The sequence below is a fragment of the Eulemur rufifrons genome, chromosome 3 (genome assembly GCF_041146395.1).
Source record: "Eulemur rufifrons isolate Redbay chromosome 3, OSU_ERuf_1, whole genome shotgun sequence".
NCBI classification, from domain to species: Eukaryota; Metazoa; Chordata; class Mammalia; order Primates; family Lemuridae; genus Eulemur; species Eulemur rufifrons.
Window position 1 is genome coordinate 78718315 of NC_090985.1, and position 72089 is coordinate 78790403.

At 36.7% G+C, this 72089-nt stretch overlaps 1 protein-coding gene across 1 annotated transcript; it reads left to right on the forward strand.

Annotated features, from left to right (window-relative positions):
- Nucleotides 1–27939: 27939 nt before the first annotated feature.
- PEX2 (peroxisomal biogenesis factor 2) lies at nucleotides 27940–47547 on the forward strand. Its single transcript, XM_069466336.1, has 3 exons — nucleotides 27940–28052; nucleotides 43602–43708; nucleotides 45704–47547. Exon 3 carries the CDS (start codon nucleotides 45721–45723, stop codon nucleotides 46636–46638), a length of 918 nt encoding a protein of 305 aa, XP_069322437.1. The 5' UTR covers nucleotides 27940–28052; nucleotides 43602–43708; nucleotides 45704–45720; the 3' UTR covers nucleotides 46639–47547.
- Nucleotides 47548–72089: the final 24542 nt, after the last annotated feature.

A 72089-nucleotide genomic window follows, 5' to 3' on the forward strand; every position in this document is an offset into this window, starting at 1 on the left:
TAAAAATATTTTTAGCCTTTTTTCTAATAAGGTGGGCTATAGAGTCATGTTTTTATTATTTTGGATGAAACCTATCCCCACTAGGAGGAATTGAGGCCACCTGAGAGAGAAGCCATTCTGGGGATGGAGAAATAGAGAGAGAGAGAGAACTGAATGAAATTAAAACCACTGGTACCCCTAGATCAAAGCATGACTGGAATCTACTGACTTCTCAATGCCATAACTCACATTTTCCAAAAATTAGCTTGAATTGTTTTCTGTTTCTTACCATCCAAAGAGTCATGACTAACACTTCAGACTTAAATCACAAACTGGTTTCTAAGTCCAACTGATTGTGCAACCTCAGCCAAATCACATCTTTTCCCTGGATCTGAGCCTCTTTACCTGTAAAAATGATTGTAATTGGATTGATCCTCAGGTCATCGTCTTTCCTAATGTTCCATGATTCTATGACCTAACATTTAATTAATTTAATTAAAATAAATAGTTCATATTATATTCAACTTCTGCCCAAATATCATTCCTTAATTATTTCCCTGATTATAACTCTGTATTATTTCTACATAATAGCAGCAAAAAAGTAAGGGGAAAAAGCACAAAAGGAAGGCACAAGCAGTGGTACTTTGCAGGTTTTAATTCTTGACTGGGCACTGTTTTCAGGAGAATATGAACTATAGATAAGTTATCCTCCCCCCAAAAAAAGTTATTCATTCTCTATGGTAACCATCCAAGTATGTTTCTTTATGTCTATTACAAAACTGTTTATGTTAGAACTTATTATCTGAACTGGAAACCCTAATAAAGTCTGTCCCAATTAGATTTGATTCAGAAAAGTTTATTAAACACTTATCCTGATGAAAAAATAATTTACATATCACCCAAACTGGGTCTCTTTGGGTCTCATGCTTAGCGCTTTGCTCTGCACATTAAACACTCAATAAATGTTTGTTAAATTAAATTAAATTAAAGGAGTTGCTTTTACTGCAGTTCACATGCCCTTCCATGATTAATGAATCATCACTAAGTGAGAAATTAATGAGTGTGCTTTGCGTATCAGGGAAAAAAATGTGTTCAGTTTTGGAGAGGGACAAAATTTCACAGCAGGGGAAGAAGAGAGGCAACTCCAGGAATTAACAAGAAAGAAGCTTGCAATTACAGCTACTGACATGTGGATAAACTCAAAATAGCTGCTGAAATCACTACCTGTGAGCTGACATACACATTAGCTTCAAATTAATCAAGGCTTCACAAATCCTTTCTTCATACAATTAGAAAAGAATACAGAAATAGAAAAATCTATCCAGGATAGTTCCAAAGTAGAGGAAACTCCAAAGTTCAGATTTCTAATCACTGCCATATTTTCAGCCCCTCTGCCCACAATTTTTCTTCCTCTTTTCCCATAATCAAAGACCCAGAGCCACACAGAAAACGTCAGACAGCAAAATTAGGCTAATCTGAATGAAAAAAAGAGGCCACTAGGTATGGCAAATAGGCAAAGAAGTAATTCTGAATCCACATTTGGCACATTAGAGAATTACAGCAAATAGGGAAATCTAAGCAGTCAGGCAAGGAGGAGGATCCCAGCATGGAGCAGCTGCTCCTGAACATGGAACATAATTATCACTGGAAAGCAGTTGCAGGCAGTAAGAAGTCTAGATAGGCAGGCAAATAGGAAAGGATACAAAAGCATCCATGAGTCTGGTATTAGGTAAAGCTGGATAAGATTCAAGGACAAGAACAAGTTATGGAGAAATTAAATAGGACACAGGGAAAGGTCATATGTTTGGTCAAAGGCTTGACAACATCAGTTATTATAACTGGAGCACAAGCAATGGGCAAGGCCATCCATGTGGATTGCCTGATGTTGAGTTGGCAAGTTATTATCCCAAGGCTCTTTAATATTTCTCAACTATGAACAGAACTGGTCTTGGTCCTGGACCACTGAAGAAATGATTGAGTTCATGTGTGCCAAATATCTATAACAGAGGAAACAATTCACTAGTGCAATTTTTTTTCTTCTTTTCAATTATATTATATTTTTTTTTCTTCTTTTCAATTATTTATTCAATTCTTTTCTTCTTTTCAATTTTTTCTTCTATTCAATTTGGGTGCCAAAAGGGAGGAAAAATCCCAAAAGTGGTCTGCAACATATAATCAGTCCCACTAAGATCTGAAAATTTGCATTTTTAGTAAAATATTTCCATGAGCTATTTTGCTGTTACTGATAATACCATGCTCTAATAAAAATATATGCACTGAATAGACAACAAGTACAGAATTAGTAGTCTTAGGAAATAATGAATAGAGTTAATGAGAAGAAGAAATAAGCAGGAAAACCTGGCTTTCAGAATCCTGGCAAAGTAGCTCTAGGTCCTTCTCAGAACACTACAGATAAAGAGTCCACTCTTCACATATATTCCATGGACATTGCTGAGTGTGGTCACTGGAGATGAAGGTCTTCGGTTTTCATTAATAGTAACTTACTGATTTACACACATAAAGAGCTGTTTATAAAATTATACCAATGTCTCCACTATTACTTTTCTATTCCAAAATTACCCTTTCACTAATATCCTCCAACCATCCTTCTGGATTGGGTCTGATGAAATACAGAACTCAACAATTTCCTGTAAAAGAATGTTCTTACTTGATATCAGTGACCAAAAAAAAAACATGAGTGTTACACATTTTTGGTCAAAGTGTGTATGGAGGTGGAATATAGTTTTCAGATTTGATATTGACTAACATTAACATAATAATATAATGGAAGTTAAATATAATCCTGAAAAATAAAGAGAATAATGATCTACTGAGACAAATTTCTCCCACTTTTGTCAATTAATTATAGTTTAACAAGCTTCTCTGTTGCTTACAAAGTTATATCCACCCACAACCTTCACATAGTCACAAATGTTTTAATATGTCAAAGTTTAAAAATCCATGTGAACTGGTTTTCTTCAATTATGCTAGGATTTATTTATCCTTTATAGCAAAATATTACCATCATAATATTTTTAGGGGTTATAATCTTCATTCTTTCCTTATTAAGACATAGAGATTAAGGCATGATATAGTCAAGAGGATTTGATTTTGTTAAAATTATCATGAAAAATGTTAATTTTATGACTCAACTCCACAAATGATGCAGAAATTTAAATCCACATTCAAAAAAAAGACAGGCTTGACATGGGATAAAAGAAAACTTGTTAAATTTTACATCAAAATAGCTACTAAAAAGAAACTATGAACAGGTTTAATATAGGACATTGTAACAATTAGTGTTCACTCCTGCCAACAGGTTATTTTCTTCATTTATGATTTTAGGTTTTACAATGTAATCATCAGGCCAGCAATAGCTAATCATGGCATAAAATAAAGTTAAAATGTTTTACCAGCCTTATAAACATTTGTGCTGCTATATTTTTCACTAGTTGAAAGCAACAAGACAGGCTGTTAGGTAGCTGAATATAGAGTATATTGGAATTGCACCATATGCTGTTTCAAAGAAACATCTGACTTAGCTAAGAACATGCTTTTGATTTATTAGTTGACTTCTGTACAGACATATGTGATTTCTTGATTCTTTTATTCGTGTCACACTTTTGATGCAATCAACCCTCATGTTCTCTTCTCCTTTTCTTCAATTCCTGGGAGAAAATACAATCAATCACTGAGGAAATGTCATAGGGTAACAGCCCTTTTTCTAACACAATTTTACTTTTTTATCCTGCTGTTTTAAAAAATATATTTTTGAAAGAGAAAAACAAATGAAGTGATTTAGTGGTGATCTTCCTCTCTACACATTTTCAAATTTGGGCTGCCTTGATTTGTCAATTTTTATATTAGAAATTGATAGAAAATGATAAAATTCCTCTTATTGTTATACTAATATGTTCCTTAAAGAAACAGTTATAGCTTTTCATATCATCCAGTAGCTAGAATTCCAAAATAAAAATGGAGTTTCAAAGACCAGACAGGCAATTGGTATATACTTCAGATGCAAATAGGAACCCCAACACTAAAAGGAAAAGAAATGCATTTTATTATGAGTTAATACTTACTGAATACATACTATGTGCTGAGGAATATTAAAGCATTTTACCTGGATTATCACAGTTAATGCTTCCAACAATCCATAAGGAAAATGCTGGTCCTAACCTTATTTTCAGTTAAAGTAATTGAGTTTCAGGACTTAAATCACTGTGTAGGGTCACAGAGCTAGTTAAGTTACAAAGCCATGATTCAAACTAGACCATTTGGCTTCATGGCTTGCAACTGTAAATTGTTCTCCCTCTTATCAACTTTAAAACATGGTGAATCACCTGCACTCTCTTAGCTTCTACTTTCAAATCTCTAAAACATGAATAATATTATCCAACTCCTCAGACATTTGGAAAGAATAAGTTGATTTAAAAAAAAAAATGTTTGAAGAGCTGAGGGCAGTAAGGCATAGACTTTTACGGATATGGAAAACCACAAAGACTCTCTTATTCCAGAGATTATATTTTCTTAGTGATTTGCCCAGATATTCTTTCAACTAAGAACCTTGACTAAATCACACAATTATTTTAGAATCAGTGCTAGAACCCAAGATCCCTGCCAACTACATTCTTTTTCAAACTGCCTTGAAATGGAACCTGCTAATGTCAGCCCCTTAAATCCTAGTCTGAGCTGGCACATGATTTGATAGAAAGAAAAACCACCCTGAATTAGAAGGGTAAGGCAAAGTTCTACCATCATTAAAACTAGTTAGCACTAACCTTGATGCTAAGTGATGAGGTAAAATACAATCCTGATTTCAGGGGTTCTACAAGCAGACTAGATGGATGGATGAGCTAAGGACAAAGTATTAACATAGGTATAATTATTTCATCTCTCTCACTTTCTACAGAGGAAAGATACTCTTTGCAGCTTTGGCTACAGGGATGTTTTAGCACTGATTGAGGTCGTTGGCAGATATGCAAAACTAAAGAAACAGAGAGAAGAGGGAGGTTTCTTTACATAATGAAGAAAAAAACAAATTCAATTTCCTCCTGAACCCATTGCAATTAGGATACAACATTATCATTCCACCAAAACTGCTCTACTCCAAGTCACCAATGACCCAAGTGGCTAAAGCAAATGGTCAATTTTCAGGCTTCATGTGACTTATCAAAAGCAGTGAGCACAACTGCTGTTTTCTCTACTTGGCATCTAAGACATCCCCTTTCTTGGTTTTTCTCCTCCTTCATTGGTTACTCCGTCTCAGTCTCATCTGTTCCCGCTTCTTTTCCCTGATACTTACATGTTGGAGTGTCCCCAGCTATAGTTCTTCTTCCTCTTTTCTTATGTGTTGTAGCATAAGTGGAACAAAAAATGAGTGAGTTTATTACAGAGTAAACTAGAGCAAATACGCAAAAGTATGGAGCGGACCTAGAGCTCCAGCTTGTTTGTGGAGATTTTGAAAATGGATGAGAGAAAAAAATAAAGACTTTGAACCCAGCAAGTGCGTGAATGTTCAGTTAACATGATTGTCTGCAATATGGTATTTCCAACATGAACAAAATGGTCTAGTAATGATACTTCTAGAGGAGAGGTAAAAGGTAAAATGAACCTGAGGTCTCTAGAAAGCAAAACACTGGGCAAATAGGCAAACTGGCTGAGGCTTTTTGCATGGTATTATGTGAGCAAATGCTCTATAGTAGAATGAAGTAAAATCTTCCCATTGGTCAAAACGGCTCAGTGAAAGAAGCAGCTCTTCCACAGAAGATTGTACTTTTAAGTTACCAACTATTAAGTCTAGAGAGAGACATATGTCTCAAAAAGAATTATAGATGTGGCTATTGGCAAATTGAGCTAACCAGAATTAGATACAAAGCTATGTTGTTAAGAGAGTTGTACTGTCACCAGCCTGAAGTAAAAGAGATTGCAGACATTTGTTACTTACTATGTCATTTGGGCTCCTATTATTTAGAAGCAGGGGCTGAGAAAGTTAGTCCTCATAAAAGGTAGGGTTTCCAATACCCTCTTCACCTGTGGTCAAGAAGCATGATGTAGAAAACCAGAACTAAGGATCATGGAAAACAGAAGAGAATGGAGCTACTTCCAGGGAATAGAACTAGAGTCTAACTAAAGGACCATTTCTGCATTCCTAGGGGAGAAAGCTATGTAAGTCCATGTCCTCCAAGAAGCAGATTCTAAGACAGAAATAAATATAAAATGATTTTATTAGGGAAAATTCCTATGTAGAAGGAAACAGATAAGGCTAGGAGAGCCTGTCAGACAATGATCTAAGTCTGTCCCTGAGCAAAGAAAAGGAGAAGGATCATTCTAGACTGCTATACACTTTAAGGAAAGTTTAGCAAAGTCATTGGCGAGTCTGTGCTGTTGGTCCCATAAATAGCCTCTGTCTCTACCACTGTGTCCACTTCATTCATGTACCCATTAAGTCAGTTTTAGGGTGGTCAACATTGGCTAATATCGACTGGTCAAGTTATTTTATGGACTTTGTTACCTAGTGTCTCTTCCATGTTGTATGCTTTCTGGTGGTCATGGAGGGTGAAAACAGTTCACATTTTGTACATACTCCCACACAGTGATCCACATGCCTCTACTCCAGAACTCCTTAACACCATTGTTTCAGTCTTTTTCCTGCCAGACTCCTGAAGATCACTAGGCCATTGGCTGCTGGCCAGGAATCTATGAATATTCTCACTTCAGGCTATCTCTCCTTCCACACAAACTGGATGACCAGGTGCACTGCTTACAGTTTTTTCCATTGGGAAGATCTGCCCTCTCTACTTTGTTATGTGCCTAGAATTTTGCTGTATTCTATTTTAGGTTTTTACTCATTACGTAGTCAATCCACCCATAATTCAAACTTGGGCTTTTTCTTCCTCCTTCTATATATGAATATTGTCATCTGACCCAGATAAATGTGAACTGTTTCTGATTCCTACTTATCATTGAAATAAAACATAACACATTTGACAAATAATTGGCCAGATTCATGTATAATACCTGAGGCCTCATTGATCTGTTTTGGCAGTAATACCATATCTGGCACAGCTACTGTAATGAAGGCTACCACTTGGTTAGACATGCATTAGTCTACAGCCATTTTCTTGGGTCAATCTAGTAGCTGCAGGGATCAGATTGGCAATTAAGTTGACATATGATAGAAGCCATTACTCCTGCATCATCCAGCTCTCTAATAGGGTCACTAATCTCCACAATCTCCACTGGGATAAAATATTGTTTTGACATACTATTTTGGCTGGGGATTTGGGAGGATGCATTTCAGAAGTTTCCTTTTGGTCTTCCTCTTTATAATAGCTCCTTCTCTAGGAACCCAACGTGGGGGTTAATCCAATTGCCTAATACACCAATTCTATCTATACACTCAGGGACTGGGAAAACGGCCACTGGGTGAGTCCTTGAAACAAGTGGATTCACTGTGAGCTGGATTTTAGTCAGGACTTCTGGGCCCCATAGTGTTACTTCAACAGGGGGTCATAATGACACTTTGGGTCTGTGACTATCAATGTAAAACCAGACCCTGAGTTCAGTAGTCCTCAAATGTGTTGCTATTCCCCTTTACCCCATGTACTATTACCCAAGTAATGAATGTAATTTCTTTTGGGGAAAGATTGGAGGATTGTAATGGTATATTCCATGGGGTTGAAGAGTCCTTCCTCTTAGAAGCCCAGGTACTTCTTAGTCAGTGGGTTCCAGACTTGAAAATTGACTTATGTGTGGGGACTTAGCAAGGGAGAAGCTCATTCTCTTCTATATTTTTCTCTCCCTCCCTCTCTCTTTCTCTCCCCACCCCCCATCCTCTCTTATTTGCCCCTGTGGATACCACATATTATTCACCATCTCCACAATTCCCTTCAACCTTGCCAGTTACTACTGCAATTGTTGACTCCTGGCTTCTGATGGTAATTCAGCCCCACCAACCTCTACTATTGATGGGCCCTATAAGTCATCGATTAATGGGATGAACCCAGATCTGTGATCTTCTCTCCTACCATCATCCCTGCATTTCTCCCACCAGTGCATTACTGATGGATTTAGTGAATGTTTGTATCTTCTCGGCTTCTCATGGGATATAATCCTCTGGTGGGCTTTCTGGCCTTACATATTATATCCAATACAACATGCCTACTTTCCTCAAGCTTTTTTTCCTCCTTCCTTTACCATCTTCCAAGTTAATCAGGCATTTCTAATTTACTAACACTTGACCATTGTTTTGTTCAGGTTCCAAAGAATCACTCCAATAGTACATGTGCCCCATTCCTTGGGTCTTTGCTAGGATATTAAAACCATTTTCCAAGGAAGTGACCTGAAGTCAATAAATTCTTGCTTATTCAGACTTGCATTCTGGCTCCATGACCAAGAATTTTTAAAATCCAGTCCCTAGTTATTGGTCCAGCAGCCAGGAGAGGTGGTGAGGACTGCTTCCGAACAGCGCTATCAGTTGCCTGTGGGTAGAGGTTCTGCAGCATCTTCCATCACAGCATAAATGGTAACTCTTTTTACAGAGGGGAAATGTGGCCACCTCTGCACATCTAGAAGATTCAGAGGGGGTTGTGGAGTCACCATACTCAGGGACATCCAGATAGCACCATCATAGTTCTAGGATCCCTAGTTTTCCCTACTAGGGTTCAGAACTTCATGAAAAAACCCTGTTTTGGCTGAGTGTTCAAGTGTCTGTGGAACTATGAAATTCTCACAGTTAGTTGTTCTTTCTGCCATTTGATTGTACCTCCTTTTTAAATATGCTACTACCACCCAAGCTTTCTGGTTTTCACATTTAGCCATTAATCAATTCTTTATGTGAGGCAATCTTTCATTATCCTTCTACAGGGCCTCATAACAACAGAACAGTAACCAGCCAGCTTCACTGTCTTGGTAGGCATGGTTCACCTTACATATCTCAAATGCCAGCATCATGGCACCTGGTCCAGCATTCCCCCCCACCAGGACATTTTTCCAGATCATTACTAGTGAAGTTATTAGCAATTGAACTGCTACCTTGTGCTGGGGCTATCCAACCCCCATCTGCCTATCAGGACAGTGTCCAATTTTCATACTGAGTGGTGGGGTGAGCCAGTCCAAAATCTCCATCTCACTCCAATTTTCCTAAACTGAACTCACTACCACTTGTTTTCATCTAGATCCACCAAAAAGCAGATGTCAAGGCAGTATTAAGCATGTAAGGACCTTAGTGGAGCAAGAACCTATGTTCAAAGAAATAGAGAGGTAGTCAAGAAAGGATGGGAAAGCCATCAGACTATGAGTGAAGGGGAGAGAGAGAGAATGTTGGGGAAAGGTGTCTAGACTGCTGTGAAAAGAAAGGTAGGCTCAGCAAAACTGCTAACACTGGCCTACAAAGGAGTTCTGGGTCTCTCGGGAAGGATTCTGTCTTAGCATTCCAACTTTCTCATGCTCCGTCATTGGCAAAGAACAAACCACAGCAGGCAAGGCAATGAGAGATGCTTCAGCTGGAGCCCTCCTAGGTCAAGTGTGTTCCCTGTATTAGGAGGTCTGCAAGGCACATTCGCATGACCTCCACAGACCCTCACATTGTCTATCTAGCAGGACTTCCGAATTGCCAGTAATCATTGACTGCTGTGGGTCTATCAAACGGGAATTTTATTGTGACAATCTCACTTCTGTTCTACCATCGTAAACGTACTTCATTAGATGTGTCCAAGATGGATAACTAATTTTTTGTTCATAAGCCTCCTGTGAAAAAGGAGCCACATTCAGACCTGGGCAGAAATTTTTTCCAAGCTTTAAGGTCTGTCAGTCAGCATCTACTGCATCACAAACCATCACAAAATCGTACTGGTGTACAACAGATGTTTATTTAGTTCAAATGTTTGCAGGACAATGAAGGCTGATTTGGATTGGGCTCATCTGCACAGCTCTGTTCAAGCCATAGTCCAGTTGTACATGGTTCCTCATTGAGGTTTGTGCTCAGGTCTGTCCATATGTGCTCATTTTGGGGCCAGGCTAAGGGCAACTCTTCTCATGGTAAAGGTAGTAGATATAAGAGGACATGACCAGCCACCAAGCACATGTCAATTCCCTGCTTGTAGTAGATCTTCTAACAGTCAATTGGCCAAGGGAAGTAATAAAGCTAAAGCCAAAGTCAAGGAGAGAGGCATGGCAGCAGGGGTGAGGGAGGGAACCTTTTGAACAGCAATTTATCACTGTTTCCAGCAAAGGCAGATAATATATATAAATTGGCAGGAAAGCCAACCTGTATACCTCCCCTCCCACAAAGTGTCTGATGGCATAGGCCTTATAAAATTCTATGGCATACTGGAGAAGATGACACTCAAAAGTGTGAAGGGCATATCAGAACCATCCTGGAGGTTTTTCTTATCTTCTGCTATGTAATGCTGTGTAGTGAGCTACTATTATAATATTATCACTCCATTCACCAGATATATATTGAGCAACTACAGGTGACAGACTCAAGACGGCACCCTGAGGATATGGGGCAGACATTGCCCCTGCCTTTACATGGTATAGTAGGGGAGAAAGACATCATAAAATAATAATAACTAAGCAAATATTTAATTATAATTGTGGTAAGTGCAATTAAAAAAAAGCAACAGGGAAACCTGAGTTAGCCTGGGAACTGGGGAAGGATTACTTAAGGAAGAAACACCTGAACTCTAAAGAATGAGCAGGAGATTCCCCAGTGGAATGGGGTGGAAATCAAGGTGGGAGATGGGAGAAAGGGGTTGAAAGTACAAGGAATGGCAAAACTGATGGTCCTGAGGCAGAAAGGAGTGGAGTACAGAAGAGAAGTCTTTTTAGTACCTTCTCTATAGCAGGGCTTTTCCCAAGTCACTTTCAATCACATCACTGTATTTTCTTCAATAACCGAAAATTATCTTGTTTATTTTTTTACTTGTGTATCTATTCTCTACAATCAAAATAAAACTTCCACGAGAGTGAAGACCCTCTCTGTCTTATTCACTCCAGGTTCTGAATAAATGTCTGTTGAATTAATTTGATGAAGGAACATAAAAAGGCCTTGTGCCTGAAGCAAAAAGAGCTAAGATAAAAAATAACAAATGGGAAGAGACAGAGGCATTGAGCAGATCTTTCAGTACCTGCAGGCCATATTCAGGATTTTGGTGTTTAACCTAAGAGCAAAGAAAAGCCATTGAAGAGATTAGAGCAGAGAAATAGCATGGTTATTATTATCTTTCTAAAATGTCATCCTGGCTGCATTGTGTGAAATGGATTGGAGGGAGTAGAAATTAACATGGAAAGATCAATTAGGAGGTCATTGTGGTACTTCAGGGAAAGAAGATTGGCTTGGAATAGGAGGAAGTGTAGGAGATCGGGAAAATTCATGTGCTATAGTCCTCAGGCATCTTGGGAAAAAAACAAGCTTGAGAGCCATGCTCTTGAGTGGCTCATAAATCTCATAATGGTAGCTGACTGTTGGGGAATCAACAGTGGAAGGAGGTTTGGGTAGTCAGTGGCTGATCTAACTTACAGTTGTAAAATAGAATGTTTTGGATGGAAAACACAGTGAAATCATGAGTAAATTTCCCAGTGATTATACGGATCACTTGCTTTGAATCCAGCTTTCCTAAATTTGGCTGGAGACTGGGAAGTTTGTAGATGGAGACTAGGGACTATATCAGTTTTGTTTTGTTTTGTTTTCCGTCTCTCCAGCACCTAGCAGTATTTGAATAAATGGCCAACAATAACTAAACCAATAACTAAAAGGTATTGGGAGTTACTGGTAGTGTAGGGGAGGGGAGGAGTGTCACAGGTGACGACGCTGCCCATCTGAGAAAGTGTACTAACACTAAAATGAGTTGTATCAGGATTGGGAGAAAGGGTGATAATGGAGTTAGGCCTCAAATGAAATTCATCCTGATGGTGTGGGGATGAAGTGGTCAGTAATGTTGGATAAGATTCCAAGAGTTGGCATAGAGGCTGCTGTAAACAACATTTGTGCTCTTTAAACACAAATGAAAGCTGAAAGAATGCAGGAAGATGCTTTCAGCAGTTGAAGAGATAATGAAACTAGCGCTCTACGGGTGGCTGATGCCCTGGCCTTGTTAACCCTCTTAGAGACAGACAGGCATACCTAGATCCAAAATACCTCTGGTTGTCTTTCTGAAACAAGAGTATTAACTTAGTACCACCTGGAGATGTGATGTGTAAAATTTTCCCCCTCGGGCTCTTGACTGAAACAAGGGATAAAAAAGAGGTCTAAGGGACACAAGTTAGCTGATCTAGAGTGACATGCCCCAGATATCAAAAGTGCCTGGTTAAGAGCTTGCTCTTGAGAAGTTCTGAGAATCTCAGGCTCTGATCCTGGTATGCTAGTGGCTTAAAGTGTGGAGGGAGTTTATCACATGTATGCTCTTCATTTGCACTGTCCAGTATAGTAGCCACTAGCTACATGTGGCTACTCGAATTTAACTAAAATCAAATCCATGAAAAATTCAGCTTTATAGTCACACTAGGTAGCTAGTGAGGATCTTATTAGACAGAAAAGATATGGGACATTTTCATCATTGCACAAAGTTCTGCTGGACAGCCCTACTTTAGATGCCCCATGCTTTCTCATCTGTAGTACAGGAATGTAATTCCAGACTGTCTTACAGAAATGTGGGCTTTAATAAGCTAATATGGGTGCAAATGCCTTGAAAAAATGTTGCATATATTAAGGGGCAGGGTTGTAGTATGATTATTACTTGTTTTATGCCCACTGGATTTATCATCTACTGCCAAACCAGCACAGCAATCTCCATGTACCCATCTCTTTCCCACAGAAATGAACGATCCAGGCTTTTCCAAGGAAGTCCATCAGGCTGTGGAAGGTGTTTACTGAGCATGGCTTCAAGCACCCAGCTGGGTTCTTTAGGCTCTTATCAAAGCTACGGGCCCAGAATCCTCTGGAAGTCAATACTGCCTTGTCTTGATCACCTATGACCACTACCCTCCCAGGCCAATTGCTTGTATCTTTAGCAAAATGTTTGGCATTGACTGGAAAAAATGGTTTCAGTCTAACCAAGCTTCTAACTTGTCTAACGGCTACAAGCAGGGCCTGTATGACCATGTAGTCATACAGGACCTTGTACTCAAAAGGGCTCTGCTAGTGCCATCTTGAGATTCTCAATAATTTCATATTTGAACATATTGGTAAGTGAAATCCAGTCTATACATGAGCAGATGTTCATGTCGTCCTCTTCTGTTCCTTAGCTCCCAGTTCACACGTAATGTTCATGGTGTCTATGAGCACAGGATTCCAGTGCAACCTCACAGAGATGCAAATCAAGTCTACAAGGTAAGCATATTACTGAGTAAGCAAGGGCACTACTAGCCATGCTTTCTCTTTGAACCTGAATTTATTTCAAACACAGAAAGAAGATAATGGTGTTCTATGAAACATGAGCAACCAAGCAAATTCATCATATCCCTTCTTACTCATATTAGTTCCCTGTACTAGTGAACTACTTATACTGAAAATGATGACATAGAAGGAAAAGAAAAATCAAGACAACCCATATTTCCTCTTTCTTTCAGTCCTCCCTTAATCATCAGTAAACTGAAGGTAGAATGTTGGTAGAATGTGTAAAATAAAGAAGTAGTAAAATAAAAACAGTTTAGTTAGTTTTATGCAGTTTCCAATGTTCTGGTTAAAAAAAAATTATTGTGTAAGCTACAAAAAATGCTTTGTGCAATTTTGTAATTCTACATACTGAAATGCTTTAAATACTTATATTTGCATTTAAAATAGGTATTGTGGGCCAGGAGCCCAGTGGCTCATGCCTGTAATCCTAGCACTCTGGGAGTCCAAGGGGAGAGGATCACTTGAAGTCAGGAGTTCAAGACCAGCCTGAGCAAAAGAGAGACTCCATCTCTACTAAAAATAGAAAAAAAATTAGCCAGGAAACTAAAAATAGAAAAAAATTATCTGGGCTTGGTGGCATGCACCTGTAGTCTCAGCTACTCAGGAGGTTGAGGCAGGAGGATGGCTGGAACCCAGGAGTTTGAGGTTGCTGTGAGCTGGGCTGACGTCACGTCATTCTAGTCTGGTCAACAGAGCAAGACATTGTCTCAAAAAAAAAAAAAAAAAATAGATATTGTGCACTCCTTTGTGCTGTATAGGTCAAAGATGAATGGAAAAACTCATGCTAATAATTTAAAATTTCAACTTTTCTTTACTTATAATGACATTAAATGGCAAACAAAAAAAAAAATCATGACAAGAGAAAGACTGTAAAAGAAAGGAAAAAGCTTCACATTTAGTACCTTTCATTACACTTTTTTCCCCTGTTTCTTGAGCAAGCATTTTCATTTTAGACTGAGCCCTGCAAATAATGTAGCTGGCCCTTGCCACAAGGTAGTTATTTGACTTCTTCCCATCTCATTCGTTTAATATTGAGTGATTAAGTGACAAACAGATTTGGGCTCTAGGTGCTCAAGTTTAGAATGTGGCTCCAGGACTCCAAAATGAGGGAAGCTGAAATGCAGGTTGTTTTGTTGAGAGGAAGTGAGGAAGCATAGCAAGAGCACTGACGCCAGGGTCAGGGTGCCTCAAACCAAATTCTGACCCTGTCAAATTTAAGATCTGGGGTAATTTACTTAATCTTTCTGTGACTCACTTTTGTCACCTCTAAAATGGAATTGTGATAATAACAATGCCTACTACATGAGGTTGTTGTGAATACTGCGAACATTAATATATGTAAAATACTTAGAACAGTGTGTGGCATATATTTGGTACTATGTATTATTAACTATTGCTATTATTTTACAAAATAGAGGGAAATAGCCTAACTTTAACCTAAAATTTGAGTCTATGGCACTTTATTAAAATTAGCATTATTTTAAAAAACTATATTCATCACAGAATTATTTACCTTCACTAAACACTACTTAAGCACAGACAGACATGGTTTAAGGTTTTGATAGGTTACTATGAATCCATCATAATTTCCCTCAAAATGAGCATTTCCTGGTTGTCTTAAGCTTATGACTCAATATGCTCAGATACTGCTTCAGGTAATCTGCTCATAGACAGCCAGAGTACATTATTACTGCTTTGCATTTTAGTTACAATTATTTGGAAATGAAAAGAAATTTATCAAGTTTTATTTTCTAAATCATATATTTAATTGGTAATTCACTAACCACATAGAAAAAAGTAACTGGTAACAAAGGTAACTGAAACAAACTTGCCTTTATGTATCCTAGAGACTTACACGTGTTTGGCTTTTCAGGCACAGATCATACTTTATATTGATGTATCACAACTTGGAAGGTTCAATACCACAGAGAATAATAGAGCCTGAACTTAGCACCGAGAAATAATGTTTGTAATTATAAAGACCTATATTCTCATTTCTCTAAACAGCTATGAAACTCTTCCATGTTCCAAATCCTCTTGGAAGTGTGTGAGTGTAAGAAGGAAATAAGTGCCCAGCCTTAATAATTAAAAATACCACTTCAATGTTCATCTTTAAAGAGAGCTCTGCAGGCTGGGAAAAGAAAGATTTTAATCTGCTTCTATGTAAAATAATGTTTACTTTAACAAAGTACTCCCAAATTATTTTATTAAAAAAAACCCAAAGGATATATTCTCCCTTTTAGAATAATTCCATTCACCTACAAAATATCCTGGTCATTTTGATTCTTTCATTCCTGTTTGTATTTTTATTTGTCACTTTTCTCCTAGCATACAGGCTACCTAAGGGAAAGCACGTTCTCATAAGTGTTTACATCTTTCCAAAGTGACTAATATAGCGTCACATAGGCAGTAAAATATTATTTCATTGATTGTTATTTGATTAATAAACCTTAACAGGATTTTCTAATAAGGACAATTTTTTTTTTTTTTTTTTTAAGACAGAGTCTCACTCTGTTGCCTGGGCTAGAGTGCCGTGGCATCATCATAGCTCACAGCAACCTCAAACTCCTGGCTCAAGCAATCCTTCTGTCTCAGCCTCCCGAGTAGCTGGGACTACAGGCATGCACCGCCATGCCCGGCTAATTTTTTCTATATATTATTTTCTGTTGTCCAGCTAATTTCTTTCTATTTTTAGTAGAGACGGGGTCTCGCTCTTGCTCAGGCTGGTCCTGAACTCCTGACCTTGAGCGATCCTCCCGCCTCGGCCTCCCAGAGTGCTAGGATTACAGGCATGAGCCACCGCGCTCAGTGGACAATTTTTAAATGATAGGAGTTAAAAGGAATAAATACAAAAATCAAAGATTTATACTGTCTTTCTATAATAATAGCTAACTAATAGTTTGAATTTATTAAATCTCTATTAACTGAATATTATAAAAAAAATTTAGATATGGTATAGCAATGGCAAACCTAGTCTTATATCCTCAGGGCTACCTGTCTTCCCAAAAATTTTTGGAATCCAAGTGAATTAAAGCTACACCTCTACTGTTCTGGATATTGTCAAAGCAGCACTATCCTTTGGCACTCACCTTGGTGCCTGGTTCTAATCCAAAGTATCTAAAGACTTTGGCAACTTACTCTTAGAATCATATAAATTTAAAACTGGCAAAGTTCTCAAAATTCATCTAGCCCATATTCTTCATTTTCACATGCAGTACTAAAGCCTCAGAAGTTCTATCATTTGCCCAAGGTCATTAAGTAGGGCGAACATAAAATGATTAAGTCTCCATAACTTCAAACCTAGTTCTTGTAACTCTACAAAATCACCTTTGTTCAACTTTCAGGGAATTTCTGCAACTCGGAGATACACAAGAACAATGTTTAGTCATGAGACCCTTCCAAAATGAGGAGAAAAATAGATTAATTCAGACACTCGAGTTCTTATGGTTTCAGAGACTTCTTTTTGAAGAAGTTTCCTACTTCTAAGAGTCACTGCTATCTTCCAGGAGAAGGGGGTTAGGAGGATTGGGATGAAGCCAGCCATTGGATGCTGAGGCTGCTTAAGGTTAATGGTATCAGGTTAAATAATTGCCATATATTTTTTTCTCTTTAACTCACTGATTTCCTCTGTTATGGCAGTAAGATATACAGTACAAATACTTAAATACATGCAGAAAAGGGAGATATTTTACAGTGAAATAACTTCAAGTTTATTCCTCCAGGGCTAGTACATAATCTGCCTGAGAGGTGGAGGGAGTATCCTCTCCTAAATTATAAGATCAAAACCAGCAAGAAGAGGAGCCACACTGGGGCTAGGCTAAGAATCTAGGACTTAGCCTCTCTTATGGATGTAATTATGTTATTGCAGAAAACCGGCAGACATAGAAAAGATGACTTCAAATAATACATGCAGACAGAGGCCCACATGTTTAAGTGCAGAATTGGGTTGAAACTGCAGCCATAAAAAATTGGCCGGTAGAATCCCAATCCATTAAAACAAAAAGAAATCTTAGAGGACAGGTCAAACAGATGAGAGATTAAGAAACTGAGGCCCATGACAGTTAAGAGACCTTCCAAAGGTCACACCACTGTCAGAGACAAATCAAAGTCAGGCCTCTGCATATATTTTATATTTGCAATCTCCTGCTTTGCACTGTTGTAAAACAGAAGCTCAACACCTAAATTTAAGAATTGAAATGTAAACTGATTTAATATATGTATAGGAGAATTTTAATATATGTCAAAGACAACGAGAGACTAAGGGAAAAGGGATTACACATTTTCCTTTTGTCATTATTCAATGAGCTATCTGTTCCTTCATGGCCACTGCTTTTGGCTAGGTATGAGCTGTGGAAACATTTCTCCTGGATGCATTTATTCCCTAGAAAGAAAACTCAATCTGGCTTAAGAGGAAAAATTCCTCTCCAAATAATGATAAATTGTCTAAATTGAAAGCTCACACTATAAACAAATTTGAACAGTACATCTTACAAAATTAAATTTCCATTTAGTAAATTTGAATGATGTTTTGAGAAAAAAATAGTTCTGTTTTTAAAGCCCACTCCCAGGGAACTAAAAACACAATTATAACAATTTTTTTCTTTATTTCTATATGTTATGTTTTTAGTAAAATACTTAATGTGCTTTAAGTGTAACCACCAATAATATTGTTTTTAGAAGACAAAAAAGGCCTGAAAAATTTTGATATGGAACAATACATGCACTTTACTGAAACTAATATAAACTGAACATATCTTTGAATGTGCTGAGAAGTTAAACAACACAAAATATTTAGTGTACATTCATAATTTTCTTCTGCACTGCACTGAAATTAAACTTCATATTTTCATACAATCTATACAACTGATGCTCTGTTTCAAATGTAGAAGAATATTATCTCTATAATAACTAAGATATAGTTGATTTAAATGACTAGTCAAAAAACTAGAGAATCAATTTTTTTATAAAAAATATATTCATATTTTTTACATAACTATAACCAGGCCCCAAACTACCTTTCTAAACTGATCCCCCACTTTTCCTCAGCCTGCCCCAGCTCTAGACACTGTGAGCTGGTGTTTTCCCATCTGTGTCTCATGCTTCTCCACCTGTTGTTGCCCAGCTGACATGCTCTTTCCTCTATCAGCCACAAGCCTAAATTCTACCCAACCTTGAAAAGCCTGGTCAGATGGCTTCCTAGCACCCAAGCATTTCCTAATAAACCTGGCCAGGAATAACCTCATCTGCCTCACAACAGTTACAGGCCTTCCATTTCCTCCTGCTACACCACCAGTTTTTGCCTCATAGTGTGGATCTTTAGGGAGCAATTCATAATAGTGGTTAAGACGGAGAACTCAAAAGTTATACAACCTGTGTTCAAATCCTGCCAATATATTGACTAACTATGGATTTGGGCATGTCCTTTAACCTTTCTTAGTTCCAATTTCATCATTTATCAAATGAGATCCTTATAGTACCCACCTTATAAAGCTTTCGTAATAATCTAAGATGATATATATAAAATGCTTGGAAGGTGCCTAATACCAAGGAAGGGCTCAGTAAACATAAACTACTACCAATACACTAATTTTATTATTATTATTATTATCATTATTTGTAGTGGAAAGGGCTTCCACTAGTAACTGTGTGCCTAACCTTTTCAAGTTTTTGTTTTCTTATCTGTACTAAAATAAAGCTTCTGCACAGCAAAGGAAACAGTCAACAAAGTGAAGAGACAACCTACAGAATGGGAGAAAATATTTGCAAACTATCCAACAAGGGATTAATAATCAGAATATATAAGAAATTCAAACAAGTCAATAGCAAAATACCAACTAATCTGATTAAAAATGGGCAAATGATCTGAATAGACATTCCACAAAAGACAAACAAATGGCCAACAGGTATATGAAAAAATACTCAACATCACTAATCATCAGGGAAATGCAAATCAAAACCACAATGAGATATCATCTCATCCTGGTTAGAATGCCTAACATCAAAAAAACAAAAAATAACAGATGCTAGTGAGGATGTGGAAAAAGGGAAATGCTAGTATACTGTTGGTGAGAATGTAAATTAGTATAGCCACTGTGGAAATAATATGGAATTTCTTCAAAACATTAAAAATACATATGATCCAGCATTACCACTGAATCCAAAAGAAAGAGAATCAGTATATCAAAGAGATATCTGCACTCTCATGTTTATTGCGATACTATTCAAAATAGCCAAGATATGGAATCAACCTAAGTATCCATCCATGAATGAATGGACAAATAAAATGTGAGATATATATATAAAAAAGAATGAAACACTTTCATTTACAGTAACATGGGTGGAACTGGAGGACATTATGTTAACTGAAATAAGCCAGACATAGAACAAATATCACATGTTCTCACTCACAGGTACAGTTAGAGGGAATAAGTTCTAGTGTTTGATAGCATACTAGGGTGCCAATAGCTAACAATAATTTATTGTATATTTCAAAATAGCTAGAAGAAAAGATTAGGAATGTTTCCAAAACAAAGAAATGATAAATGTTTAAGATAATGGATATCCTAATTACCCTGATTTGATTGTTACACATCACATGCATGTATCAAATTATCACACATACTCCATAAATATGTACAGTATGTATCAATAAAAAAATTAAAAAACAAGTCATGTCCATAATAAATAGTATTTACCTTAGTATTAGCTATCTATCTCTACATAACAAATTATCCCAAACTTAGTGACTTTGAAAAACATTTATCATCTCTTAAGTACTATGGTCAGAAATTCGAGTATCACTTACAGGGTCCTCTGGCTCAGGATCTCTCAAGAGGCTGCAATCAAGGTGTCCACAGAGCTTCAGGCATTTCAAGGCTAAACTTGGGAAGGATTTGCTTCAGAATTCACGCTCTGGTTGTGGCAGGATTCAGTTCCTCACAAGCTGTTAGCTTTTGGCTTAGGGGCCTCTGTTCCTTTCTGGATGTTAGCCAGACTCCATCCTCAGTTTCTTGACATATACCTCTCACTATGGCAATTTACCACACTGCAGCTTGCTTCACCAAAGTAAGCAAGTAATAAGGCAAGAAAGAGAGTATAAGCAAGAGAAAGGTCAGAGTTTTTTGGAACCTAACTCAGAAATGGTCTCCTATCACTACTATCAGACTCTTTTCATTGGAAGAGTCACTAGGTCAAGTCCACATTCAAAGGAGGAGATTATGCAAGGATGTGAATACTACGTGGTAGGGATCATTGAGGGTCATCTTAAAAGGCTGCCCACCACACTTCTTAAAGCTATTGTGGAAACTAAAGGAGATTACTATATCTGAAGTTCATTGTAGAGTACCTTGCCCATAGCAGACATTGAACAAATAGGAGTTTATTCTCTCCTCCTTCCTAGAATGAAAGTCTTTGGAGATAAAGACATTCATCACTGAGTCTTGCAGTACTTTAGCACTCTGCTAAGTAGACTTGGCTCTCATTAACCACTGGAGGAATAAATGATACTGACAATATTGTTAACAATTTAGCTAATATTACCTTCATTTTCAGAAGGTATAACCTATGTACCTTTCAGTAATGACTTATTTACATTGCAGGAGTGGAGCAGGCAGAATAATGGTCCCCCAAAGACATCCATACACCATCCCCCAGAACTTATGAATAATTACTTTACATGGCAAAAGGGACTTTCCAGATGTAATTAAGGACCTTGTAATGGGGAGATTGACATGAACTATCCATTGGGCCTGATCTTATCACAAGAATCTTTAAAAGCAGAGAACAAGTCTTGGCTGTAGTCAGAGAAAGACGTGTAACCATAGCAGAATGATTAGAGAAATGCAACATTGCTGGCTTTGAAGATGGAGAAGGGGGCCATGAGCAAATGACTGCAGACAGCCTCTAGAAGATGGAAAAGGCAAGAAAACAGACTCTAGCCTGGAGTCTCCAGAAAAGAACACAGTCCTGCTGATAACTTGATCTTAGGTTGTTGAGATCAGTGTTGGACTTCTGACCTATGGAACAATAAGAAAATAAATTAATGTTGTTTTAAGCAATTAAGTTTATGGTAATTTGTTACAATAACAATAGAAAAATAATACACAGATAAAATATGTAAGTTTCTCATGAGAGGGATCACACACAAGCACTCTCTAAATATTTAAGGAATACATATGATCATTGTATAATGTAAGATATTAAAAATCATGTAGAGTAAAAAACCTATAGTTCAAAAACACAATTACAAAACCAAGGGCTATTTTTTTTAATCATTGTATTACAAGACCATTATCTATCATCAAAAGCAATGAGGATATAAACTAATGTTTTTATTTAACAAACGCTTGCAGAACACTTACTATGTGGTAAACCCTGTTATACTGTCTAAAGCTATAGACATTTTATAAATATTACTCATTTAGTTCGGTTACCTTACTATTATCATCCTTCTTCTATGGAAAAAGAACAGACACAGGGTTAATGAGCTTTCCCAAGAATGCATAGCTTGTGAGCGGTAGAGCCAGAATTCAAACTCAGGCACTCTGGCTCCAGAGTCCATGCTTTTAACCACCAGTTATGCTCCTTCTAAAATCATAACTGAATTATATATAATAATCATATATATTCACAATAAATTGCTTACCATTTTTTAGACTTAAGGGGACTAGAAAAATTCTATATATTCTGGATTATTTTTCCCAATTCATTCCTTCAACAATTATTTACCAAGCACCTCCTATGCCGTAGGCACAGAGGAAAGGAGAAATGAATAGAACAATGAGCCTCCCCTTAAAGAGTTCACAGATTAGTGACAAAAGACAGATATTGACAAAATAATGTAATGATTTTTATTATGACAAAATAATATAATATAAATTCATTCAAACAAAACTATCTCTTATGACCCTATTTTCAATGACCTCATGATTTAGAAGGGAAGACAAGCATTTAAATAAAAAATTGTGGGATACCTTAAATGCTACAGTAGAAGCATGTAACTGGTGCCAAGAAGCACAGAAAAGCAAAAATATTATTACTCAGGAACTGGCAGAGGTTGCATTGAAAGGTTTGAAGGAGAGTGACATGTGGAGTTTTGTGTCTTAGAAAGATCATTCTAGGCTGGGTGCAGTGGCTCACACCTGCAATCCTAACACTCTGGGAGGCCAAGCTGGGAGAATTCCTTGAGCTCAGGCGTCCAAGACCAGCCTGAACAAGAGTGAGACCCCATCTCTACTCAAAACAGAAAAATTAGCTGGGGGTGTCGCATGTGCATCTGCAGTCCCAGCTACTGAGGAGGCTGAGGCAAGCGGATCGCTTGAGTCCGGGAGTTTGAGGTTGTTGTGAGCTACAATGACATCATTGCACTCTACCCAGGGTGACAGAGTGAGACTCTGTCTCAAAAAAAAGAAAGAAAGAAAGATCATTCTAGCAAGCAGGGAAGAGAATAAGCCTGAAGGGCAGTTAGGCTGGAGGCCAACAATTTGTTACGAGATGACTCAAAGTGCAGGGATAACAAGGGATTGAATTAAGGGAATGGCAGCAAAGATTATTATTAATAGAATAGAGGGGGAGTTTTGGAGTGGTAATTGAAGACGTGATAGCCAGGGACCCAGGACATGCCACTGCCCCTCACAAATATACATGGGCCTCCCTCAAGGAATAATAACAGAAAATGAGAACAATGAGATTTTTGAATTGATGGCTATGTAAATACTAGGCAGAGGGATGGCAGGAGAGAATAATTGGAGTGTGTCAAAAAGTCCTGATGCCTTTCTAGAAAATTTGGACATTAAGTTGGGACTAGAGTCTTGACAAAGTGTTTAAAGTACATGATCAAATGACACTGAAGGTTAACACTGCTGGAAAGATAGAGGCAAGACTGGAGGAGGAGAAATCAGAGGCTGAGAAAGGAGATAGCATTTGGTGATGTATTAAAAGGAAAGTCTAAATTTAAACTTTAGTTTTTATTTCACAAACAGAATGTGAATATACCCAAAGAAAACATTTCCTTTTATAATAAATACTGGTTTTAAAAGTTGAATTGTCACCAATAATTATACCTAGCAATAGCTTACTACAGTTCTGTACCACATACCAACACAATGATGAACCGTGTATTCAATGGTAGTCCCATAAGATTAAAACACTTCACATTTTCTGTGTTTACACTTTTAGATACACAAATACCATTGTGTTACAATTGCCTATGCTATTCAGTACAGTAACATGCTGTACAGGTTTGTAGCCTAGGAGCAATAGGCTGTACTACATAGCCAAGGCAGATGTGTAGTACAGCCTACACAAAAGTTAAGTTTGTGTAAGTACACTCTGTAATGTTCACACAATAATGAAATCATCCAATGCATTTCTCAGAATCCATCTCCATTGTTAAGTGATGCATGACTGTTTGGAAGCACTATTCTAAGAACCTTACATATAGTATGCATTTAATCCTCAAGTGTTAATATTAGTTCGGTTTATTATTGATCAAGTAAAGTAACTTCTCCAGGGTCATCCAGTAACTGTTATGCAGAATTTGAATCCAGACAATGTGATGTGATGCCAGATCCTAAATTCATAGCCATTACATCACTAACACATGTTTAGTAAATTCATATATTCAGAAGTTATCTTTATTATGTTGAGGTTCAGAGCATGCACAGACTCTGGAACCAGACAGTCTAGGTTCCAAACCTCATTGCACCATGTAATGGCTCTAAGTTACTCTGCTTTCGGTATCCTATCTGTAAGTGGGAGTAATAGTACTTGCTCTAGGGGTAGTTCTGAAGTTTAATGAGTGCATGCAGTAAAAGGGCTCAGAATAGTGCCTGGAACATTCAATAAAATGTATCTGTCATTACCAACATTCATATTATTCAAACATATACTGAGAATACTGGTAAGAAATACTGGATATACTGCATGGCCCCAACTGAGACCTGTGGTAGGCAGAATAGGGGCCCCTAAAGATGTCCATGCCCTAATCCTTGGAACTTTGCAGATGTAATTAAAATGTGGACCTCGAGATAGAGTGATTCAACCTAATCAAATAAGTTCTTAAAAGGCTATAATTGGAGACAGAACAACGGAAGAAGAGGAAGGAGAGATTAGAAGGATGAGAGGGTCTCGATCCACCATTGCTGGTTTTGAAGGTGGAGGAAGAGGGCCAAAACCAAGGAACATGGGTGGCCTCTACAAGCTGGGAACATCCCTCAACTAACAGCCAGCAAGAAAACAGAGACGTCAATTCTGTAACAGCATTGTATAATTTGGCCAAAAACCTGAATGGACAAAAAACTAGATTCTTCCCTTAAGCTTCCGGAAAGGAACACAGGCCTGTGGACACCTTGATTTTAGACTGTTGAGACCCATGTTGGACTTATGACCTACAGACTGTAAGATAATAAATTGGTGTTTTGAGCCGCTACTTTGGTGATAATTTGTTACAGCAGCAGTAGTAAAATAACATAAGACCTATGTTTAACTTCTTCCTAAAAGACTCAAATATATTGATTTAAGTACTATGTAATATGCTCAAATAAATTTAACTTCGTAAAGTCAGCAATTTTAAACTATATTAGGGGCATAAATCAATGTCTTCTTTACATTTCTATTATTAAATTCTTAGAAACTAAAAATTGCTAAAAGGCTAAAAGAGGATATAAAATGCTACTATAAATTTTTTTCATCTTTTCTTTATGTTTAAAGGTAAAGAAATATTTAATTTTAATTTTTCTCCTTTAGGTTCTCATAGTTATGAATGAATTAACTGATTTTTTTGTTAATATTTCTTAAGTCCACAGCTAAGTCCTAACAAAGACTCTTAACATGTCAGCAGGAATACATAAATTCTAGATTTAAAACACCCAGTGTGTTGAATTTACAGAGGTAAGCATTTACTGAAAGGCAAAATACACTTGCCTTGGTTATTATTAATATCTACTTATTCACTGTCTCTGAATTCATATGCATTAGCTCCCAGAAAGCAAGGGCCATGCCTGTCTTCTGTCTTCACATTTTATCAACACTGCCTAGCAATACTCCTGACCCCCAGCAAACTTTTGTTAAATAAATGAATGAAAAATAAATATATTTTAAAGCAAGTATTTAAAAAACCTGGAAATAAAGCTTCTGTGAAACCTCAACTCACTAGATCACTCGAAAACTAAAGTATACGGTATCTAGAAATTTATCATTAAAATGCAGAACTTATTTTAAACATATTTAGTAGAATCTTAAATGTTACAACTGTTTCCCTGTATTCTTAATCAGGTTTGTCAAACATAATTCAAATTTCTTGATAACTTGGTATCTTTATTATTTTCAGTACTGTGATGTTCATGTGACAGACATAAGGCTCCACAAGTTAGAACTTGCTTTCTGAAAATGTCCTCTAGACTGGTCTTTTTTTTGGGGGGGGGGGTCCTTTTTCCTCCTCCCATAAAAATTAAGTGAAGCACAGTACGTCTGTAGGTTACCTGAGAAATGCAACATGGCTGCCTTCTTTCACAATTGCTAAATGAAAGTTTTGCTCTTGTTCAGAGATTTTTCTGACTCTCTAGAACAGCAGTATCCAATAGAAATATAATGGGAATGACATGTAATTCTAAATTTTCCAAAACATTCTCATTTAAACATGTAATCAATATAAAATTAATGAAATATTTTATTCTTTTTTTTTCATACCATGCCTTAGAAATCTGGTACATGTTTTACATTTAGAGCAGACCTCAATTCAAGACTAAACACATTTCAAATGGCCAGTGGCTACTTCATTTGACAGATGCAGCTCTAGAAAAAATCTCCTGTTCCTAGGAGAACTACATGCCCTAGCAATTTGTAGCTCCTACTCTTATCTCCTTTGTGCTGTTGCTTCCCATGGTGGGAAGGATTCTTTTTCACTAAGCAAGATAACATCCTTGGCTGGGCGCAGTGACTCATGCCTGTAATCCTAGCAAACTGGGAGGCCGAGGCAGGAGGATTGCTCGAGGTCAGGAGTTCGAGACCAGCCTGAGCAAGAGCAAGACCCCCATCTCTACTAAAAAAAAAGAAAGAAATTAGCTGGACAACTAAAAATATATAGAAAAAATTAGCGGGGCATGGTGGTGCATGCCTGTAGTCCCAGCTACTCGGGAGGCTGAGGCAGTAGGATTGCCTGAGCCCAGGAGTTTGAGGTAGCTGTGAGCTAGGATGATGCCACCACACTCTAGCCCAGGCAACAGAGTGAGACTCTGTCTCAAAAAAAAAAAAAAAGATAACATCCTTCTGCTCCTCCTTAGGCCCATTTCTTTCCAAGATCTCTTTAACGTACAGAAGGAAACATTCCAGGTATATGTTAAATTGTACATCTTTAATGTAAAAACGAATTTGGATAGTATTAGAATTCATCAATAAATTTTCTTTTATATTAACCATAATGTTTCATATTTTGAGCTTAACAACTCTGTTCCACAAGGCAATTTCTGTAATAAAAATACAAGGGAAAAAAATTCTCTCATACTTCTACAGGATAAGCTCTCCAAAATCTAATAGAGCTACTGTAGGACTAAGTGTTCTTGGCACGGGGATGGGGTGGTGGAGTGGTGGAGTCTAGAGTGGAGGCAACAACTAAACCTTAAAGCCTACTATGTTCAGGAGTCTTGAACTACCTGACTTCATTCTGACCTTAAAACCAACCCACTAGACAGACATTGGTATTCACACCATACAGTGAGAAGATAGTGGCCATTCTCAAAGCCCGCTACACATAATTGCCTGGTGTGTAATTCCTCGGACCTCACTCCCGGAAATTCTGACTCCATTCCCCAGGAGTGGGCGACCTGGCTGCCCGCGTTCCTAAGTTACCGGGATGACTTGACGCGCCTCTGGGGCGGGAAGCCTGCGGCCAGGTCCGCGCCGCCAGGAAGGTGAGAGCGCATCTAGTCAGCTCTACGGGGCCTCTGGGGGGCGGCTTTGCAGGGCGGGCGACTGACTGGACCAGCTACCTGCCTTCCGGAGCATGCAGAGGTCAATAAGCTTTCCACCAGTGCACACTGGCCCTGGTGGAGGCAGGTCTCCACGCTCCGCACAACTGCCCCAGACTCCACGCAGCCGTCCCGCCCGAGGGCTCCCTCCCCACCAGGCCATCCTGCAGCCGGCCTTCCCCACAAGGCGAACAGGGAGCCCCAAAGGTGCGGAGACGTCCCACTGCCACCCGGCGGCGCTTGTCCGGCAGCCCATTGTGGCGTGCTCCGGTAGAAAAAGCCCTGCCCTCGAGAGCCCCGGCTTCCCCTCAGGCCCTTGACACCGCTGCCTCTCCTCTAGCGGCCCCTGACCCGGGGCTGACCAGTTCGTGACTCTCCTGCCAATCAGAGACGGATTTCCTCCGAGCGGCCAGCCGACCAATCACCGCGCGAGAGTGCCCTCTTCGGCTCTTCGGCCCTTCGGTTCTTCGGCTCGTGGGTGTTCGCCGTTGCTGGGCCCTCCCGGGCCTTCCGCGTAGCGCTAAAGCGTAGTTCTCGTTGGTGTAATTTCTCCAGTTTTTTCAGCCACTTCCGGGTCCTGAGTCGCTCCGGAAGCCCGCGAGTTCCGGAAAGCTAGGTAGCTCAGATTCTGCTAGGAAAAGCCAAGCTTTCCAGAGAATGTTTCAGAAAAAGTTACGTGGAGCGTGGGCGTTTCGCAGACTTCTAAGGTCAGTGTCTGCCCTAACGAGCCGAGTGCAAACCTGAGGTCTTGCTTGCGGCTGGGAGGTCGTGGAGTTTCATGACCTTGTAATTGTCGGCCTTTGCGTGAGTTTCCCTGTCTGTTGGCTTCTTGCCTTCCTGGGAGAGGCAAATCAAAGTCTCTTTCTCGGGAAAGGCAAGGAGGCAAGCTTAAACTCCTAAAACTATTCTTAGGATAGCGCTATTAAAAATTAACGAACACACAGCTAGATTTGCTCTGCATTCCACGCAGTGACTTTCTAAAGACAAACTGAGTTTTTTCTCGCACTTTGCGGTCATGAAGTGATTTACCCCTTATAAACGGCTGTATTAGGAATCATTCAGGATCCAGGCTTTACTTAATATCTGAAGGTTCACGTAAAGTGCTATATTCGGTCCAAAAAAAATTCAGTATGCCTAAGTTTCCAACGTTATTGAACGCGCATTCATTTAAAAGCACTTTGGTTTTCTTATGGGGGAAGAGATACTGAGAATTTTCTTTAAAAATTGCTTGTGATAAGTTAATTGTGTTTCACATTGACTTCTGATAAGAAATCTGAGAACGTGAGAATCATTAAGATTTTTCTTCTGAGTCCTTAAAAATCGTGTGTTTGTTTATTAAGTACCGTTTTCCAGGCATCCAACATTTAGTGAAAGGCCTTTTCACAAAATGAGACAAATTGTTGAACGTTCAATTATATTCTAACACGTTATGTATTCTTCTGTGGTGCCCCTTGAAAATTTTAGTTGCTAGCAGTTAAGGACACTGAGGCTCCCTCCACACCACAGTTTGTAGTCTGAACAACTTCGCCGATGTTACCATTTTAAGCTGAACAGAATGATTTGGGCGTGGCTGACTTTTCTTTATCTCTGTTTTTCTTTTAACTTCTCTGATCTTGCCCGTATAATCAATTACATGTATCCAGAAAGATTAGAGTTGAATGATCTTAAGGGAAAAGGAGATTTGAAAGAAAGAGAGAATTATTTACAAAATCTTTTTTTTTAAATTAAGAAAAGTAACAGAACATCGGAGACTAGACTAAATCAAGAGAGTTGGGTTCTAGTCCTGACTCTGGTTTTATTTTGACCAACTTACCTACTTGACCTGATTCTCCTCATTTTTAGGAATTAGTGGTAGCACTCACTCTGTAGTTTTAAAACTGTTCCAAAGAAGAACTTGTAGAAATTTTCTGGAGCCATGCAGGGGAAAGACAAAACAAGCCGACTCTCAGCTGTATTTTAACGAGACCAGGCTATTTATGTGTTCTGCGTGAATAGCAGGGTTCCTTTTAAGATTTAAGTTCACATCTTAGACTAGATCTTCCTTTCCTTCTAGCATTAAAATTCTGTTCCTTAGAATAATTATTTGTATTTAATATGCATTTATGTGATTATTACAGATTTTTAAAGTTATATTCAGTTAATTTATTCTGAAAGTTACAAACATGTCCCTATTTAATCCCATTTGTTTTATCGATACAAATTTGAAATTTATTTTTTCTTTATGATCAGAATCATAATTTGTTATTTTGCTCTCTTCTCCGTATCCTTTTATTTTAGCCATAAAAGGTTTGCTTATATTTAATGTCCGTAATAATCCTTGCCATGAGGAGGGCAGGTACTTTTGTTTTACATATTCAGTAGCTGAACCTTAAAGATGTTAGCTGGCTTGCTAGTAAAGTTCTGAGTCCTAGCCCCATGTTTTCCTCACAGCATCAAGTAATTTTAAAGTTTCTTTCCCTCTTGCACACCATCCACATGTGCAGGTTCTTATAGCACAAAGAAAATGTATGCATATGCACAATCTTTATTTCTGGCCAAAAATTTTACTCTGAGTCACTTCATTTTTTTCCTCATGATGATCTGGGTTGGACAGCTTAGAAGCAAATCGAATTTTACCTTTATCTCTTTCTTGTGAAGTGAGAGCGATTTCCAAATATTCCCTGTCCTTCTTCCAATCCTTTGGAATGTACAGGAAACATCAGGAGAAAAGCCCTGAATTGCTCCATTTGGCCCTTGTCTATAATCTTCACACTGCTCTTTCAAGCCCAGACCTGTGGTTTCTTTACGTGGAAGTGGAGACCAGGAGGAGGATATCTAGTATCCTCTGCCCTTCCCAGTGTGGGCTATTATTAATCTTCTTCCGAACATATTTCCACGAATACAACAAAAATACACTTTTCTATACTGCTTTTTACGCTATTCAATATATTTTCTTTTTATCAGAGCTCTCCCTTCTTACCTGCCTGTCAGTAAAGTGAGATAAAACTCCATACAAGTTTTCTTTCTTCTTACTATTTGAACAAAAACTGAGCACTCTAGAGTAACTCTGTTTTGATCATGCCTAACCACTCCCTTTTAGTGTTAGATGGATGAGTTGGCATTGCCTCTACCTTATATATAATATGTGATCATAATAAATGAATGTTCACACCTCATCTTTTCACCCACATATTCTGTTTGTTCAGATTTGACATTCAGTCCCTTTGGATTGTCTTTTAACCACACGTATAGAGACAGGGAGAGGGAATGTAGATGAGATGCATCCCAGGCCACAAGAGCAACTTTACTACATGCCTTTAATTTCTTTTCCCATCTACAGTCCTGAGAGCTTGACTGGCAGTCTGGTCTTCTGAATGATCTTGAAGGGGATAAACATTTACCTAGAGTTCTGCAGGATTAAACTGTATCTAAATTTACCAAATCTCCATTCTACTAACTTTATTTTGTGTGTTCTGCAATTTTTCTTACCAGAAATTTACTAATTGCCAGCTTAGTTAGGTCATTAATTTTCTCAAGCCTTAAGTTTTGTCTTCTTAAAATGGAGATGATAATACTGTGTTGTGAGGATTAAATGAGATTTAAAAAAGGTAAAGAAAATATATAGTGCCTTGCACGTAGTATGTATCACATGGTATTTCCTCCTATTCCATTGCTAATGCCTTTTTGTTCCTTTGGGGATATTAGCACATTCTCTTGTGCCATAAAATACGAAATTGTGTGTTTCAATAATTTTCAAGTCATTTAGAATTCTCTTCTTAAGCAACTAAATTCTAAAGCCCTTTTCTAAATTTATAGAGTATTTAAAGATCTAGTTGCTTCATATGTTTCATGTGGCTCTTATTTGTTCATCCCTGGATTTGAATTTTTGCTAAAGTTTATGCTTGTACTCTTAGTATATTACTCTTGGTACTTAGTCTGTTAAAAATAGCTCCATCTGCATGTCCTGTGATACCATTCTAAAGTGTTTATGTTTAATTTTTAGGCCCATCACCATCTTATCAGTAAAGGACACTAGTTCAGAGCATGGCTCTGCCACTTCAAGCCATGTGATTTTATACGAGTCAGCTAATCTCTCTGTGCTTCAGTTTCTTTGTTTTAGAACAGAAATAATAATAAAAAAAAAACTATTAATATTGTAAGGATTGAAAATTATTTGATATTTAGTTTTGTACATGGCAATTAGCTATAATAGTCACTGGTTAGCACTCAATAACTGGTAAGTAGTATGTATTTACTATGGTTGTAGACTAAGAAATTCCTTGGATGTCTTCCTTAATGTTTCTGTATTACTTTCTATGAAAACTGTCTCTGTTTCATGTGTTCTGCAGCAGCCTTTTCCAAACTCTTGTGCAACATTACCATTTCTGTAGTTAGAAATAGCTTTTACTTATTTTTTTCCTTCTACATTCAAGGTTTCCTAAAACGGTTCCTATAAGAATTCTAGTTGAGTAGGTTGACATTTTACATTTGCTTTAAAAAAGTTAACCAATGAAGAGTATAGTGAGGTAAAATGATTTGTTTGGAGTCTCATAGTCTGTTCGTGAACCTGGGCTACAGAAATAATCAAGGGCAGTGTAACTTCTTTTCCCAGTATTCACTCAAACATCTCTTTATTTTCACAATATTCCTTCTCTCTTGAAGACTCAGAGGTGTCAGCTTTCTAAAGGAAAAAAAAGTATGAGTGTATGCTGTTCTCTTAAAAATATATTTGTAAAGCTAGGTTAAGGTATTGGAAATTCTCTTTTAAGATTTAAGGAAAGTATTTTGTGTTCGTTTTAGATACCTGAATAAATATATTATAAATGAGATTAGTAAGGCACTCAATTAATTGTGTAAGAATAATTATAGTCTTGAAATTGTCGTATTTGATTTGTGTTGAATTCCCTCTTTTTTTTTCTTTGAGACTGAATCTTACTCTATTGTCCTGGATAGAGTACTATGGTGTCATCTTACTCACTGCAGCCTCAAACTATTGGGCTCAAGGGATCCTCTTGCCTCAGCCTCCCAAGTAGCTGGGACTACAGGTGCGCGCCACAACACCCAGCTAATTTTTCTACTTTTAGGGTCTCGCTCTTGCTCAGGCTGGTCTTGAACTCCTGAGCTCAAGCAATCCACCTGCCTCAGCCTCGCAGAGTGCTAGGATTACAGGCATGAGCTGCACCTGGCCCCTCCTCTCTTGAAATGAAAAAAAAAAAATCCCTTTTTGCTAGGACGAGTTACTTATCACTGTTCATCTTTTGAGAAATTTGTCCTACTTTGAAGTTTATCTTTCAGATGTACTTTAGAAATGTTTTGTCATGTACCCACTAGCACCCCAAAAAGAAAAATCCTATTTGGATTTTGATGAGGATTCCATTGAAGTTAAGAATAATTTAGAAGTCTAGTGTCCATAACACAATTTTAAAATTTCCCGTATTTTGGACACACCCAAATGGGTATGATTGGGATTTATAACATCAGATGTCTTTAAACCATTGAAACTTATTTTATATATGATGAAAGAAAGAAACAAAAGAGTAGTGACAAGTCACTTAGCAAGTCTGTGGCAGAAGTGAGATTTGAACTTACAATTGTTGATTCTAGGCCTGTTCATGGTGCCAGAGGTCACAGTGTTCTAATAGGTTTCAGCCATAGCTTTTTCTCTTTTGCCCATGTTTGAAATGTGTTCTGGGAATCGGTGTCCTGTTAAATCCGTCTGTGATGTATGTCCCATTTATTAGTATTGATTTCAATACAATGGACAGTAAATCTATCCGACTACACAAAGGAATTAAAATGGTAGGATGTAGATTCAAAACTTAAGATCTTCAGTCATAGAATTTTATCCATATAACCTCATAACATGAAATGTTAGTTTAACATTTTTAAAAAGGGAAAAAATAAATATATGGTCTCATTCACTTTGATTATTAGAACACTTAAGATAATGTGGCAGTGACATTGTCATTCTAAAAATTAGTTGATTTTTATGGAGCTGAAAAAGGATAGGCTGGCAGGGAGTGTGTAGGTGAATGTGCTTGCTTAGAGATTACTTGGGAATCACATGTTTCTGCTGACAAAGTTTACAGGACTGTAAATTTAAATGTAGAATTTTTGTAGGCAGTATGCATTGACAAATATGCCTAATGGTAATACATCTAGTACTGAGAGTCTCGGAACAGGTCAATAATAATGTGTATATTGATAGCAGCAATGTAGGAGATGTTACTTGGTATTATAGCTAAAATCCATGTTATCCCCTTAATCATAATTACATTCATATTGACAGGCCTTGACAATACCCACATTATTATTGATAGATTTCTGTCAATAACATGTTTTTAAAGAAAATATATTCATTCATAATTTGTACTATACTCAATAAAAGCTCTAAAGTACATCCTGAAAAATTCCTCCTTCCTCAGTGAGATATAGTCATTTGTTTTGGTTTTGGAATGTGATATAGGTGACAAAGGTTTTATTTTGGGGAATGAAAAACAAAAAGAAAGCATGAGTTATTTAAGGGATAAAGTTGTATGTTGCTGCTCTTAGTAAATGAATTTTCAGGGTTTTTTTTTTCTGTGAAAGAAAAGCATTGTGACATGTTTAGTGATAAAATGTCAGCAGGAGACCTTTTTAATCGTTTTTAGTGATAGATCATTTTGTCTTAAACATATTTATGTGACAAGTTAATCACACTAACCCTAGTAGATGTTATACTTTTTATCTGGCCTTGAATTTGCCTTAAGCGTCTTTTTCACATGTCTGTAACCTAGTAGAATCCTTCACTACATGATAAGATTATTTAGTGCCAGTTATATTTTTAATTACTTATTTTTATATGTCTCTTTGTATGGCCAATAAATGTTTCCCCCGGGTTAGCCTTTTAGAATCTTAAAGTTAGTAGAGTTTGGGAAATGAGGGGTGGTAGGATTATGTATTAAAAGGTAGAATAGGAAAAAGCAGCATTGTCCGTTTTTGGCATTTTGGAAAAATCAATTTGAATTAAATTTAGTGGTGTTTGTTTCAATTCAAAACAATCCCAACTTTTTTTTTTTAAAGAAAAAAAAAGCTATTTTAACTATTCAAATTTGAGCCTACATTTATGAAACTAAATACTAATCTATAAGAACCAATAATACAGGGATTGTTAAAGCTTACTTAAATTCTTGAAAGTAAAGTAGAAATACACTGAGCAATTGTTGGGCATGGGTATTGGCAATTAAGTTTAACAGAAGTTAGGAAAGTACTGGTTTACCAAAAAGCATTGGGGATTTTTTATCAGAAAATGTGAGGATAATATAATCTCCCTTTTGATTTCCACAGTTCTTAATAAAATAAGTTAAATTACTTTGAATTTTCTGGAAAGTTGTTTGCATCTTAGTTAGGCCCCTGAATTGTTGGAGGAATCCTAACTAGTCTCCCAAAATGGCAGTTTTCCTTGTCTTTAGTTTTAATGAACTCAGCCATCAGATTAATCTTTTAAAATGTATGTATTGTTATATGTCTTCTCTTCAGTGATTATTCATGCCTACAGAATCAACACAATTTCCTTAACACAGGTTCTTTTTACAGTGTTGCCGCTTCAACCAGTCTCTCCTGCAAGCCTGCTCTGCTCTAGCCACAGCAGATGACTTGTCTGTCTGTTTCCAGATAACAGATGCAAACACACTGATGGGGGTTTAATAACCAAGGATGCAGCTCATGCAGAAATCCATCCCCATATTGTCCCAGGTAGACCATGGCCAGGAGCTTGCACATTTCTGTACTTTTGCACAACCTGTTCCCTTGCCCTAAATACTGTTTTCCTCTTTTCTGCCTGGGAAGTTTTGTGATCCCTTATAGTGTTTTCACATTTTGGGATCTGTTCTGTGCTTCAGACATCAATGGCCAGTCCTGATTACAGTAACACCCTATTTCTTTAAATACACTTGAATAAAAGAACGTTAACTGACAGTTAAATATTTCAGTTGAATTCCTGGTACCTAGAAGAATGCCTGGTATTTGGTAGGCATTCTCAATAAATATTGGTTACATTGAATAACTATTTGTCAGAGAATTAGAATTCACTAAAACACAAACTGCTTACTTTATATTGAGAATAATTTCATGTGATTTAAAGGCATTTATGACGTTTTTCTGTGCTTCATACCTATCATAACAATTACTGTACTGCAGTGGAGGGGAGAATATTCCTTAACTGACTAATTGAACTTCTGGTTCTTTTGATTTCATCAGTTTCTTCTACTCCTAGGCTGCCCTTCTCTAAGGCCAGTATTCTAGAATAATTGTACCTGCCAGGAAGAGTAGTTGGGAGTGTAGAAGAGGAGGAACTGAATGTAGTATGCTGGTGGTGAACCCAAGTTTGAATGCTCGTCTTGGACTACCTGTACTGTGCCCTGTGCAGCAAAGCACCCTAGAGTCAGATATTATTAGTGTGCATTCCTAAAGTTTCTTTACTTCAAAAGATAACAGGCACAACCAAATTGTTAGGGGTTAAATAATCATGAGAGCAGGTCATGCTGGAACCCATCTGCATTCTCTCAAAGTCCCCACTGTATCATCTCCTTTCTGACATGATACAAGTTAAGGGTACAGTGAGTTCCACTCAGCCTTGCCTATACCCTCTCCTACAGGGCCCCTCCCACATGCACACATAATGGTAACATCATGTTCACCTTTTAATTGTCACAATTAATGGTGTAGTCAATATTTCCTGGAAAAAATTCCTTTTGATACAGGTTGATCGAGGCATTAGTATGAGTAATAATGAAGATTTCAGTCTTTTGAAATGAGATTTGCCAAAATCAACTTGGAGTCTTTTTCTTTTTATGCATATCCCTAGCCAAAGCAGCAATAATGTAATAATAATACTTTACAGTTTCCAAACCACTTTCATAACATTATCTGGTTTAATCTCAACAACTTTGTGAGGTAGCTGTTATTTCCAGGTTTTAGAAGAAGAATCTGAGGCTAATGAATTTTTTAAGATGACATAGCAAGTAAGTGACAGAGCTGGAACTTAAGCCCGGGCCTGTTTGATTTTAAGTCTGCTTTTTTTACTCTATCACAGTTGCCTGAAAAAGAATGTAGAACATAGGAGAGGTATTCCACTTTAATGAACTGTGATGTGTAGTGGACAGTGTCTGTTCTATGTTTACAACTAAAAGAAGTCACAAAAATGATTAAAATGTTGGAAAATAAAGCCTAAAAAAAAAAAAAAGGAGAAACAAATTATTCATCTGGAGGAGCAAAGGCTGAAGAGCAGTTTAATTGTAGTCTTTTGGTTTATTAGAGAGTATTATGTAGGGAGGAGAGCAAGCCCAGCTGTTCCTAATCTATACTGAGGCCAGGCCTGGGGAGAAAAAGAGGAAAGAAAAAAATGTTAAACTATAACAGAAGGAATAAGAAAGAATTTTTTGATAATAAGTATTGTTAAATATTGGATCAGTTAAAGACTGTGTTAAGTCTCCTTTTCTGGCAGTCATTAAAAATTCGTATTTTTACAAAATGTTTTCAAGTCTGATTCTTCTAGATGGGGATTTGAAATAGCTGATCGTTCTGACAAACCACTCTCTCTGACCTGTTTCTCACTAAATATCACTAAGGAACTTGAGGAAAAGGTACAGTCATGTATGCATTCTGAGAATAGCATAGTTAGGTGATTTTTGTCCTTGTGTGAACATCAGTGTGTACTTAAACAAACCTGGATGGGATAACTTATTACACACCTAGGCTATCTGATACAGCCTGTTGCACCTAGGCTACAAACCTGTACAACATGTTACTGTACTTGATATTGTGGGCAACTGTAACACAATGGTATTTGTGATCTAAATATATCTAAATATAGAAAAGGTACAGTAAAATATGGTATAAAGATTTAAAATGGTACACCTGTATAGGGCACTTACCATCAATGGAGCTCGCAAGACTGGAAGTTGCTCTGCATGAGTCAGGGAGTGAGTGATAAGTGAATGTGGAGGCCTTTACTATACACAGACTTAAGCACTGTACACTTAGGCTACCTTAAATTTATTAAAAATTAATTGCATGACATTACAAGGGATACAAAGTCACTCGGTAATAGGAATTTTTCAGCACCATTGTAATCTTAAGGGACCACCATCAGATGTGCGGTCTGTTGTTGACCAAAATTTCATTATATGATGCATACCCTTTCTCGTTATCCAGTTCATCTAAATGCTCTCACATGATATTCAGCTGGTACATTGATTGGCTACCAGACTAATCATTCCATTGCTTGTAAGTTCTACAAACATCTATTTAGTAGCTACTATGAGCCTATCTTTGTGATAAATTTTAGAACTGTAAAATTGATGAGATTCATTAGCCACAATCTGGAACTGTTGTGACTGTAGTATTTAAAGATACATATATTGGCATAACTTAACCTCTAAGGCAAGCCAAATATTTTATCTGGTACTCAACAATTCATCCAGTCCAATACTAGGGGAAGGAGTAGGAAAGGGATGGATAGTGTTGGCTTTACATTGGTATCCAGTATGGTTAGAGCTTTTCAAAAGCAATTTGACAATCAGAGAGTTTCCCTTATTTTGCTGACTACAGCATATGAAATCTGTGGAAGATGCAGAGTTGGAGATACTATTACAGTAGAAGAGTTACATATACCATATTCCCACATATCCGGAGTGATGGTAGAACTTTGCCTGAGGAAAACTAAGTTAGGTATCAAAGTCACTTTTTATGTGGCAGGTCTTTGAGAAATAAGTGTAAGCACTTTCCCTTTTCCCTTTACTGGCTTATATTGAAGTTAGGAAAAGAACATGTACTTACGTGACTGGAATTATAGCACACATGGTTGAGGGCTCGAGTGGCACAGACAGTTAACTGTTAGGGTTAAAAATTGTAATACTCAGTGGGAGCTGGGAATAGTTAAGTTTTCAGAGAGAATGTTGAAGTAGAGTTGGAATGTGAAGGCAGATAGCTTAGGGCTGTGGAAATAGCTGGTAAGCAAGGTAAGTGTTTTAGGTACATGAGAAAAGGCACAGAGGCAAGACTGAAAGATGGTCTGTAATTAAAGGCTTCATTAGGGAATAGTGGGTTATACAGTTGCAGAGATGGAGACAGGCTTGGGCTAGATTAGGTCTAAGAACTTTGTACTTTATCCCAGGGGTAATAATGAAGTAAGAAAAAGGTGATTTGGTAAGTGTGGGAAAAGAATTTTGCAGATTTGGGGTAGATTTGAGGTTTAATGTTTTAGGGGTTTTTTAACTTACATAAATGGTTAAGTTAATTAGAAAAAAATCTGTTAGCTGCAGAAAAAATCTTATTCATTGATTTGTGTGTGTGAGAATTTGAAATTCTTTTCTGTTGAGATAGTTTTAAATTTTATGTGTTTCATTTGGGAACTTTCAATACTATCTATACACCCTTGTTATTGTCCTGGTTGTCTGTTTATTTGCCTGCCTTTATTTCTAGACTTTGGTTGGAATTCTTAAATGAGAGCCAGGACATGTCTTCTCTGCATGTCAAGCACCTAGTATGGCTAGAATATACTGATACTCATAGAATTTGTGGAATGAATGAATGGTCTCAAATTTCACAAAGACTACTTAATAAATGAAAGAGAAACCTTGAGTCAGTGAAAGATTTGTAATAGCCTCTATAGATATAGGGATGAGAACTAACCAGAAATGACTTGCAGGGCTGGCATGTAACATTGAGCTGTATGGGTGATATGCAAAAATAAATGATGACTTTTGCTTTGCAATAGAGTAGCCTAGTAGTTTTCAACATCATTAGGGAGTTTGTTAGAAATGTACGTTTTTGGGTCTCACTCCATACCTGCTGAATCAGATTCTGGGGATTAGGCCCAGCAACCTATAAGTATAGGCACACCTCATTTTATTGTGCTTCCCTTTATTGGGCTTCACAGATACAGTTTTTGTTTGTTTGTTTGTTTTTAACAAATTGAAGGTTTATTTCAACCGTGAGTCAAACAGTTCTATCAGTACAATTTTTCCAAGAGCATGTGCTCACTTCATGTCTCTGTGTGACATTTTGGTTATTCTTGCAGTATTTTAAACTCTTTTATTATTATGTTTTTAATGATAATCTGCGTGTAGTGATCTTTCATGTTAGTACTGCAATTGTTTTGGAGTGCCAAAAACTGCACCCATATAAGACAGAAAACTTAATCAGTACATGCTGTGTGTATTCTGACTGCTCCACCAACCGGCCATTGTCTTGTCTCTTACTCTACGTGGGCCTCCGTATTCCTGAGAAACAACAATATTGAAATTAGGCCAATTAATAACTCTACAGTGGCCTCTGAAAGTATTCAAGTGAAAGGAAGAGTCACACATCTCTCACTTTAAATCAGAATCTGGAAATGATTAAATTTAGGAAGGTAAGTTCAAAGCCAAGATAGGCCAAAAGCTAGACCTCTTGTGCCAAACAGAGAGCCAGATGGTGAATGCAAAGGAAAAGTTCTTGAAGAAAATTGTTACTCCAGTGAACACATGAATGATGAGAAAGCGAAATAGCCTGTCGCTCATGTGGAAAAAGTTTTAGTAGTCTGTGTAGAAGATCAAACTACTAGCCACAGATTCCCTTAAGCCAAGGCCTAATCCAGAGCAAGCCCTTAATACTCTTCAATTCCGTGAAGGCAGAGAGAGGCAAAGAAACTCCAGAAGAAATGTTTGAAGCTAGCAGAGGTTGCTTTGTAAGGTTTAAGGAAAGAAGCCATCTCCATAATGTGTAAGTGCAAGGTAAAGCAGCAAGTGCTGATGTAGAAGCTGTAGTGGGTTATTCAGAAGCTCTAGCTAAGATAATTGATGAACTAAATAACAGTTTGTTTGTCAGTGTAGACAAAAGAGCCTTCTATTGGAAAAAGATGCCATCTAGGACTTTCATAGTGAAAGAGAAGAAATAAATGCCTGGGTTCAAAGTTTCAAGGAACAAGCTGACTCTCTTGTTAGGGGCTAATAGGTTGAAGCCAATGGTCATTTACCATTCAGAACATCCTAGAGTCCTTAAGAATTGTGCTAAATATACTCTGCCTTTACTTTATAAAGGGAACAACAAAGCCTAGATGTCAGCACATATGTTAACAGGATGATTTACTGAATATTTTAAGCCCATTGTTGAGATCTTAGGAAAAAAAAGATTCCTTTCAAAATATTACTGCTCATTGACAATGTATCTAGTCAACCAGGAGCTCTGCTTGAGATATACAAAGAGATCAGTGTTTTCATGCCTACTAACATAGTATCTATTCTGGAGTAATCAAGGAGTAATTTGACTTTGAAGTCTTATTATTTAAGAAATACATTTTGTAAAGCTATAACTGCTGTAGCTAATAATTCCTCTGATGGATCTGAGCAAAGTAAGTTGAAAACCTTCCGGAAAGGATTCACCATTCTAGATGACATTAAGAATATTGGTGATTCATAGGAACAGGTCAAAATATCGACACGAACAGATGTTTGGGAGAAGTTGATTCTAGCCCTCATAGATGACTTTGAGGTATTCAAAACTTCAGTGGAAGAACTAACTGCAGACATGGTAGAAATAGCAAGAGAACTATTAATGGAATTAAAAGTGGACCTTGAAGATTTGACTGAATTGCTACAATATCATGATAAAACTTGAATAGATGAAGATTGCTTATGTATGAGCAAATAAAGTGGTTTCTTAAGATGAAATCTTCTCCTGGTGAAGATGCTGCAATAATTGTTGAAATCACAACAAATGATTTAGAATATTACATATTCTAAAGTGTCAGGGTTTGAGAGGATTGACTCTCAATTTTGAAAGTAGTTCTGTGGGTAAAATGCTATCCAGCAGCATCACATGCTACAGAAAAATCTTTTATGAAAGTAGTCAATGAATGTGGTAGATCTCATTATTGTCTTATTTTGAGAAATTGCCACAGCTACTCCAGCCTTCAACAACCATGACCCTACCCTGATCAGTCAGCAGCCGTCAACATTGAGGCAAGACCCTCCACCAGCAAAAAGATTACTCACCGAAGGCTCTTATGATCATTAGCATTTTTAGCAATAAAGTATTTTTAATTAAAATATGTACATTTTTAGATATAATGCTATTGCACACTTAATACACTACAGTATAATGTAAACATAAATTTTCATATGCACTGGGAAACAATATTTGTGTGACTCACTTTGTTGGCAATATTCACTTTAGTGCAGAGGTGTGGAACCTAATCCACAATACCTCTGAGTATTTTTAAGTGATTCTGATGAACTCTTCAGTTTGAAAACTGCTAAGGTTAGAGGAACAGTGAGACCACAGAACTGTGATGCTGAAGACCACAGCATAGAATGATTGAAAGCCCAAAGATACATAAATATATGTACGATATGTATCTTATATATGATAACGATACATGTATCTATGTATCTATCAATAGAAAACTATGAGAATAAGATTATGTCGTTACAAAGAAAGTTGAATGTGTTATAGACAGGATCTACCTATCTTGTTTAAATTACTGATTTTAGCATTTAAGTAGATAAAGCATTTAGCCTTTCTGATTTTAGCATTTAAGTAGATAAAGTGGATGTAAAACAAATTAATTAGTCTTATCAGAAGGGCATCAGACTTCTAACATCTCCACCCATATTTTCTCTCCCATGTTCATATAACTGCCTACTGAACTTTTCCACTTAGATGTCTCATAAGAGCCTCAAATTTCTAAAATTGCATGTATTTATTTTTTTCTTCAAACCTATATTGCCTCATGTATTTATTTCCTGTTTCAGAGAACTGTATCACCATCACTCAGTTACTTAAGTCAGTTATTCTAGCCTTCTTTCTCACCAAGTAATATCAATTCTACCACCTTGTAGCTTTCAAAGATACATTTTTCTCTCCGTGCCCACTAATACTTTTCTAATCTCACTAGATCATTTTAACAACCTCTTAACTGGTCTCTATTCTTCCAGTCTTTCTCTGAGCCTCTAACTCGGGATGGCCAGAACAAGCAGTCTAAAATGCAGATCGGATCAGTTCTTTGCTTACAACTGTTAAGTGGCTCCCCATTCCCTTTTTGATAAAATATTGCCTGCTCAACTTGGCTTTTAGGACCTTTGTGATCTGTTTCCTGCTTTCCTTTCCAGCCTTATTTCTTGTCTGGGCACCTCCAGTCCTTGGTACATGCTACGTCCCTCAACTTGGAATATTTTTACCTTCCTTTATCAGGATGACACTGGTAATCCATCAGGTGGCTGCTTAAAATAGTGCCTCTCCCTGGAAGCCGCCTCTGACCTTGTGAAGCATACTTATAAGCACAGTGCCCTGAATTTCCTTTGCATATCACTTATCACATCTTATTGTAATTGCCTATTTATTTTATATAGCACACCCTTACTTTCCTCCCCCTTCTTCCCCAGTAGATTATAGGCTCCACAAGAGTTGAGACTGTGTCTCTTGTACCATTATATCCCTGGCTCTAACACATTGACTGGTAAATAACAGATGCACAACAAACATGTTGAAATAAGTAACACTCAGTATTCTGGATATGGTAATTTGAAATAGTTTTACAAGTTAATGGATGGGAATTTAAATTTTCTAACCTTCACACACCTCCCACTTTCATCCTGTTCATTTATCCATTCATTTAGTACTTGTAGAATGCCTTCTGTGTACCAGGAACTGCGATCGTTGCTATGATTCAATGGTAATAAGACTCAAATGATGTTTACAACAGTGCTTATCCTCTAGTGGAGGAAATAGACAATTAAAAAGTAGTTTATATACAGTACATAGAGAGCAAGACAGAAAAAAAAATAGAATGCTCAGGGAACAACTAGAAGAGGGGCAGCTAACCAAATTTGGAGAGTCAGGAAGAAGTGTTGTCTGAGCCAGTACTTAAAAATTTAGTATGAATTTTTCAGTTAAAGAATGGGAACATGTTTCATGCAAAGGGAATAGTTGGTAAAGTCCACTGGTGAACAAGAGAAGGTGGCACTTTATGACTAGGTAATGATGTATTAGCAAGGAAAGCAAGCTGGGAATAGGTTTGGGGAGTTTGCAGTGTGGAGATGCACTGAAGGAGGCAAAAGGTAGATAGACCAATTAGATGCAGTCTAGGGGAGAAAGGAGAGCAGCCAGAATTTAGGAAGAGACTTGTCGGGGGACAGAGAGTAATAAATGAAGTAGAAAAATATTTTAAACAAAGAATCAACAGTCCTTGGCAATGGATTAGATTAGTAGTGAAAAAAGGGAACTTTCTTTCTAACCCTCTTATTTCTTTTCTGTAGCTCCTGACAAATATGAAGCAAAGATTTCACAGAACTTGCAGCAAAAATTCCCACTGCCATAGCAGTAGACTGTCAAGTCTTAGGGAAGCAGCAGGAAGGGGAAAAAGGTAAGATCTCCCCAGAAGGTGGTTGACGTTTATGGGTGAGAAGCATTCCTGTCATATATTTGGTTTGAGAGGAAAACAGTAGTAAATAACCTGACTCAGTGGGCATTTTCATTTCGTCTACTTGAAAGTGATAAACACTAAGTCATCTAGGATCCATGGGCAATTTTAAAACTCCCCTCTTGAAAACATCTTCTATTGTCAAAAGATATTCCCAATTTCAAGAAGTACAAGTTTATTTTAGGACGCACTTTTCAATCCTTTTACCTTCTAGAAAATTACGTTTAACATCTTTTTAGTAAAAATCTTGAAGTAATAGAGTTTGAAAGAAATTTGTAGGTCATTTTCTCTCCAGCTCTTTGTTTTGTAAGTGAAGAGCCAAGGTAGAGATCAGGTGAAATGACTTGCCAAGATCACATAGCCAGCTGGTGGCAGTGAGCAGGATCCATGCCTTGCTCTGTTAGTGTGTTGAGCCTTTCGAAGGTCTAGAGATGATGATCAAGCTCGGTGTGTTGTTGAGGGCCCATTTTATTTTTTTGTGTTTTTCCCATGTTTATTAAGGTATAATTGACAAAAATTGTGTATGTTCAAAATATACAACATAGATGATTTTATATATGTATATATGGTGAAATGACTGCCACAACCAAATTAACTAACACATTGATCACCACCCGTAGTTACTTCCCCTGTGTGTGTGTGGTGGGGGGAGTGGCTAGTGGAGGGCTCAGGACACCTAACATCTACTCTGTTAGCAAATTCCAAATAAAAAGTTAACTGTAGTCACCATGCTATACATTAGCTACCAAGAACTTATACCTGAATTTGTACCCTTTGACTAATATCTCTCTGCTTCTACTACATCCACATCCCATAGCAACCACTGTTGTACTGTCTGCTTCTGTGAGTTCAACTTTTTTAGATTCCATATATAACTGAGATCATACAGAAGGCCCATTTTAGAAACAAAAATTTAAGCATGATATTTGGCCATAGATTGGCTTTGCCAGTTCATTAATAACAGTTAAGGTATCTAAACTGGTCTGTATAGTCAACTGTAGCAATGACTGGGTGCTTTAAACTGCATGACCTTGCATATAGTAAGCATTTAATAAAGGTATATTGGTCATACCTAGCTAACCATTAATCAGCTTTTTATGTTTCATTTAAAATTTTTTCCTTAAGCAGCTATTTGTTTCCTTAGTATATTTATGAAATTATTGTAGGACAAATTTTTATATCATAGTTTTTTTTTCCTGGAGTACTGTATGATATGTACATTTTTAGTAGCTTAATGATGGCATTTCTGCATTCTTGTTGCTTCATGCTAATATTTAGTAGTATTTATTTTCTGCAATAGTTGATAGAATAATAAATGTATATTCATTTATTTTTCTTTCTAACTTCCTTTATAAATATAAAATTTATTTGAAAAAGATTAAGTGACTTGTTGAAAAATATACCTTTGGAGTCAGTAGAAGTGTTGGAAATTAAACTGAGGTCTTGACTTAACCATCTACTGCAATGTTCTATATTGTTCATTATATTTATTACGTTCATATAGTTCTCCATTAGTCATGCTATTATTCGGCCTCATTACTGTTAGCTTCAGGATTTTAATATCTCCCTGCTAGAATATTTGATCAAGGAATGTTACTTAATAGTGTTTTTGTGGAAATAGGGTATGGGGATTTGAGTGTTTTTTATTTTTTATCTGTTTAGTTGTTACTCCTTTTATGAGGAAGGCCAAGAATAAAAAAAGAAAAACAAATAGAAAAGAAAAAGGGCGGGGGGAGAAAGAAAGCAAAAAGAGAGGAGAGAGAGAAAGAAGTTCCAAGTAAGAAGCAGTTGTTCACTGCACTATTTACAGACTACTGAAAGGCCCATTTTCTATGTGTCCTGTGTAATCTGTGTATCACAGTTTTCCCAGTGTAAGTTGAGGAGGTAGTACAAGCTTGCAACCGTTTGATGATATTCCTTAATTGTATTTTTTCCTAGAAACCTTCAGAGAAGACATGGCTCCCAGAAAAGACAATACGAAGAGTACAAACAGAGTGCTAAGAATAAGTCAGTTGGATGCACTTGAACTAAATAAGGCCCTGGAGCAGCTGGTTTGGTCCCAGTTTACTCAGTGCTTTCATGGATTTAAGCCAGGCCTATTAGCCTGCTTTGAGCCAGAGGTGAAAGCATTCTTGTGGCTTTTCTTGTGGAGATTCACCATATACTCCAAAAATGCCACTGTGGGACAGTCAGTTTTGAATATTCGGTACAAAAATGATTTTTCCTCTAACCTGAGATATCAGCCACCAAGTAAAAATCAAAAGATCTTGTATGCTGTTTGTACAATTGGTGGGAGGTGGTTAGAAGAGCGATGCTATGATTTGTTTCGAAACCATCGTTTAGCATCATTTGGGAAAGTCAAGCAGTGTGTGAATTTTGTGGTTGGACTTTTGAAATTAGGTGATTTGATTAATTTTTTGATTTTCCTTCAAAGAGGAAAGTTTGCAACTTTGACAGAACGTCTCCTAGGCATTCGTTCTGTATTTTGCAAGCCTCAAAACATACGTGAAGTTGGCTTTGAGTATATGAATAGGGAACTTCTCTGGCATGGTTTTGCTGAGTTTCTGATTTTTCTCTTACCACTTATCAATATCCAGAAGTTGAAAGCCAAGTTATCTTCATGGTGTATCCCTCTCACTGGTGCTCCTAATAGTGATGATACATTAGCCACCAGTGGCAAAGAATGTTCTCTATGTGGAGAGTGGCCCACCATGCCTCACACCATAGGATGTCAGCATATCTTCTGTTATTACTGTGTCAAGAGTAGTTTCTTATTTGACATGTACTTCACTTGTCCTAAGTGTGGCACAGAGGTACACAGTCTGCAGCCACTGAAATCAGGGATTGAAATGTCAGAAGTGAATGCTCTTTAGAAACTGTTTCCTCTAAGGGAAAATATGTTTAAGTCATTAATATTGGTCATCCTAAGTGTACCAGTTAGGTGTCCTTTATAAGGCATGTGCTTCTCAGCCACTGTCTTCTGTTCCTTTCCATGACTAAATTCTAATCACTGGAAACCACATAATTCTAAATAATATTATGTAAATATTAATGTATTATGTTTTTTAAATCATAGCATTAAATTTTTAATGTCAAGAATAATGGACACCTTTTATCAGATGACTAAGAGTGATCCTTCATTTTGCTACTTCCTAGAAAAAGTTCGGACTCTAAAGATAAAGATTTAGGAGACTATGGGATGAGTATGTATTTATTTTCAGAGATGACATAATGTCATAATCTGACAACACTGTTTTAAACCTTAAGATCTGATGCCTCAGTTGTGATTTTATGCTTTTTCTCTTATGCTGATTTTTAAGGGGTTCAGTCCTCAGTTGTCAGACCCCTTCACAGTTGGCTGCTTATGTGCAGAACATAAAAATTGCTTAAGACAGTTCAGAAGTGAGGCCTGGGACAACTAAGGACATATGAAAAACCCTGTATACAGGTCTCTTTCCCTAGCCTTTGATTCAGAACTTACATTCTCAGCAAGTAGTTTTATGAAACATTGAGGTGTGTAACATAGTAATAATACAGCAATACGTATCAAGATAATTCAGTATAGTTCACTCCTTTTCTTTGCATTTTTCATTTAAAAGCTTACAAATGAACCTTTTGCTACATAACAGTAATATGAAAAATATTTGGACTGTTTAAGTTACTTCACCAAAATAATAGCACTTATTTTTATACCAATTCTCAATTTTTGTGCTTTGACAATAAACCAAAGTACAAAATAAAATATATTGGACTTTGATATAAAAAAGTTAGAAATAATTCACATGGAGTTAAAGGTAGCCGTAGGATAATCAAGGCTACTTACTTGCAACTGATTATTACACAAATAAAATTACAATAATATATTATTTTTTAAAAACTCTTAAACTGGTATAAAATTAGCTTGAGCATTGATTTGTCTCAAGTCTTAACTAGAATGTTTTGAAAAACCTAGTTCTTATGTAGTAAACATCTTGCTAGGAAAATAAAATTATTTAATATGGCAGAAATACATTTCCAGTTCATTTTTCTGTTCACATCTCATTCAATAAGCACTTAAGGTACTAATGTAACCACTAGGGATAGAAAATGAATAAAACAGGAAAAAGAAAGTTACCTTCAGGAGTTTACATTCTGTGATTGAATGGACTATAAGTTTAATTTGGGTTCAATTTAGAATAATATACCCAAGGAATTTTGTAATTTGAGAGTTAAAAGTATTCCACATCTTTAAAAGTTTGCCCTTTTTTCCTCCTGTAATTTTGAAACGTTATTTTAGAAAATTTCAAAAATCTACGTTATTGTAGAAAACTTAAAAACTTCAAAAATAGTTTCTCATAATTGTTTTTAACAGATCACAGTATTCTGGTATTTTCATTTCAGTCATTTTGTTTCACATACATTTCTTATTAACAACATTGGTATAATGAATATGCAGTTTTGTTATTTTAAAAAAATAGCAGTTTATCATGTGTATAAATATTCTTCAAAAATATTTTTAATGGCTGTATAATATATTCCTATCATTTATTTAACTGTCCATTGTAATAGGGCATTTAGGTTCTTTTTATTATAAATAATGCAATGATGAATTTCAAGTATAATCAGGACTCTTTCAGTTCCCATGATATAAACCCAATTCAGCCTGATTTTGCAAAAGGAAAAATAATTTATTGACTTAATTAAATGCAGAATCTAAGTGGGTACTATAGGCACATTCTGGAGGTAAGTGTTCAAATGGTTTACTTTGAAACAGGCTCTCTCCCTCAGCTCCCATTTTTGTGATGAGCAATATTCGTGGCATGTAGGACATGGCCTCCACTGGCATTCAAGTCCCACCTGTGCACTCATTTGTGTGTAACCTGGGACAATGCACTAAATCTCTGTACATGTAAACATTGTAAGGATTATATATTTAGTATATATAAAGATATTATAACAGTACCGGACACATGGGAAGTAGGATATAGTAGTGCTTTCCATTACTGCTACCAATATTATTCTGAGTTGGCTTCATTCTGAAGCAGAATGATGGTCACCAGAAGCTGGAAGCTTATATTTTGCCAGTTTTCTGATCCCACTGGCATGAGATCCTCTTGCTAATAGTGCAGGAGCTCACTGTTACTGGTCTGCCTTGCATTATATGCACATTCCCAAAACAGTCACTATGGCGAGGGTATGGAAAATACTGCTGTCAATTACGCAAATGTGAATGATAGTCATGCACACCGCACGAACCTAAAGGAGACCTCAAGGAAGGCTGTTCACCACAGGAAACAGTGGTGCTCTTGTAAGAAGGGTAGATTCTGGGCAGGTAAAAACAGATCCCTATTAGTGAGAGTCTACATTTGCCTTCTTTATGCCGAAAGCCTACATGCAGTCTTTCTTTTTACCAGTGATTTAGTTTGATAAGGACTTTCGTAAGTAACTGAATGGTTGTTTTAGGTTGCGGATTTGAAAGGATTAAGTAAATAAGATCAGCAAGATTTTGTTATACGAACAATTTTGTTATATTGTTATTTTGATAGCAGAGTAAACTCATAAGTAGGTGCCCGTATTGTCATAATCTTAACATGAAAACACGGTACTTTACATATATGCTAGCTAGTAGAGTTGTCAGTATTAGGAGGGTTCAGTTTTTTTATAAACCCTAATGACACCAGTATTAATATGTATTTTTTTAATTTTTAATTTGTTTTGGAGGAGAAGCAAAGAGTTTATTAATTCACCAGCAAAGAGGAGGTTGGCAGACTCCTATCTCAAAGTACCAACATCCTCTAATTTTTAATTTATAATATCTGCTACCCTCCCTAGGTGATAACCCCTGTGAGTTCAGGGACTGGGACTGTTATCACTGGATAACCAGATCCTTTTATAATAGTTCTAGTGTAGCAATAGAGACATTTTGTTAGCTGAATGAATAAACTTAATGTCACAGATTGGGCTCTGCACAAGCAGATGTTGAAAGGGATTTGAAGTGCAAGATATCTCTAGGGATCCACACCTGTGAAAGGAAAGGGCAGAGAAGCAGGAGAAGAAACTCTAGTACTGTAGCGCAGCCCTGATAAAACTTGGACAACCCAGAGGGAGCTCTGGAGCTAGTATTGTCTGTCTGAACGTCCTAGATTCAGCCGAAGTAAATAGGCCTTTTTTACCTACATCTTTCTCAGTCCCTGATGTGGGCTGCTCTGGGAAGGGTGTGACCTCAAGCATGGCAGCTCCCTGCAGCTGAAGCAGACCCTGAAGGAGCTAACAACTGGAGGCACTCTGCTGATCACGCTGTCCACAGCTGGGCAACAAGTCTATCCTTAAAGGAGGAACTGGGTGTCATATCTTAGCGGTTACCCCATCTAATACTGTCTTTCGATTTTTTTCTTTATAGTTTCCCATTTTTTGTTTTTCTTGCTTACAAGATACTTGAAACCACACTAACAGCAGGCAGTGCTCAATTTATAATCAATGGATTTATGACTGACTTATACACCAAAATGTCTCTTAAAGAACTCTGCCTCACTGCAGATACTGGGGCCTCTTGGCCAAGTTGCTGTGATAGTTCCAAGGACCCCATTCAGTCCCTGCCTCCCTGGGCACTGCCAGATGAGTTGCTCTGCCACTGATGCAGCTGTTTTTACTCCCCAGCAGCCTCAGGGCTCAAGGTTTGGGAAAATTGAGTCATATTAGGCTACATGATATGTTTCCACTTGAGCCTCAAGTACCTATCAGTTTACAAATGTTCTTCCATATGAAAATAAAATCTTTTACAGTAACATTTTTCTTTTCTCTCTCATGCAATTTGTTCTCAATTCAGTTTTGCTACTTGTATATTTAAAATACCCAAGTACCTTCAGTGATCATATCTAAATTACTCAGATATTAATCAGAGCTAACACAAGACATGTCCTACTCCTTTCCTTCCAACTCCCCTGCTTTCAATAGTTATCAACTTTGGGTTTGGGGGGTAAGTTTATTTAACTTCTTTAAGATTCAGTTTGTTCACCTATAAAATGGCATTCAATAATGTCTTCCTTTTAGGATTGTAATGGAACTTAAGTAACTTAAATCATTCTCTCAAAAACTATTTGTTGAGCCCCTACAGACATTCTTCTTCTATACCCAGGAAATGTATTCATGAATAAAGCAAAACCTCTGCTTTCTTGGTGTTTACATTCTTGGAGGGGGATGACAGATAATAAACACATGTATAAAATAATTTCAGATGTTAGAAGTACTCTGAAGAAAATAAAGCAGGTTAAAGAAATGGAGAGTCACAAGGGATACTGTATTGAATCACATGCTCAAGAAGGCCTCTCTGAGGAGGTGAAATTTGAAAAGAGGCCTGAAGGAAATGAAGGAGAATTCCAAGCAGAGAGAGAGTGCCAGGATAAAGAAATGCCAGGTGTCCAACCTCTGAGATGAGAGTCTTACCTGATTGAGGAACAGCAAGAAATCCCAATGAGCAAGAAAAAGAGCGGTGATAAATGAGGTGGGTGAGGTGAGGGGTCCAGGGCCAGGTCATGTAAGGCCATGCAGGCCGAGGGGAAAAAATACCTGGATTTATTCGAAGTATGAGGAGGCACAGGAAGATTTTAAGCAGAAAAGTTATATGATAAAATTAACATTTTTAAGGTATTGCTTTGAATAATTTGTGGAGAAGTATGAGTAAAAGTAAGAAAACCAGATCAAAGGCTATTAAAAACAGTATAATCGATCAATGATTCTTATTTCCATTATGTTTGTAGTACATTAACAGTATCACTATCCAAAATGGTCAGGAACCTGAAAGTAAACAAAGCCTGAAGAAAACTATAGATTTTCGTTGGTTCCATACACCAAAGCTCTATTCATGGGACAGTTCCTCAAGTCCTCAGTTAGAGGCTGTTATATTTTAAATGGGATTCTAATAAACTTTCACCAACAGATTAAAAATAGCACATAAAAGAGAGGAAGAAAACTGGTAAAAGTAGACTTGTTTACAACAACAAGCAGTAATGGACAGCTTGGTATCAAAGAAAAAAACTTAAAAAAAAGACTATAATCTGGTAACGTTTAGAGTAGGAACATATAGGCTCTCAGGACTGTGAATAGTAATTGTGGTTTAAAAATGACCTTGGATCATCAATAAAAGCCCCCTCATATTCTGTATGACTTGGTTAAGAAGGAAGGGAAATTAGTATTGGTATATTTGAGAAAGCCTTCAAAATATGTTGACACTTAAAGGCAAAATCTTGATTTACTTGAAACATTTGCTTTTAACAAAAAGCTATTTTTCCTAACAGCACTCAGTAAGTGAAGTGTTACTGTGTTAAGAAAAGATATTTCCAGCAACAGAGAAATTCCGAACATACTTTTTAGCCAAACCAGTTGGCCAGATAGTCTATAGACCTGATGATCCATGGTTCTCTGCAACTAATAGTATATAATGTATACCTATATTCATCACCACAAATAAGTTAGCAAGTATTTTGCTTTTATGTCTTTTTTTTTTTCAAATAGTATGTAAATCATGAAACAAAATGTCAAAAAAAAAAAAAAAAGCTTATAATGACCTTCACTGAATCCTGAATTGAGTTGTTGTTCTAGCAACTATACCAAGTCAAATAAGGTTAAACCAAGTCACTTCTGATGCCAGAAGATCCAAACGTCTGGTTTATTTTGTAGGTCATTTTCCTTCTCATTAGCAGTAGAATAACTTATTAACAAGTTCAACTCATGCTTTTGCCAAACCCCAAAACCAATAAAACATAAATCTGTTTAGTTAGGTAATACTGATATTCAAAATTAGGTAATACTGATACTCAAAATCAGGTGGATGTAGACGTTTTTGTAATATCCATTGAACTCAAGAATCTATCTTAAGGAAATGATAATTCTGGGTATAGATTTATTGAAAAGATATTTAGTGTAGCACTATTTGTAATAAAGGTGTGAAACAATATATGGAAAAATAAAATACTATAGCTATTTAATTGACTAAAACAATGTTATGTGAATACCATGGAAAAGAACTTTATGCAGAAATATTTATGAATAATTTTAATTACATGGGAAAGTGTTCACAGTATATTAAAATGAAAGAAGTAGGATGCTAAATTAAGTACAATATGATCTCAACGATGAGATAAACAGACACATATGTCTTACAATAAATGCCTCTCAGTAATTCAATTTTAATTTTCTTCTTTATATTTTTCCATGTGTCCCAAATTGTCTACAAATGAGCATACAATACTTTTTAATTAGACCAAAATAAGTTATTTTTTTAAATCTCATGACCAGTTTTGTTTCAGTTCAATCCAAAGGTAAAACATCTGTACAGCTAGTAAACAAGTCTTTTGACTATGTGAGAGAATTTAGGATATAAGATTCTAAATTGCTAGAGTACCTATTTTTGCATTAAAATAAAGCCTACCTTTATAGCCAACCACAGCTGTTGAAAAAGTCTGAATTATTTCATGCATCTTATATTAACCATTAAATATCTTCAGTATGTGCATTTTTTAAATCACTTAGAAGTATGTAGGCGAAAAAGGGTAAAAGTATTTGTACAATATTTATAAATAAATATAGATAAATGTAGCTTAGTTACTTTAAAATATCTAGAATGTATATTATCAATTGCCTAAGCCTATGAAATGACTATATTTCCTCAACTAAGAATCAAGACACCAGAGTCTGACCTAGGATTTTGTATTCCTTCCAGATGTGGACACAAAAATGCTGATATTTTTGAGGTATTGTTATGATTTGGTTGCCAATAAGAGATAATACAAACTTGAATTTAAGCTGAGACTTAATCTAAATAGTCACAATTCTGAATTAGTGGAGCTAGAGGTTTTACTGTTCTTTGAGGTGTCCAGGATGGTTCTCTGGTAAACATCTCACGATGTACTCAGGGAATACCATCTACTGAGAGCCTCTATTCTTCTAAATTACACATCAATTTGTAAGAGTGCCTTTTTAGTCAAAAAAAATTATAAAATACTATAGTTGTTTTCCACTAATGGAAATTATAATTAATTACTTTAAAAATACTTAGCTTCAGACCAAATATAAAGGGCAAATAAATTCTTTGAGAACAAAGAGCCCCATTCAATATAGCAAGCATGATTTCTTAGTGCCTCTTCTTGGACCTAGCAGAATATTCCCCAGTTTTGACTGGATGACCATCTCAACCAGCTAAATAAGGTTGTGAGTTCAGTGAGGACAGAGGCTATATCTTTCTCTCTTTTTTTTTTTTTTTTTTTTTTTTGATACTACAGCCAAAACAGACTGGCACAATACAGATGCTGTGTAAATGTTTGAAGAAAGCAAGAGAGTTTGGAGTTTGATCATCGAGCCCCTCACAGATATTGTGTATTATTGTAGGGAGATTTGTATATGTATGTCTGTAATGGTACAGAGAGGCCAGCACCTCGAGTTTGTAGTGTATCATAGGAGTGCCATTTTTAATTTAAAATGTTCTGTGGTATTCTTGCTTTGAGGAAAAACATAGTTGGAATTCAGGAGAACAATAAGAGAATTAATAACTTTTCTTTGAAAATACATGCAATTTTGGAACTGTCAATTTCAGCTATATCTCTTTAAATACTTTTTCTTCTAGAATCCAACTGGCTAGATGAGATTTTTTTTTTTAATTCCATTATAGAAGTAATAGCCCTGTTTTGGTGTTTTGTAAGCAGATAATGTTCTGCTGGTGACTGTCTTTGCAGTAATGCATTGCTCTGGATTCTGAATTCTATTATTTTACATCTACAGCAGCGTAAAGTGTATTTTTTATAAACAGCAAACTTCACCTCATAAAAATTCATTACATAAGGGCATAAACAAGTGCTTTTCCTTCTAGTCATTGGCAGTAAGTGATTCATCAGTTTTCCACAGAAAACCAATTTCATTGCAGATGTTCTGTAATTTCCAGTACCCCTGAATTGTAGAGCCATACTACACAATCCCAATGCAAGGAATGTAAGGACTTTTTTAAAGGTCTGTACCTAGTCTCTTTAATAGGATTGAATATCATTTGCTGTCCCCTCAGTTTTATTTTTTAAAAAATTAAGAAATCAGTCTTCTTTCTTGCATATGTTTATTCCACACATAGATGGATAACTGGTAGAAAATTCAAAAACAACAGATTCGTTGATGTTTGAAAACAATAACATTCATTCCCCAGGGGCAAAGCAGAAATATTAAGAGAAACATTTTTTTCCCAAATCTATTCCCAATAATTTCCCGAATTATTTTCTTCAATAATGTTTCTTTCCATTCTTTTCAACCCCAGAGTGAGAGGCAGGCAGAGGGCAGGGGGAAACTTAGGAAGCGTGGTCTTTCCGTTAATAATGGAACTCCTGAGAGTTATTCTTAGCTAAATTACCTTCACCAATACTTGAGTTTGGTTTTGTTCAGTGTTTCAAAGTTGAGAAATGGAAAAGGAGTAATCAAGTATAAAATATGATGAAGATAAACTGGGGAGGGGAAGGGAGGGAGCTTGCAGACTCAGTGATGGTCTAAGGCCATGTATGATAATTAAAAATTTCTCAGAAATACTGACAAGGAAAAGATTAAACATCTCCTAAGAGCCTTCAGAAATTAAAGTCCAGTCTCCTTAAAAACACCTCAATCCTTGGATTGAGAAGTTGAAACAAAAGCAAGCATGATAATTAAATTTACCAATAATACAAAGTTATGAGGTATTGCAAGGGTGAAGTGACAGATTTTCAAGATAACCAATTCAGTTCTGAAGCTGGTCCTTATTTACTCCTCTGCATTCCATTGAAGCTCTGGTTACTCACATATTTCCTTTAATGAGTTACATAAGTAATGCCTATGGATTTGTCTCAGCAGGGCCAGTCTTATGCAGAGGTCTCCAAGTGTGTTTCAGAGGTATAAGTATCTGCCTATGAGTCTGCCGTGGCCCCTGGAATTCCATCATCAATAGAAAGTAGCATATCCATAAGGGCTGAGCATTATCTGTGATGTGATACATTCCATGCAATGTGCTGCCACCTCTAGTGGGTTTCCTGTTAGCACCAGGCAGAGATTAGAGGCAGCCAGGGAAGGGGGAAAGGTGGCTTCTATACATCTATAAACTATGAAACCACCAATCAAAACCTATTTCTTCATCCCCCTCACTCCCCAATTATTACACATAGCTTCTTTTTACTTATTGTCCTCTAAGTTCGTTTTAAACTGGCTTCTCCTTTATACAAACTGAAATTTACAGTCATGTGAACAATTAAGCTTAGCCTCCCTCCTCATTCAATTCAGACAAATGATTATTGAACACTTTCTTCAGTATGTTGGACGTTAGGAATCCAAAGATAAATAAGAGATCAGAGTCTACCAAAGAAGACAACGGATGATGAGAGTAAATAGACAAAGTGCTTGGAGAATATTGAGAAATGAGTGCTTTATTCCATCAGGGACCTGTAGAGGCCTCCCAGGAGCAGTGACATTTGAATTCAGCCTTAAGGTGTGTAGGATATGTTCAGGTTTAAAAAGGACATCAAAATAAGAAAGAAAAAGCTCTTGAGATTTAACACATGAGTGCCTAGCATCCAAGTTCAGATGAATCATCATGCACTAAGGACCTACAGTGTGCCAGAAATAGTGCCAGGTATGCACCAAGGATGCAAAGACATTAAATACAAGACATGTTTTCTGCACTTATGGAGCTCACAGTTTGCCTGAAAACTAGTTATCACTGTGGAAAATGGTCCAGTCGAGTAAGACTCTGTGCAAAGGCAGGGTGAAGAAAGGTTCATAACATAAGGTAGCATGTAGAGAAGAAAGCACAGGTTGGTAATCCTGAATTGAGATTTTCCAGGGCAGTAGGAAAGGCTAAGGGTGCCTCAAAAGACAGAGTAACAAAACTAGAGAAAAGGCTGTTGAAAGGGGGATAGACAAAGTAGCAAACAGATTTTGGCTGAAATGAGCCAAAAATCTTTAGCTCTACCCAGGGGCTGATACTGTTAGAACTTTTTATTCTGTGAAATATGTTATAAACCACACTTTACAAAAGAGGCAACTAAGTAATTTGGCAAGGTAACACAGCAAGTGTGAGAACTAAGGTCTTTAGACTCAAAATCCATCCTCTTTCCACAATACCAAACTACTCTTCAATTTTATCTTAACAATTTCTCCCACAGGCTCATTGTTCAACCATACCTTCAGCATTACACTGATCTCAACAAAAATCACAAATGTGTCAGTAAAAAAGATTACTCACATAGAACTACCCTTTAGAGTAGCAGTGATATTAGAGCAGAAACTGGTTAATGTGTCCTCAGTAGCTATATTTTAGTTGAGAAAAAGGAGAAATACAAGATATTCTTGAGATAGTTGGATACTTGAGAGGAAAAGCCCATGTCAAGAATTTCTTTGACCCAGGAAATGGAGATAATGATTCAAAAAGGGGAAGAATTATGACTGTTTTCTGGGAACTCAACATTGTGCCTGGTCCATTGTGGTACTCAGTAATTATTAGTTGAATGACTTAGAAGAATGAATGTAAGGGGAAAAGTAAAACCTAAGAGGTGTTCATTCTAACCTACGTATTGGTAAAGTTATTTTCTGGTGGTGTGGTTTTTAATAATACCAGGTATTGTTGAAAGTATAGAGAAATGAGCTTTTTTTTTTTTTGAGACAGAGTCTTGCTGGGCTAGAGTGCCATGGCATCAGCCTAGCTCACAGCAACCTCAAACTCCTGGGCTCAAGCAATCCTCCTGCCTCAGCCTCCTGAGTAACTGGAACTACAGGTGCACGCCATCACACCCAGCTGATTTTTCTATTTTAGTAGAGTCAGGGTCTCACTCTTGCTCAGGCTGGTCTCGAACTCCTGGACTCAAGTGATCCTCCCACCTCAGCCTCCCAGAGTCCTAGGATTATAGGTATAAGACACCACACCTAGCCTGAGTATCTTCTGAAACTAGGGGAGTAAATTGTTTTGGAGAGCGAGTTGGTTACATATATCAGAAGCTTTAAAATATGCCTCCTTTTTCACATGAAATTATAATTGCATTTATTTACCAGGATGCTCATCTTTATTTACTGTGGTAAAAATTGTCAACAGCCAAAAATATCCGATAGGAGATAGGTTAAGTAAATCATGGTGTAAAGAATATTTAATAACATGGTAATATTTTATTATCTCTCAGTAAAAAATAAAAATTGGTTAGAAATGGAATGTGCAATATCATTGTATTTTTCTAAACAAAATGTTTTTATGTTTATATTTATATAAAACCATAACAAAAGAATGGCAGAATTTGTAGCAAAATGTTGACAATAACCATCTTTGGGAGATTTGGATAATTTTTATTTCCTTGTATGTGATGTGCTTTATTCTTCAAAGTTTCTGCAATAAATATATAATTATTTTATAAAAAGAAAAAATAACTAAAACATGTAAAGGCAAGCCACAAAATAAGAAAACTATTTTCAAATTATATAAAAGATAAAGAGTTAATGTTTTTAAACCCTACCCACCCCTCCATAAAAATGAGTACAAAGACATGAAAAGACAAAATGGAAGTAAAAATGGCTAATTAACTTATAAAAATGTGTTCCACTTGGCCAGCAAAGACATGCTAATTAGGGTAACAGTGCACTGTACAGATATGAATATTGATTGTTGATGAAAGCCCAGTAGTAATATACTTAAAGCAGTTTGCCAGTATGAATGAAGAACTTTAACTCAGCTTTTGACCCAAGATTTCCACTTCTCAGAATCTATCATGGAAAAGGAGTCAGAAATGGGGACAATAATTTATGTAAAATATGTATATCACAAGGTTATGTGTACTCCTAGGATTCACATATGTATATTTTAGAGGAATTTATGAAATAAACTTTAGGAAAGTGTGTTAAATTGCTTGAGGTGTTTTGATTTAGACTGAAAGTAAAAGGAGAGGATTTATTCCCTGGGGCCAAGATAAGGAAGAGAGAGAGGATGGCATAGTGTCCTGCCATATGCCCTGCCTACCCTTATGGAATAAGTACACCCCTGTATAGTGTTCAGGGTTCTCCAGAGAAAAAGAACCAATAGGATGTGCATATATAATATGCTTACACACACACATAAGTATATATTGAAAAAGATTTATTATAAGGATTTGGCTTATACAACTATGGGGACTGAAAAGTCCAAAATCTGCAGAGTAGGCTAGCAGGCTGGTGACTTAGGAGAGCCAGTGCTGTCTAAAGGCTGGCCAGCTGGAAAATTCCCATTTATTAGGGGAAAGCTATTCTTTTTGTTCTCTTCAGGCCTTCAACTGATTGGATGAGGCCTACCCACATTGTGGAGGAAATCTGTTTTAATCCAGTCCATGAATTTAAATGTTAATTTCATTCAAAACACCCTTACAGAAATACCTACGATAATGCTTGATCAAATAAATACCTGGGCACCCTGTGGACCCACCACCTTGACACATAAAATGAACCATCAAATGAACCTGTGATGGAGGGCTGCCAGCACAAAGTAAAAGAGATGTCGTCTCTTGTACACTGTTCATGGGAATGTAAATTAGCACAACCATTATGGGAAACAGTATGGAGATTCCTCAAAAATCTAAAATTAGAACTACTATAAGATCCAGCATTTCTACTAGTGGTCTACTAGTGGGTATTTATCCAAAGGAAAGGAAATCAGTATGTCAAAGAGATACCAGCACTCCTATGTTTATTGCAGCTCTATTTGCAATAGCCAAGATAGGGAACCAACCTAAATGTCCATCAAGACCTCAATGGATAATGTGGTATATATACACAATGTAATACTATTCCACTATAAAAAAAGAATGAAATCTTGAAATTTGCAGCAACATGGATGAGCCTGGAGGACATTATGCTACGTGAAATAAGTCCAGCACAGAAAGATAAATACTGTGTATTCTCACTCATATGTAAGAACTAAAAAAAAAAAAAAAAAATTAGCTCATGGAAGTAGAGAGTAGAATTGTGGGTAGTTGAGACTGAGAAGAGTAAAGAGGAAGGGAAGATAGGGAGAAGTTGGTATACAAAATTATAACTGGATGGGAGGAATAAGTTCTAGTGTTCTATAGCACTAATATGGTTAGCAGTAAGTTATCATATATTTTTAAAAAGCTAGAAGAGAAGATTTTGAATGTTCACAACTCAATAAATGTTTGAGGTGGTGGATATGCTAATTATCCTGATTTGATCATTACACATTGTATACATGTACAAAGCACTCTGTATCCCATAGATATGTATAATTATCACATGCCAACTAAAAAGGTAAGAAGAAAAGAAAGTTTAGTGATAATGTGATACACATACTAAAAAACAAAAGATGTTCTGAGGATAATCCCTGTTGGACACAGGCATATGAAATGTTGTTCTGGGGACACAGGCATATGAAATGTTGTTCTGGGGCCCCAGGGACAAAACCTGGCCAGTGTGGACAGAAAGGTTTTCTTCTCATCTTTAAGTAGAAGGTAGCAAAGCTCCTGATACAATAAGTACATAAAGAGTCCAGCACCATTTTGATACTTCCAGCAGCTCTGGGAACTGGTAAGCAAGACCCTATCCTCAAGTGGTAGTTTGTTGCACAGCAACAGGTAACTATTACAATAATCTCTTACAACATTAAGCCTGATTTTACACTGTGCTCATGTCAAATGGCAATAAACTATGAAAGGTTACCACATAAGACTGAGCAAATATCATTTAGAGTTTTCTTCTGCATGCTGACATATAGTACTTTCAATTAAGTAGCAATGGTAATATCCTAAATTTGAAAATAGTGTACCATAAAGGTGTACATTTCTAGTCACTTAATAAATGCTACTTGATTTGAAATATTGTTTTAGTTAGCTTGTTAGATCAAGCCAACAACAACTGATGAAAAAAGGCATTATTTTGTTGTTATTGCTGCTGCTACTGTTTTTATCTAAAGTGCCTGTCACATGGCAGGCATTCTATGAATGAATATTGATGAATGGATTTCCCAGAAATTAAATGAGAATCTTTTTTTAAAAAAATGGTGATGTATTTGAGTTTTACTGAGTTCATTGGTTCACTGTACCACTGATCTTTCCAATGTTTATTTTCCTCTTTCTGACAGTTCTGATGAAATTATCATCAGAAATAGGTATTTATAAACATAATTGCAAGACCCCAATGTTCTGCTTTGCTAAAAACATTAAATCTTAGATACTTGGATAGGTTAGAATCAGTTTCTAATCACCAATGAGGGCTGTGCGTAGAAAGGTAGAATGTGTTCCAAAATCCAAAATGCTCAGCAACCTCCTCAACCAGAAAACAGGATCTTTATCTCCCTGACTTTCTATTTGTCCTTTGAAAAGACAGCAGCAACATTAGCTGTGTGACTAACCTGCTGGCTCAGGTACATCCTTGTCCTTCTCAGAGAGTTCTTTTCTTTTTTTCCATTTTCTTTCAGCATTCTCCATTGTTTAAGTATTTAAAAAAAAAAAAAAACTTTCTATAAACTTTTTTTTTATAAACAAAGTTTATTTTCCTTAAATTAGCCAACTTAACATTAAGCGAAAATAAGATATTGATGTTTGTTATTCTTACTTTCTTACTTCAGTTAAATGTAGCTATTTTATACATGGACACTTATTTACAAGGTCAGTCATACCGAAGACCTCTGTTTTGAAACAAAAATGATATCCTAGTTAAATATGTCAAAGCAAAGCAATTGAATGCAGAAACACAGAACATTAGCTATCTGATTATCTGCATTAGAAAATCTGAGGAATGCAAGCACATAATCTAGCCAAAGACCAACCAGGATTTTATCCACAATTCTTTAAACGAGGGTAATCCATCAATTCAAACAGAATTTTTAGGCTAACGCTAATCTGGTACTTACAGTAAAATCATAGTCAACTGAGGCAAATGTTATACACATATGCAAATATTAAAAATTAAGTGTTTTGGGGCTCTTCTATTTTTTTCCCAAATCTTTGTATTTGAGGGACTATTCCTTTCATAAGAACCAAGTCAAGTTCTGCCTCTTCCATTCCACAGTCAGCTCTTATTTGTAATCCTGGTTTTACTGGCCATAACACTTATTTGGCAAATATAAAAATCACAGGCTTAAAAGAAGTGTTTTGAAGAATTCCTCTATAAAATCTTTATCAATTAGTTATCCAGACTCCATTTGATTACTTCTATTAACTGAATTGAGAGTTTCCCAAGAAAATCAGTCATGCTTTTGAACGGTTTTATTGACTTAAAGAATTCACCTGCCATTTCAAAATTCTGTCCTGTACAGCCATTAGCAAAAGTCTAATCTTCCTTTTACAAAAAAGTCCTTTATATACTTGAAGTAAGACAAAGCATGGCTGTCTTCCTTTACTCATGTCTAGTCAACACTTCCAACACTAACAAACACACACCCACGCTGCAAACAGAAGCAAGGTCAAAGAGCTGAATGGGAGCTAAAATTCAGGCCTTACTCTATGTGCAAAGTATTGAGCCCCAACGTGCAGGTGCCTTTTTATCATTTTTTTTTTTTTTTTTTTTTGTAACTGAGTTAAAAAGGCTGCTTTTTGGTGGGGGCAGATGAAGGCTCACAGGAGCCCTTTCATAGGAGGAAGTGTCTTTTTATAATTTTCACAAAAGTACCCCCATTAGGTCCACTTGCCATGCTTTCCACCTGTGGGATTTAGTTTATCCTGAGAAGGCACCTCCTTCTTATTAAGGCAAAGTTGTCATATAGGTCAGGGGACCTTTCATGATTTGATTTCAAATCTCCCTTCTCTGGTCTCTTCCTAAATTTTTCTATTGCTATCACCATGCTGACATCACTAGCTTCTCAAAGATGGGTTTTTCTTAATCTAGTTTTTCTTAAAAGTTATAATGTACAATAAATTATACTTTAGTGCCATTTTTATTATTCCATGATTTTACTCTTCCATAGCTATTGTCTTTTATTATTCCATGATTTTACTCTGCCATACCTCTTTTCTAACTACTTTTTCAAAGCTGAACTTTTTGGCCTGGGTTCCAAAGACCATTACGGATTGGATCTATCTTACTTGAAAATTTAACCCAACAGGTTCACATCTTAACTGATTATCATGATTTCCAAACTCACTTCTTTACTCTGTTCTTTTAGTTGTATCACCACCTATTTAGTCACAATGAAAGAAAAACTGTAATTTTTTCTTGACTTCCCCTTCTCCCTCCCTCACTTTTACATTCAGTTGGTCCTGAGCCCTGTAATTCTGCATTTGCATTGTCTTACATATCCATTCTACACACTGCTATCCATTTCTATAATACTTCCCTGCCCTCATTTGGATTAAGATCTCCGACTTCCTTGCTTCCAGTCCAGCCACCAAATCCACCTCTGATGATGATGCTTGCTATTTAAACTTCAAATTAATCAGGCCTCTGCACTGCATTAAAGCCTCTTTGATGGTTTCCCATTTAAGTAAAAAGAAAAATGCCCAATTCATTTGGCATGGCATTCTAGAACCTTTAGTTCTTTCCTCCATTTGCTCTCTGAATGGAAACACTATAGACTTCCATGGTTTTGTGCCTCAGATGATTCCTACTTCTTTATAACTGATGCTTTCTACTTCTTCACAAACATCGGCAGCTGTCATGATACAGCCACCTATTATCTTTGGTTCTAGTTCATGTCAACTGTCAGTGGCCTTAAATAATAATCACTTTTCATAATCAAGGTAAGAACTAGTAGTTAGGATTAATTTATTGTGAATAGAGTACGCCCACTAAAAATGGCACTTTAAATTTTGCCGTGATGGGATTTCTCACTGGGTTCCTGTTCTTAAAGGTGTGACATAATGTATCACTTCTACTCTTAGAAGACTCCGCCTCATTGCAAATGGCAAAAGCATATTTGAATATAGTATTAATATTATTTGTACACTTTGGTTATTATCTAGCACTTAGTGAATTTTATATACTTGTCTTACTGTAGGGACTTTTCCATTCTTGCTCTGCAACTCCACAGAATATGGAATCTTCATATAAGAGCATGAGCACATTTACTGAAACATTTACGCATCATTTTTCCCCCATACTAAGGAACAAAGGATTTTAACCTGTGAAGAAGCTAGATCTGAATCTGTTTTAAATTTGTGCTTGCTATGTTATATTCAAATATCTAGGTGTTTTAATGAAAATAATTTTAAATAAAAGTTCTTATCAGCAGAAAGCTTTCTTGGTTCCTTGTCATCAAGCCTTTCGGACAGTTCAAGTAGAGACAAGGTAGATAAAAAGTCTCCTAATGGTTTAAAATCATTTGAAGCCCAGAGATGGAAGGGTGGGCTGAGACAGATCTAAACCTAAGATACACCAGGGTTTCCAGACTTCCTACATTTTTCAGAAGAGATAAAGATCTGCTGTCTCTCTTTAGGCTCAGTACTCTCTTGCTTGAGCAACATATTACTTAAAAATAAACAAATAATCAAAACAACCTCTCTTAGAGAGAGCTCAAGTATTTGAGTTAATCGAAAGGTCAATACCTAACTGGCTTTGAGTTTATCTCAGATTTCAAACCTCAAGGAGAAAGAGCAGCTGGACAGATAACAGTTCCTGGGGATGCGCCACAGCCAGACTGCTCCAGGAAGCCATAGCTATGAAGTCAAAGGTTGAAAACCTAGATTGAGGAAAACAGTGCATGAAAATCAAAAGGATAAGGCTGTCTGCAACATCACGGATCAAGAAGAAAAGAAACGGTATTATTTTAAAATTGTTATCTCATTTTCTTTGTCCTTTCTAGAGAGTGAACCATTAATATTTATATTGTTAAAATAGTATTTGCCTCCTTTAAAGAGACAAATCTCTAGAGTAGGTTTCCATTGCCACCAATCAGTGAGGTGACTGGGGTCAGATTTTAGCTACCTAAGGAGACAATGGAACCATCTAATTGTGATTAATGTAAACCATAGCCCCAAAGTCTTTAGGATCTTATTTAACCCATCTGTCTTAATGACAAGCATCCCATTGCCTTATCTGAATGCTAACATTCTTTGAAGAGTGTTTTTCAAACTACAGATCATGACCCACTAGGGTTCATTAAATTACTTTAGTAGGTTGAGACCAGTTATTTTGAAAACTGAAATAAAATAGAATTAAGCGAAAAGAAAATAAATTTCCTCACACATGGAAAGGATAATGTATCAGTCGGGATAAGCTCACCTATACTTGATAGCTAAATATCTTTAACACAATAAAAATTTCCTTGTCACTTGTACAGAGCCAATGCAGGTTAGATGAGCCTTCTCTGTTTTACAGCTTCACAGTCTGGAACACGTGGTCTGCAGGTCAGGGTGCTACCAGCAGCGGTGAAAGCAGCTTGAGGGTCACTCAAGGTGGATTTAGGAGTCAGGCCTGGAACTGGCTTGTATCACTTCTGCCCGTATCCCATAGGCCAGGACTTGGCTGCGGGGACGGCATCTCACCGTAAGCAAGGCTGCACAGTGCAGTCCTCTTTTGCACACAGAACAGGAAGTGCACTTGGAATTTAGGCCCCAGAATTGTATTTATGCCCACGCTTCATTGAGTTCAACGTTTATAAGCTTCTGTAGAATCGGTAATTTAGATATTTTAACAAATAACTTACCTTTCCTGGAATAGTAAGTAGAAATTTTATTTTCTTTTTCTGACAAGGAGCTACTTTCTGTCATCACTGGTGCAAAAACCCAAGTTTATTTTTATGTATTTGGATTTTCCTATCAAGTCAATTAAACCGACATGTATTGAACACCTGCTAGTGTATCAGGCCCCACTGGAAGAATCCAAGGTAGATGGGACAGCAGTTCTTCCTGTTTCTCTACCATCCCTTTGTATATCATCATCATTTCTCTAGCCTGTGCTCCCACCGAGCACAAGACCCAAGACAGCCAAACATAGAGACTGTCTTTTGCCCTAAAAATATTGGAAATATGCAAAATTTCCCATTCTGAGAAAAAAAAAAGTTACCTTATTGTGAAAAGTTTCAGTTTCAGTGAAGAATTGCTGGTGGGCTACTTATCTGAGCTTCTGTTTCCTTTTGCATAGACTCTCTGTGTGGATTCTTCAGCCGTTGTCCTTCAGTCTTAAAGCCTTGGTTCCTGGCTCTGAATAGATATTGCTATGGACTGAATTGTGTCCACCCCCTAATTCATATGTTGAAGCCTGAACCCCCAATGTGATTTTATTTGGAGATGAGTTTTCAGGAGGTAATTAAGGTTAAATGTGGTCATAAGGGAGAGATCCCAGTCTGATAGGATTGGTGGCCGTGTTAAGAGGAAGAGATCTTTCTTTCGCTCTCTGTGCTCCACTCAGGGAGAAAAGACCATTTGAGGACACAGGGAAAAGGTAGCCATCTGCAAGCCACAAAAACACCATTCACTAGGATCTACCATGGTGACCATCCTGATCACACATTCCCAGCCTCCAGAACTGTGAGAAAATAAATTTCTGTTATTTACACCACTCAGTTTGTGGTATTAATATTTTATTATGGCTTCCTGAGCAGACTATGACAGATGCCTACTTGGATAATCAATAGTGGAATATATAAGTATTAAGCGTCCCCTTCCCTGTGCAGGTTCCTCTTGCCTATCCAAGCTGAGTTCATTAGTCTCATCTTTTGCTGCATACACCGCACTCTATTGTCATTACGTGTGTACATATTCTCTGATTTATTAAAATGTAAGTTCCTGGAGAGTAGGGACTAGTCCAAAGATAATGCCTAATAGTGACTACACATGAAATAAATGCGGATGCTGTATCAAGGTCACTAAAAAGTGTCGTTTTTTAAGTATTGTGTTAGGTGTTTCATGCATGTTGTCTATCTTAATATTTATACTAACCATAAGAGGAAAATATTATTGCTTACATTTTGCAAATGAGAAAACGGTATTGATAAGTCTCCAGTGTCAAACTGTAAGTAATCAGTGGAACTGAGATGTGAACCAATGTATGTTGAACTTCAAGGCACATTTTCTTTTAATATTATGTTAAACCTACTTTCTTCCCTTTCCCCATCCTGTCCACCTTTTGGACTAGTTTCAGAACCCTAGCTTAGCCTTAACCTCTAGGCCTTTCCTGTTAATACTTCTATGTTTTCCACCATTTCTGTCCCCTAAATTCCTTTGGGTTTCCTTGTCCCTGGTCCTTAACAAGTTGTCATCTACATCATTGGAGCAGATACTTTGATTAAAACAATGCAATATTGTAATAGTGTGTGCCTCCATATTTAATTATTTAATAATTACTTTCTTTAGTGTGCTAGTCATAACATACCTAATGAATCAATTTAGTTAAATAAAAACATGTTTGTTCTGTTATTTTAAAATATATGATCTGATTCTCTTCTGCACCATATCTATTGCTACAAAATCACAAGCTAAATTCTTCATTAAATTGCTTAAATCCACTGGGCTTATGGGGGTGGTGCTAATGGGGGTGGAAATGTTTGCTTCTTGTCTTTAATTACTTTTCCCGCCTATAGTAGGCACACATAAGTGACGTAAATATGAATTTCTTAAACTATTGCAAACAAAAGAACAGCAAAACATTAGACTCCTTAAAAGCCATGCATATTTTGATGATTCAGACAATGAGCAGCAATATAAATATATTAATGAAATTAAGTGATTCATATTCATCCTCTGCTGCAATTGCTCCACTAAAGTATGATTCCATTCTAAGGTGAAAAGAAGCCCTTGTAGCAGAGGTTTAAATATGCCATTTTAAAATAAGTGTTTCATTTCAATTTGATTGACTATCCTCAAAGTACATGGCCTTGAAATATTTATGAGTGATTTTTGGTTAAATGCAACCCACAGCAAGTCAGAGTGGTTGTAACAAGTACATTAAAAATAACACCAGTAATAACCCATGTTATTTTCAAAACAAGTTTTTTCCTAATCACTAGTAATGTTGTCTGTCTTATTCTTTGAGTTACTATCTTAATTTATCAAAAAATCTCCAAGGTTTAGCTCAAAGATATTTCCACTACAAGGTTTGAAATAAGTTAAAACCTGTTATAAAAACTATGGGAGATAGACAGTATAAATTGAAGCCACCATTCCAATTCTAAGGTTTTTATTTCATACTCTGAGATCACCAGTTTTATGGAGAAAAAAAATCAAAATCTCAAAATAGGCCTAACTGCCTACCAGATCACACACTATATTTGGATATACCAAAAAAAGAGCTTTTAATGTTAAGATAAGCTCTTATAATAGTATAATGTTACATAGATGTCAGCCTGGATTCATTGATTCTAGCGTTAAGGGAAAAAAAAAGAATAAGTGTAAAGAGACTGACATTGTGGCTTTCTGTTCAACCTGCGTGTTCCCAAGGAATGCAATCTAATTCCAAATATTGGCTAATTATGAATCATGTAAATCTTATGCCATGCAAAGCCACATGTAAACCTGCCTTACTAGGAATACAACTATTCCAATTATCAGATATTCTGGATTATTTGCACCACTGCTCTTGTTCAGTCATTCAATGTATATGTTTTGCATGTCTATACATAGCTGCTGTGGTTAGCACGGAAAAAAAAAAAATGAGAAGACACAGTTTCCACCCTCAAAAAACATGTAGGATTACAAACAGTTGTTCACATGTGTCAGGAATTATTGTGTTTTAATCCTTACAACTGCCTTGTAATATAGGTGTAGCCATCCTCATTTTACAGATGGAGACAATAGTAACAATAAACCTGAGTCACAGAAAGTTTAAGTCCAAGGTCACAGAACTAATATGTTACATAACTTGTGTTCCAAAACATATCTGGTTCCAAAATCTATGGTCCTTTTATTATTGTCTTCTGCATTCCTCTGTCCATTTAAATATACAAAAGCTTACAAAAGCTTTATTTTGTTTGTAGGTCTTCCCCAAATCATCCTCGTTCATTATTCTTAAACACTGACATTTTCCTATCGAGAATGCTCCATTTTTAATACATTTGATTTTTTCAACAAAAATAATACTATTTTAAAAATATTTTAGGCACTAACATACCATACAGAGGCTTGTGCTATGAATAAGTTTCTACTTCCCCCATATGCAGAGAGAGGTCCACAGAGACCACCCCAGCAGGACCCCCATTCTTTGGGCCAGTCATAAGAGTGGAACAGCCTTTGATTAGAAAGAGTGTGGTTGTGAAGATGCATGGCCTGAAGAAGAGCCAAAAGGACTCTCAGTCATTCTAGAATTTGAGGAGTGATTTCTAACACTCCAGGAAGAAGTGAGTCAATAAAGAAAAATGTAAATCAAAAGGGTAGTGTAAAAGGAAAAACACAGTCACTTTTATGTAAATTGAAAAGTCTGCTTTTGCCAAAAGGATATTCTGGGAAAGAGCTCTCCTGCACATCAGCAAATTGCAGGCAAGTTCCCATTTGTTTTCATCCCTCTGTCAGGAACAATTTTCCCAGACCAGTGGGGCATGTAGGACTAGAATGAAAATGAGATGGATTGGAACTCATCTTTGCTATGAAATCACAAAAGGTGCAGAGAGGCTGAGGTTTTTTTTGTTGTCTGTGTTTGTTCTCTTTTTTTTTTTTCTCTTTCTTTCTTTCTTTTGAACAGTTTTCAAGACTGCCATATGAGCTGGATGCTTTCTGGGGCTAAGATTAAGTCATCTCTAGAATATTTCTAGATTTAAATAGTAGCCTAGAAGCCAAGAAATTAATATATTTTTTTTTTTTTTGGTCAATCTCCTATGACAATGGAAATGAATTCCATTTTGTTATTTTAAAAAAGTCTTTTTTATTTACCAAAAGCAATGGCTTTGTGGTGTTTTTTAATATAAAAATACAGTCTAAATTTTATTTATTTTTTTTTTTCAGTCTAAATTTTAGTTTGTAAAACTTTTTTAAGGACTAATTGTCTCACCGATGTTTCACATTTTTCATATTACATAATTTCTATTTTAATACATATAATTTGGAGTCTTGTACCTCCATGTAATTTTATGAAGGAAGTATGGCATTTAAAAAAATAAATTATAAATCCCTTTTCAGAAATTTGAGAAGCCTTTATCAATATGCCCTTAGATATTTTCAATGTTTTCCCTAAAATCTCTAGTCTTTTGTCAGCAAATTAATGTCTCAATTTATTGCCACAGTGGTCTCTATATTAGTTTTTCTTGCTGCTGTAATTAATAACCACAAACTTAGTGGCTTAAAACCACACAAATCTATTATCTTATAGTTGTTAGGGCAGCAGTCAGGTATGGGTCTCACCAGGTTAAAAGCAAAGTGTGAGCGGGCTGTGTTCCTATTGGGAGGCTTTAGGGAGAAGCTGTGTCCTCATTCGGCTCTGGTCAGGATTCAGTTTTATGCAGTTCCAGGACTGAAAGCTCTGTTTTCTTGCTGTCAGCTGGGGTCCTTTAGCTCCTAGAAGCTTCTCTCCAGTCCTTGCACATGGCCTCTGTGTCCCAGAATTAGTAATAGGCTAGAAGATCCCAGACATCTTTCTCTGACCACAGCTAGAAAATGTTCTCAGCTATTAAGGCCTCGATGTGATTAGATTGGGTCCACCGAGATAATTCAGGATAATTTCCCTACCCTAAAATCCTTAAATGTAGTCAAACCTGCCAAGTCCCTTTTGCCTTGTAAAGTACAGGTTCTGGGGATTAAGACTTGGGTGTATTTGGGGAGTCGTTATTCTGCCTACTACAACTCCTCCTCCATCATATTGGGAATCTGGGTCCCTTCAGATGATCTAGCTTTCCCAGTAACTCTCTCAAATTGAGGTGGATCCCTGCCCCAAATTTACATCTCAGAACCAGAACATACAGACAAGATCTACCTCCATCCCTCTCTCGCTGCACCTCCTAATCTTTACTTGCCCATCTTTATTCAATTTTTCTTCCCTCCTTTTTACCTATAAACTCTATTCCTATTATTACCATCATGATTTTGCTTAACTTCAGCATATCCTCCTTCACGTTTTTGGTTGTTGAAATATGCACCAGATTTCCTCCAGACCTGCCCTTCATCATTCCGGGAGACCATTCTCCCAGTATGCAGATATCACAGTTCCTGAACCAAATCCGACAAATTTTACCCCCATTCAATTTGCACTGACCCATACCTTGGCACTTATATTTTTGGAATTCTTTGAATGTTAAATTCTTCCTCTCTGACCCTGGCTCTTGAGCTTTCCACCATCAGTCCTACATTACAACTAAATCTACTCTTTGATCCAGACATCCAAGTCCAACTTCCATCTAGGCTAATCATTCATTTATACCAGACTCATTCATTTATATCAGACCAACTTCATTCCATAATTCATTGATCAAGTATCTATTTAAAACTTACCTTCTGCTAGATAGAGTGTTAGTCAATGCTGAGTTTATAAAGAAACATTCCAGTTATTCTTGACCTGATCTCCCTGAGTTTACAATCTGGCTTCACCTTCCTTACTACACAGTCAATCCCCCCTGTGTAAATGTTCAATAATTCATTCACAGGTACTCAAAGTTTTCTTGATTAATTGACTTTGTGTTGATTCCACTGTGTAATTACTTCCCACAATATGGGTTCTATGATTGTCTAAGTCACCTAATTAGGTAAAACAATAAACATTAGATGATTAAATAAATAAATTTGGGTGAACTTTAAGATCCATTTTCTCTTTTTGAATTCGTTGACTTTCTCAATGAGGCTATCAAGAAGGAGACACATGACCAAACCAGATTTATCTGACGACCAGTACATATATTAGCTTTTTCTCACGAATTTACTTAATTAGTTAACTTACTATTCTTTATTTCTTACAGTGATTATTTCAAAATTTTTCTATTTTTCATAAATGACCCACATATTCCCACTAACAACCTGTTCTATACTTAGCAGAAAAAAATAAAGATCATCAAGTGCAAATTCTCTCTATTTAAACCACTATTCCCCTTCCAAATTGACTTGTAATGGTAGCCTCTCCTTTCTAGACTAACCCTGTCACCCTTTTTAACTTATTTTATGGACACTGCTACTTCCCACGTGTCTTGATACTGACTCCATCAATTACACACCCTCACCTGAATCTTCCATGTCATTAACAGCATTGGCTACAAATCTGATTATTTCCCACCTGCTACAAACTTTTTCATCAGTTTCTTCTATTCCTTTTATTACCAAATTTTTCAGGAAAATACTCCATACTTATGAACTCCACTTTCTATACTCAATTCCTTTTTAATCCCTTAAGATCTTATGACTGTCCATAAAATATCATTGCAACAATTATTTAAAAGGTCATTTAGAATCTATTGGTCAATTCTCAATTCTCATCAAGCTTGACCTTTCTATGAAAAGATACTATTAATAATCTTGCTATTTTTGAAACTGTCTCCTTT

Bases quoted from the DNA above. Each gene is read 5' to 3' on its own strand.
- PEX2 (XM_069466336.1), top strand. From the start codon at position 45,721: ATGGCTCCCAGAAAAGACAATACGAAGAGTACAAACAGAGTGCTAAGA.